At 39.2% G+C, this 72,089-nt stretch overlaps 2 protein-coding genes across 2 annotated transcripts in view; one reads left to right on the top strand and one right to left on the bottom strand.

Annotated features, from left to right (window-relative positions):
* TRIML1 (tripartite motif family like 1) overlaps positions 1–3,388 on the bottom strand; it is a 5,956-nt gene extending 2,568 nt beyond the window's left edge. The window contains exons 1-4 of the mRNA XM_028099865.1: positions 2,963–3,388; positions 2,624–2,719; positions 1,185–1,415; positions 158–180 (exon numbers count right to left, since the gene is read on the bottom strand). Of these exons, the coding sequence (XP_027955666.1) occupies positions 158–180; positions 1,185–1,415; positions 2,624–2,719; positions 2,963–3,388 (776 nt within the window). The remainder of the gene's footprint in view (positions 1–157; positions 181–1,184; positions 1,416–2,623; positions 2,720–2,962) is intronic.
* A 22,800-nt stretch (positions 3,389–26,188) lies between these two features.
* Positions 26,189–39,367, top strand: TRIML2 (tripartite motif family like 2). Its single transcript, XM_028099863.1, has 7 exons — positions 26,189–26,377; positions 26,670–26,765; positions 28,601–28,792; positions 29,911–30,051; positions 32,054–32,076; positions 32,257–32,357; positions 38,778–39,367. Exons 1-7 carry the CDS (start codon positions 26,189–26,191, stop codon positions 39,365–39,367), a joined length of 1,332 nt encoding a protein of 443 aa, XP_027955664.1.
* Positions 39,368–72,089: the final 32,722 nt, after the last annotated feature.

The following is a 72,089-nucleotide window of genomic DNA, read 5'->3' as shown; positions in this document are numbered from 1 at the left end:
CCGCACAGACCGCGTGACCTGCCCCAACATGAGGGTCCCGCTTGTTTGGCCCCAACAGCTGGACACCCTCATCCCCACTCTCACAACCTGATCTCCGCAGTAGTGCAGCCCTGTAACTTACACCCCTGTATCAGCCGAACACAGAATGCACACCTACCTTTCCAGTGTGCCTTTCACATCCTGAGGGTATAAAGGAAAGAGGGTTAGTATCGGTGCACTTCAATCTTTAGCAAAGCCAGAATCCAGAGACAGAATCTAATACTTGGAAATCTCACAGAATCCACTTTCTGTGGCTCTAGAACGCCTTGCGTGGGCGAGCATGTGGTAGAAAAACATCCCCAGCTTCCGCCAGGGGCTGGGCGGGGCGGGGCGGGGGAGGGGGGCCCTCCTATGAATGGGAGAGGGTTCTCACCATGACTAGACCACCTTGTCCTTTTCTTTCCTCACACCGTCACTTTGTCAAGAGAACCTGATGCTGAGGAAGGAGCCCAAGTATTGCTCTTGCTCTCCTGAGAGAGTCAAAAATCAGCAAAAGGAAGTGGCCCTGCAAGTGCTGAGGCTAAGCCTGTGTGCAGGGGGAGTGGTTTGCTGGAAAATCACTAAGCCAAAGAGCAGCATTCTGTGGAGCCCGTGGAGGAGGCGGAAGAATTGCAGTTGCATCCAGCTCCCACAGCGCGTGTTGACAAAGGTCCCAGAGAATGCAGTAGCAGCCCAGGAAGGCAGAAGAGCAAAGACGGTGAAGAGTATGGGCTCCGTACAGAATACGATCACCGATTAGCTGTTTCACAGGCAAATTTCCTAGTTAGGAAATAGGCCCGAATATTAATTCTTAAGGAAAACTATTTTGGGGGGCGCCTGGGTGGCTCAGTTGGTTAAGCGACTGCCTTCGGCTCAGGTCATGATCCTGGAGTCCCGGGTTCGAGTCCCGCATCGGGCTCCCTGCTCGGCAGGGAGTCTGCTTCTCCCTCTGACCCTCTTCCCTCTCGTGCTCTCTCTCTCTATCTCATTCTCTCTCTCAAATAAATAAATAAATAAAATCTTTAAAAAAAAAAAGGAAAACTATTTGGGGACCGGAACTTAGTTTCTCAGGGAAATAAAGAAAAACTTATTTTGCGTGGCTTGAAAAAGTATGGGTTACTACATGTTGTTGTTGTTATTCCGTTGATTTTTCCCAATATTCTTACCTCAAATGATTCTATAATGGAGTTCTGACACGTGGACTCTATCTGTTCAATCATTTTGCTCAGGCTTCTTATTTGTTGGGTCAGCTTGATCTCATTGTCCCTTAGTTTCTTCATGTTCTCTCTTTCCTCCTTTTCCAGTAACTGGAGCTGTAGCTGTTCCTCCTCCTTCAAAAACTGGTGCATTTTTCCATATTCTGACACAACAACCTGTTTACAGGCCTTTGTCTCCTCCTGCCACCAACACAGGCACACACGGGCACACACGGGCATGTGCGCACACATACACAAACAGGAATGACATAATAAAGTTAGCAGCAGAAATGCCTATGTAGATTTTTTAATCCTTACAAAAATCCTAGAGTTCTGCTGTGACAAGTTTTGAAGCCTGACACACAACATATATTGTGTTAAGTAATTGGGTGGATAGTGTGATATTTTAGAAGGTATATATGTATACAGTAGTAAACAAAACCAAAATTCCTACTCCCAGAAGGCTGTCATTCTAGTGGGAAAAAATAAATAAATAAATCATGACAGGTGGTGATCCATTCCACGATAAAAAATAAATAAATAAAGGACAAAAATATGAAAAAAGCATGTGTTCATTTATTTAATAAATATCCAATGAAAGTAGACAATGGATCGCATCCAGAAATGGAGATGCACATCACAAATACTCCCATTTAAGAACTCAGCATATTGGGAGAATCAGATACACACACATTTTTTTAAATGTCTAACTAAACAGTTAGCTCTTTGTTAGACACCTCAACTTCAAATCTGTGACTAACTCAAGTATTTGTTCAGGTGTACTAATCCAGACTATTATTTGGCCTTTATTTCCTTTTGTCTTTATTTTTTTATTTGCACTCTCTTTTTTCCCCAAAGCGTTTGAGATATTCCTTTTCTATGGATTTTCATCCTATGTTGTCTATAACTTGTAATTTTATTTTATTTTTTTAAGATTTTTATTTATTTAACAGAGATAGAGCACAAGTAGGCAGAGCGGCAGACGGAGGAGGAGAAGCAGGCTCCCCGCTAGGCAGGGAGCCCTATGCGGGGCTTGATCCCAGGACCCTGGGATCACGACCTGAGCCAAAGGCAGCCACTTAACCGACTGAGCCACCCAGGCACCCCGACTTGTAATTTTAAATAATTATAATCAGAGCCATAATAGAGGTAGCCATCAAGTTGTACGGGTGGATCAAGAAGGAAAAAAAAATAAATAAGCAGGCCTGGGGATGGGGGAATTGTTTTAACTGAGTCTTGGGACTCCCAGGTGGACAAGCAGAAGGAAGCAGTCCAAAATAAGGACACTGCATATTGTAGGACTGTGATTAGAAAAATTTTTGTCTTTTTCCCCTGGTATTTCACTAAGTATCCCTTTAGTCCCTCTCATAGAATCATCTACAAGACCCAGAAGTAAGACAGATACTGACCTTGCACAGTATTACTCTCTCCTTCTCATGGGTTAATATAACCTGGGTTTCCTTTCTCTTTCTATGCAAAAGATTTAGGATTTCCTGGAGTTTCTCCTGCAATAGAAACAAATTCTCTGTGGCAAATGAGCAGAGCACCAGCTTGTGAAGAAGCCTTGAAGACCAATAAAAACAAGATGAGTGGGATCTAACACAAAGGGTGAAGCAGGATCCACACCAAGTTTGTGGTCTGGTGCCTGGAGACCAGTACCCATAACTGTCACCAATAGAGAATATTATGGGAATAAGGGATGGAACAGGATTTGTATTCTGAGATTTATATTGAGCAGCCAATCTTACTTTGTGACGCTCCTCAGCCTCACTCGAGGGATGCGATCTGTTTACTCCATGACATTGACTTGAGAGAATGTTTACCCCCTGCTGATCCTCAGAGAAGACCTTCGTGCCTGCCAGCATTCTCCCGTAGCTGTCTTGTTCGCCCTCACTCTGCAGCACCTGGGATCGGAGTTGCTTGCCGATGCCAGCCAACCTCCCCAAACGCTCATTGGGCTGGAAGTGTGGGCTCTCCAAGGTCCTCCAGCATTCAGGACAAGATAAAGGAGTGTTGTGTTCCTCCCAGCTCTTCAGGAGACACACTAGACAAAAGCTGTGCCCACACTCAGTGGTCACGGGGCTGGTGAAATAGTCCAAGCAGATGAAACAGGTCAGTTCTTCCCTCAGATTCTCCATCAGATCTGCTGTAGACGTTTTCTCCAAGAAAGACATCAAGGCAAGATCACGCCAGAATAATCTATTCTGGGATTAGAAAAGTCCTCCCTGGCGTTCTTTTGTTTTGAGTAACACGTGGGTGATCAGTTGCTACGCTGTTGATACGAGAAACTCTTACTCTCCTCTGTGCCTGATTTCACCAATTGACACATACTCTCCCAACACAAAGCCAATTATGACTTAATGTGGAACCCTTGTACACTGGGTTCATCATCAACCCCAGACTTTTAAGGAATCTCTCACTGTGCAAGCCACATGCTGGATACTGAGGGTACTTGCTCCTAACACAGTTCTCCTTTCAAGAGTGGGCTATTGTGTGTGTGTGTGTGTGTGTGCGTGCGTGCACGCGTGTGTGTGTGTATAAATATATAGCACCAGGAAAACATTTAAGTACATTGATTTTAGGTTGGAAGTTTAAGTAATTTGGTGTAAGCCAGTACAGAGATTTAAGTTATGATGATCTCTAATAATATCTGACTTGGAAATATGGTCCAAATCTTAGAAAACTCCACTAATTGAATCTAGTTGAGCAACTGAAGGCAGAAAATTTTAACATATATTCCTTCTCTCATTAGGCCCTTTTATGTGCTTGACCAAATCCTAAAATCTTTTTGCTCCTTAATGAGGTACTGTGTGCTTTTATTTAATTTTATTCATCCCAACAAAATGAGAATGAGTTCCTTGAAATATTCCCTGACTTTAAATGGACAAAGGATTACCAGAGTTATACTTATTTTACTGTCCTACAGACCATGATACTCACCTCTCTGCTACCATAGAAAGCATATAAAACATCATTCTTGTTGGAAATTGCCTCAAAAGTCCACAACACTATGGACTGGATGGGAAAAAATTGTACTTTTATATAAATATAATTTTGTTCACTTATTTTCACGCTTTGAAACTAGGCCTTCTTAAACCCCCTGTCAGTTCTTACTGAACAGAAATCCAGTGTGCAGACATTTTTAGAACTATGAAAAAATAAATATATAGTATAGAGACTGTGTACAATGACCACTGAGATTATGAGTGCCCTAACCTGTGAGTTTGCATTGCCATGTGCTCAGGAAGCAGTACTTGTCATGGCCCACCACCTGCTCACTGTCTGCCAGAAAAGTACAAACTGAAAAGCTCCTCCTGGGAGTCGAGCTCGTTTCACCCTCCCATTAAGTTCTTCATACCTTATTTCTGTTCTTAGCCTATCACGCTCCGGCACTGACAACCATCCTTGGGTCTCCATTACCCATACTATTTCGTTGATTCCTTTCTGACTTTCGTGGTTCGCACTGATTCTTTCCCACTTACCTCCTACAGGATGTTGGGTGTTTTCTCATCTTGAACTTTTGTAAAAAGAGGTTTTCTGGACTGAAATGGTTTTTCTCCATGTTCCTTCCTCCTAGTCAAAACTTACCTTTCTGAAGTTATTGATCCAAATGTTTTAATCCTATGTCCTTTGTGTAGCATTTGTGAATTACTGAGATGAGAATTTACAAAAAACAAACAACTACAACAAAACACAGTAGAGTTATCCTAATTTAGATGGAGAAGTAGCACCAGATTGGGGTCATGGAACCTCTACTGCTTGGGTAACTTCTAGCCTGGTAACTGAGGTACAGCTTCACAATAGTGTTTAAGAATTAGTCTTAAGTAAGGGTCTTGCAAAAAAAAAAGTCAGTAATAACACTAACTGCCTTCACTGGAAAAAGGATTTATGAACTACCACCTACATTCAGTGTGTTATTCCCACACAAACCTAGAAGGAGACTTCAACACTGACTAGGATCATTAGAATAAGCCTTACAATAGGGATATGGTGCATCACCGATCTGGTATTCCAATTTGGAATGGGGAAACTGGCATGTTTTAAGTTCAGGTCCTACCGATCTGTCCCATCCCACGCCCCTCTTCCAAGGAAACTCCTTTCATAAACTCCTTAATACAATAACCATATCTTATTCATCAGTGACTAGAAGAATTCTTTGCACATAGCAAGGGCTCAACTTTGTAAATAAGTTGTAAATGAAAAATAGAGGAACCATATGCTTATAGAACCACAGTCTTTTATCTAGCTGGAAACCAAGAAATAATACAGTCCATATACTTTCTATAGATGGTGAAGAAAATTGAGATACACTGAGTTGGTCCCCTGGTTGCTTGCTTATTACATGAGTCAGGTCAGGACTAGGAAACTGGGCCTCCTCCTACCTCCCAGTCATTCTCTTTTGTCCACATACTACGTTGCATCCCACCTGCTGACTTGTGAATGGTTGAAATTTTCCAGGTATCTCAATAAAATGAATATTGCTCAAATGTTTCAGAAGGAAATGTGTGATGTTGTGATTGCTATCGCAAATCACTGGCCACACTCATTATTGGGGATGCAGACTTCATTACCATCTCTCACAACACATTGACTGAGCTTAATTCATAGATGAAGAAATTCATCCATAACTCCCAGATAAAGAGTGGGCCAGCCATCCCAAAATACATTACACCAATCCTCAGGGCACTGCACAGCCAGACATGATTTCTGAGATCAACAGCTCAAAGGGTGTCTTCTCTGACCTGTCTCCTGCTGAGAGAGGTGACAGTAGGAATACCCTAAGGCCTCCAAAGTCACAATTGCCATCCACATGCTATTAGGGTTGGAGCACACGGAAAAGGTGAATCTTAAAAATATAGTGAGAGTATCTTTATCATTGAAGGCAGTGGACTAGATGGGGACTTATTTGAAAAACATATTGCTTGAAAGCCTGGTTTTAAAAATATGTCTGTCATTTCATATCAGTGTGGAAAAGATAGATTATCCAACAACTGGTTTCGGACAAGCTGGGGTAGCCATCTGGAAAAAAAAATAGACAAAGTTGGATCTCTACCTAACAACTTACACCAATGTGTATTCCAGATGTGTGTGTGTGTGTGTGTGTGTGTGTGTGTATTTTCCCCACTCTAGTCATGAATTTATACTCATATTATTTCCCTTTGGTTGCTTTTTTACCTTATTTATTTATATTATTTTATTTTTCAATGTGTTTTTGTTCGAGAGTACCCCACATCTATTTAGCAAGTAAGGAGCGTATTTGTTAAATATGTGGTCAATTATTGTGTCCAAAAAATGAAGCACATCATAAGAGGAGATAATTGGTAACATAAAAATTTAAAATAGACAACTTAGAAAAGGCTTTTTAAAGCATGCTTCAGAGCTTAGACACCACTAAAGAAAAGATTAATACATTTAAATAGAAATTAAACACTTTTATACAGCAAAGTAAATAAAGTAACTTTATTTTTTAATTACAATCTGGGAAAGAAAATTTGGAACACATGCATAAAATACCTAATCATAAATTACAAAGAGGACTTACATGAATATATACTTAAAAATAATGGTTCTTCTTTAAAAAATATAGCTTTTCTTATTACTACATAGCCATTTTAGAAATAACAGATCAATATATATATATATATATACACTGACATTATATGATATCCATTATATGATATTAATGGGAAAATACATTTTTGCTCCCACAAATAGTTTAAGCATGAATATTTAAAAAATAGGTTATATATGTACTTTTTTCCTATAAAAATGAGGTCATGCTATAGATACTGAAAATGTATCTGTGTACATGAAGGCAAAGAAAGAGTATGGATCTTGGGGTGCCTGGGTGGCTCAGTCAGTTAAGCATCCAACTTGATTTCAGCTCAGGTCATGATCTCAGGGTTGTGAAATCAAGCCCCACATCGGGCTCCACACTGGGCTTGAAGCCTGCTTAAGATCCTCTCTCTTCCTCTTCCCCTCCCCCCACTGCTTGCACCTGCACACACACACACACACACACTCTCTCTCTAAAAAAAAAAAAGTACGGATTTCATGGATATAACACCAAAAGCACAGGCAACAAGAGCAATAATAGACAAATGGGATTACATCAAACTAAAAAGCTTCTGCACTACATGGGAAACAGAGTGAAAAGGTGACCATTGGAATAGGAGAATATATTTACAAACCATATATCAGAATAGGTTAATTTCCAAAATACATAAGGAAGTCCTATAAATCAACAGCAAAACAAAACAAAACAACAAAAAACTAATTACCCAATAAAAAATTAAGGGCTAAAGACTTGAATGAACATTTCCCTAAAAAAGATACACAAAAGACCGGGCGCCTGGGTGGCTCAGTTGGTTAAGCGACTGCCTTTGGCTCAGGTCATGATCCAGGAGTCCCTGGATCGAGTCCTGCATCGGGCTCCCTGCTTGGTGGAGAGTCTGCTTCTCCCTCTGACCCTCCCCCCTCTCATGTGCTCTCTCTCTCTCATTCTGTCTCAAATAAATAAATAAATAAAAATCTTAAAAAAAAAAAAGATACACAAAAGACCAATAGATATATGGAAAGATGTTCAAAGTCACTAATCATCAGGGAAGCATAAATCAAAACCACAATGAGTTATCACCTCACACTTGTCAGGATGGCCATTATACATAAAAAAAAAAAAGACAGGCGTTGTGAGGATATGGAAAAATTGGTACAGTTGTACACTGTTGGTGGGAACACAAAATGGTGAGGCTGCCATGGAAAATAAGATGGAGAGGTCTCGAAAATTAATAATAGAACTACCATAGGATCCACTGATCCTGCGTCTGGGTATTCATCCAAAAGAATTAAAACTGAAGAGGTATTGGCACTCTAGTGTTCAGTGCAGCCTTATTCACAAAAGATAAGATGTGGAAACAACCTAAATGTCCGTTTGTATATGAAAGGTTAACGAAAACTGTGGCATATAGACACTGGGAATATTATTCAGCCTTTGGAAAGAAGAAAATCCTGTCGTGACAACATTGGACGAACCGTAAGGACATCAAACTATATGAAATAAGCTGGTCACGAAAGGACAAACACTGGATGTTTCACTTAGGCGCAGTATCTCATTTTAAAATAGACTCAGGGGCGCCTGGCTGGCTCAGTCAGTGGAGCGTGCGACTCTTGACCACAGGGTTCTAGGCACCACATTGGGTGTGGAGATTACTTTAAAAAAATTAAAACTCTTAAAAAAAGTAAAAATAGAAAAAATAGAATCAGAAATGAAAATGGTGGTTGCCAGGGGCCAGGAGAAGGCAGAAATGGGGAGATGTTAATCAAGGGGCATAAAGTCTCAGTTTTGCAAAGTAAAGAAGTTCCAGAGATCTCTTGAACAACACTGTGCCTATAGTTAACAATATTATATGGTACACTTAAATTTTTGTAAAGAAGGTAGATCTCATGTTAAGAGTTCTTAGACAATAAAATAAAACTTAAAAGGAAAGAAAACATATGGAAAGATACTGCTGCAGTGGAATTGGAGAATTGGAAGGCATTACTTTTACTTCTTTATTTTATAAATTTTTGTATAAAAGTATAGTTTCTCTCCTTTTTTTTTTTACTTCTTAATGTGTTTTCAACATTTTGGCAGTAAAGAAATTTTGGGGAATAGGGTAGGAGCAAAGAAATGTGAGGTGTGACTTGCAGTAAACCAATTAATGAGGTGATTTTCTTCCGATTGAGGGATAAAAATATCTGAGAGGATTGGTTTCAGCTGTGATATAATAAAATGTGTAGTGGCTTTACGATTTCAACATAGTTTTTATGTAACTAATAGGTATTGAACCTCTATTATGTATAGACAATGAGCTCAGGGCTCAGGAAGTGACATAAATATGACTAAAAATTATTTCTCTTCTTTGGGAGCAGGAAATATGTGTGCAAAAAAGAAAACTTGCAAAGCATTAAAAGATGTGTGCTTGAAACACACGTGGTAGTATTTAAATTTATTAAAATTTTGGCATTTTAGTGGAGAGAATATTTCATTTTTGCTGGAATAATCGGGGAAAACTTCTTGGGAGAAACAGCATTTGATTTAAACTAAAGGCTTCAGTACATTTCAAACAAAGGGACTGCTACTATTTAGAAGTGAGAAAACTCTTGGTAAATTTGAAGAATAACATACACTCTAACAGTGCATCAAAATATTACAATAACAGAAAGTCTAGACTGTAACATTCTTTTTGTCTCAGGAATATTTTTTAAAAAATAATTCAGCTTGGCAATAGTCACCTTTCTGATTCTTTATAGGTAGCAGGTTGGTCTTACCAGCAACACCTAGAGGCCCCCTCCATGGGGAGGGCTTCCTGGTGCTGTAAGCTTCGTGATTTGGTGAAAAGCTGCAACTCAGCCATCACGCCTGCTGACTCACAGAGGTTGGGAGTTCGCTTCCAGAGTTTTGACCACAAACAGACAAGATTTTAAGGTGAGGTGTTTGTTTTTCTCAAGAACAGACCCTTTCTTGTCCATTCCTTTGCTGTATGAAAAGTGAACTGTTGGAAATGTACTTCCTCTGGGCTTCATGCTGGATGGTTTATGTCCTTTGTCTCTTAAAGAGATAAAAAGTGAAGCCAAAGAGAAATTGTAGGAGTTGGGATAGGAACTGAAAACTTTTTAGAAGCCGTTCAAGCACACACTGACAAATAAGAATAAAAAGACATAGTCTAAAAGTGAAGATGGACTGCTAAGAGAGTCTAACTTCTTTCTCCTTTTTAATGAGGATTATAAGCTTGATATTACAGATAATTTGAGCTACCATGTGAACAGGATTACTGTCCATAAAGGATAAGACTAGATTTTTCTTTAAAAAAAAAAGTTTAAAGGACAGCTGGGTGGCTCATTCCATTAAGGGTCTGCCTTCTGCTCAGGTTATGAGCCCAGGGTTCTGAGATCGAGTCCTGCCTCAGGCTTCCTGCTCTGTGGGGAGCCTCCTTCTCCCTCTGCCTCTGTCTCTCATGAATAAATAAATAAAATCTTAAAAATAAATTAATTAAAAATAAAAAGAACTTAGGATTACAGAAGTCACTTGTTTTTGCCCTACTCCTATCATAGGACACCCTTTATGAGATATCTGTCACTTAATTCTGCAGGAATTATGAAACATCTTCACGTACCTGGTGATGTACTATATACCCGGTAGATTACATAAACACAATCATCCCATATTAAACTAGTATTTTATAGGTAGGAAACTGATGCTTATGCCTATACATGTGGATCCCCATCCTTTTAACGGGAAGTCTACTTTTCTCTTAAGAAAAGCTTAATGTTTGTTTGTAAGACTCTTAATCTCTCATCATAAACCAGTATTTTTATGGGGGGAAAAAACCCATGAGACTGACAAATACAAGGCACTATTCTCAACCTTTAATATATTTACTTCTTTAATCCTCCTGCAGCCCTATGACGTCAGTATTCTAGCACCATTTACAGATGAGAAAACAAACTGTTTATGAACCTTGCCCTAGATCCACAGAGGTGGCCTGACTTCAGAGTCCATGATAGTACCCACAAAGCAAGGCTGCCATTTCCACAGGATTGAATGAGCCACAAATATTAAACTCCAAGTGTTTACAACTGTGACCAAAAACAAGTTTGCTGATTGCGCAAGGATCCAGTCAAGCCCAGCACTAAAGGTGGCTAGCCTGAGAGTCTCCTAACCTCCCCAACTATCTAATAGTAATTGGCTCCAGAGCCTGCGAGGTGGCGCTCCTCACAAGTTGATGTGTTGTTTGCAATCCCAGATGTTGGCGCTTACTTTGAGGTATGTAAGTTTATGATGACACAGCCTCTTACTTATTTATCTGTCACCATACAAAGTTACTGCAGTATTGAGTATATCCCCTATGATAGACGGAGACATAGCTTTTTAAAAGAGCTAATGGGATCTTTTGGGAAGAAACAAAATTGGTGCTGCCTTCACTCTCCTAGACCTTTCTTGGCCTTTGAGGACCCAACGAAAAAATATGGGACTAGAGTGCCAATATAGTTGGAGAGAACTTTAAAGAATGTGGGTCCTAGACATAGGAGCTCATGAACTATAGGAACTCATGCCATTTACCAGACGCTGTGTAAGTGTCATTGCGGAAATTACTGCATGTGTAAGAACTAAGCTCCTCTAAGGAGCTGTGACACTGGGGTGGGTGGGGAGGCAGGCAACATTGCTGTGCCTTAACAAGACGTCAAGGTGATTCTGATGTTTGGATTTTAAAGTTTGGAAGCCACAGATGAAGGTGTCACAATGGTTACAGCTCTCCGGGTAATTCTATGCAACGAAGTGTGAGAACCACAACTTCAACAAAACTATGCTGCATAGATGAGATCCCAGGGCAGCTGCAGGTGAGTCCCCAGTATGAATGTAGATGGTGAAGAGCATCTGAGAGAAGTCTAAAGCAGGACATTTAAAGTCCTAGACAACTTCTCAGTGGGGTAAGAGTAGCAATTAAAAACAGCCGTGAGTGACTGAGACCATGAAAGAACGTGATCGTGAGCGGATGCGGAAGACAAATCCGTGCTCTTGCCAAAGAGTTGATTGGAATGAGTGATTTTCGTTTCCCCTTCTTAATCTTTCTCTGCCCCGTTGAAAAGGACAATGGCTGCCTCCAATCGACCAGATCTCCTGAAAGACCTGACTTGTTTATCTGCTTACGCTATTTGAACCACTTGCAATCGAATGTGGACATAAGTCTTGCTATGGGTGTCTCTTAAGAAACTGGAAGGAAAGCCCCCATTGCCCCTGCCCCAGGGTCAAGGATATGTACAAGGTGAGAGACTGGAGGTGTACCCTGCAGCTAGGGATGATGGCTGACATAACAAAGTCCTCGTGAAATAGACTTAACGACTCATATGTGATCCTAATCAAGAGAAACTGAATCAGGTCTGTGTGGTAAATCTGATGCTCCTTCGTGAGATTTGTTTCCTCTCTTGGGAACATGAGTCTCACGATGTTTACCATTGAGAGGGCAACAGGAATCTTCAAGGTAAGATTGTCTTGTCTTTCAAAATTCCAGAGGTTCAGTCTCAATCTTACTACTTTGGGTCTTTAATGTGATATGCATTTAAATTATTTTCCTCTCCCTGAGCTGTCAGTCACGGAGGTTTGGGAGCCCCAAAGGATGCTTTTTGCCTAGGGGTCGTTTAACTCCTTTAACTCCTGCCTATGTTTGCTATAACTTATATTTGTATAGTTCTAGCATAGCAACCTCTAAGAGGAGTGAAGAGTGAAATTTTCTTTCAGAATGAGGTCCAAGAAATCCTGACAAGAGAGCATGTCCTTTGGAAAAGAGAAATGAGCAGGTAAGTGTACCTAGACTCTGCCGAATGAGAATGGACACACAATCAAGGAAGAGTTCAGTGAACAAGGCTGCAGCTCCATCTTTAGGCTGTAGGTCCACCTTTACTTAGAGCATCAAAGACCAGTTTGCTCAAATGCGAGGACCCAAACGGTACTAAGGCTGGCCTCAATGGAATGATCATTGAAAACAGGTGAAATTCAAAGTTAAACTAGCTGTCAGACATCCTTGGAATTACGGTAGGTCTAGCAATTGACTGTCGGGCTAGAAATTACATGCTCTACGATGCAAAATAAGAGCATTGTAACAAGAAAATCACCTTGACTCGAACAGGGCTCTGCCAGCATATTGAAGTTTGGCTTCAAGTAAAATCCGCTGAAGGCCCAGCACACGGACACAGGCAAATGCAGCAACCACCAGTGGGGTAACCTGTCCACTGCCATGATGGCCATTCACCTTACACTCTCCCTGGCTCAGTTTAACCAGATACTATCTTAGAGATGCTTATTGGGTTGTTCCTGTGTGCATTTCGTCCTTGCCGCCCCACCTCCTTCAGCCTCAGGCCTTCCCAAAGCCTGTCAAATAATTTTACTCCTTGAAAAAGCTGTTGAGATTTTTTTGTTGTTGTTCATCGTGTATTTTAATCTCCATGACTTTTTTTTTAAGATTGTTAATATTTTTATAAGTATCTGGTTAAAGTTGCACAGGGTTTGAGCGTCCTGCTCCAACACTTAAAAAAGCACTATTAGTGTATGATTTGGCAGAGTGAGGGGTTGTATTTTTTTTTTTTTTAGGAAAATATGTCACATAACAAATGCCCGTATATAGAAAATGCAGCATTCCATCAAGATCAAGCTAGATTTACATGAAAAGGACACTTAAAGAGTCAAGGAAGAAAGAGGAGAAAGGTGTGTCTTAGGCTTAGGAATACAAAGCTGGAGGGGCTATTGGGTCGCTAAGTAGTAAACGTGAGCGTGCTGCCCGGGTCTCTAACAACATCCCGGTAAGTATCCTGGTGTGAGTATCTATTTTGCCACTTGAAGCAGGCTGCAAAGGAACTGCTAGAAATAAATAAAAATGCACCTAGGATGGGTTTATCAGTTATGGTGTGATCTCTGGTTCCTAGGTGACCCTAATGGAACCCCGTGGGTACCTGTAGCCTCCACACTCATACCCAACTGAAGTTCCCAGCCCAGTGTAACTTCATTTATTCAAGAAGCTAAGTATTCCCTAGTGGATTAGCACGTTTTTAACCGAAGAAAGAACTATAACCAGACTCTTAAGACTTTTGTACTGAACATGTGAAATCTACTCCATGTTCTTCATAATATGTAGGAGAATGTGGCTTATAGGAGTAGCCACATAATTCCAAACAACCTACAACTGAGTCACTAGATTTGGATTCTGAGTAGAGATCTAAATATATGCAAAGAACTGTAATACTTGCCAGCTTCAGGTTGCCTATTTTTATAGGCTTAACTTACCACAAGAATGTCATGCCTAGGGAGGTTTTAAGTCAAACCATTGAAGTAGTCAAAGATACTGACTAGATTCAACTATAACTATAGCCTGACTACATGAAACGGGTTAGCCCTACAAATGGGACCAAACCCAAGGCCTTTTGTGTGGTAAAGTTTGCTAGAATTATATAACAAAACTAAACTAAAAAGTAGACATTCTTGAGTTTGCAAGTTGGGTATTTTTAAAACTGAACAGTCTAAATTCCTTGGAGGCACACTTTACCCCCAGCCTGTGTTCTGTAGAAAAGCCCACGTGGAAAACCCTTAGGCAACACCATGTGAAAGTCTAATAAAAGGTTTTGGGAGGTGGAGACCAAGGACATCTAGATGATAGGGGGAGAAAACACAAAGAATGTGTTTGGTTTTGTACTTGATGATAGCTTTCCCTTCAAACCGCCAATCACTTTAAAGAAGATATCAAGTTTTTGCTGAACTGTTTTGCCCGACAACCATACCTTAAAAATGAGTCCAAGAGATGAATGAAAGCTGCCTCAGTGGGCTTCAGGGATTCCTGGCTGTCCTGCACTTCCCCTCTTTCCTGCCTTCTTAGCCTCAGCTTCCTTGGGGCAGCATTTCTAGACTTCCTTGGATAACCACATTCCTCCTCTCCAATAGAAGCCTCCTAGTCCTTTGTACCTCTCCTCTATGGCCTTTGTGTTGCAGTTTATTTATTTTTTAATTGTCTATCCCTTGCATTAGACTAATTTCCTTATGTCAGTGTTTTTTCAAGGTCTTGTCCATGATGCACTAGAAGAAAGGCTTTTGCTATGAGTGCTTCATGAGTTGTGTGTCCCAACCTAACTTTGCTAGGAGAAGGTACTCAGAGTCATCATTTTTTAATTGTGGTAATGATTCAATAAACTGATAGCAATGTACAGGCTAGACAAATTAACCTCTGACAGTAAGAAAATGTTTTCTTACACCATTATACTGTAACAGTTCCATGTGTATGGAAGCAGATAATTAAATAGTTGGATTTAAAAAAAAAATGCCTGGATGAGAAGTTCAGCTTTCATATGTATGTTACTGTTCTTTGTAAGACTCCCTTTGAAGGATTTCACTTCTTAAACTAGACAACCATTGCTAAGAATATGTCCTTGTTACCAGTCATAAGACTGAAACATGCCACTAACTTCAACCAGCATGGAATTTCACAGTTCACTCACAGTCTAACAACAAACCTTTTTTATAAATGGGTGAGAAGTTAAAGCTGTTACAAAAAAAAAAAAAGTTATAAGAATCTTAATATCTGTAGGAGACTTCTCTATAAGGGATAGTTCTGCAGAATCTGGTCAGAGGAAGAAGCTGCTGAAACCAGTAGCAATTCACTCATTTTACTGAACATGTTAAGACATTCAGGTAACTCTTAGGTGAACAAAGTAGGGCAAATCCTTAAAAAATAAGAAATTATGTCCTCTGACCTTTTGGTTCAGGGGGAGGGAGGTTGCTTCCCCTCTAGGGGAAGTATAAATTTTATTGATCATGAAAAAAAAAATCCCTACTGAGAATTCTTTTTCCAGGTAAAAGTCTGTGTCAAAGCTATTCCAGGTTTGTTTTTGAGGCTCTCATTGTGATCTAACAAAACCTTGTTAAAACAGAATCCTTAATATGTTCTCCATATCCAACATAAGCTGTAGAAGTTCCTTGAAAAATCCATTTCTAACCCTATTTCTCCTCTTGGGCACCAAGTGGCAGTTCACCGGTGTCTATATTAGTCTTACACTGCTGTGTAACAAATTACCACAAATTAAGCAGTTTGAAAACCCCCAGTTATAAGCTCATTATTCTGTAGGTCAGAAATCCGGCATGTCATGGCTGGGTTCTCTGCTCAGGATCTGACCAGGCTGAAATTAAGGTGCTGGCAGAAATGTGCTCTCACTTGAAGTTCACGATCTTGTCCAAGTGCATTTAGATTGTAGGCAGAATTCAGTTCCTTGCTGTTGTAGGACTGAGGACCCATTTTCTTATCAGGTGAGGATGGCTCTCAGTTCCTAGAGGCAATTCCCAGATCAATGCCACAGGTGCCCCATCCATCCCCTAAGCCACCCATCCCTCATGTAGAATCTTTCTCTCCACCAAGAGCCCAGTCCTCTTTAGGGGCTCACTTGATTAATTCTGTCCCATTTAGGGTAAGGTCCTTTTCAAGGTCTACTGATTTGGGACCTCAATTACGTGTGTAAAAATCCCTTCATGCCAGCACCCAGATTAGTGTTTGAAAAACTGGAAGAAGGTGTGGGGGGAGGGAGTGAGAATGTTAGGGGCCTATTCAGAGTTCTGCCCACCACAGTGTCCATTTTGTATTTTGTTTCAGGTGGGATTTATTGAGGGAGTCCAGTGAGGGAAGGGAATAAGGAAACACAGTAACTCCATCTTTGTTCACAGACACCATTTTAAGATTATTAACTTTCCCAAGGCAGTTTTGAGTCTTGACTTGACCACAAAGATAGTTAGAATGGATGAGGATTTTCAGGTGAGTTTCAGCAATGGTGAAATTGAGCTATCTTAACAAGAACATAGGTAGTTCTATCATTTTACTACATCTCCAAGTTTGGAGCAATCAATAAAGACCAAGGCTTATCCACATAGAACTAAGATCAAATGGAACTGTTACTGACACATAGAACCTTGATATAAATACTGTTTTCTTTTCCTACTCTCTCTTTTTAGGAACTGCCAGTGTTTCAGAGAATTTTTTGGATTTGCTGCTTACCAATATATTCTAGTCTTTTTTTTTTTTTTTTTTTTTTTGTTCTTAAAGCCAAGTGGTTTAGAAAGCACAGTTAGTATGAGTTCTTCACCACTTTTCCTGCCTTAAGCTCCTTCCTAGCATCCCTCCCTGGCAAGGACAAATACTAAAGTCCTATATCTTATCCCTGGAGCTGACTGTAAGATACGGTCTTTCATACCAGAGGAAAATAATTCTTCATACTAGCCTCTGAAATGCTGGGCATAAATGGCAGTTTTCACATATAATTTCTTGTAGTTCTTATATAAAGGTCTTTCCTCCCTAGCTTCATCTCCTATCCCCCAGCACTTCCCCTAAAAGAAAACAAAAATAAAGATAACCAGAATGATCACTGTATGTCCCATATCAAGCCATTTGTGTTGGGTCTTCCAGACCTTAACTCTGGGGCAATCAATGTATTAGAGGAACCCTCAGGTATTGATGAAGGAGAGTTGGAAGGCAGGCAGGGAGGGACAAGTGTGCCGCCCCCCCACCACACCCTAAGAGGAAATCACCCTTAAAAGGATTTTACACCACCCTGGAAGGAGACCTCCATCCTTTCCCACGTGATGGATAGATGATAAAAACCTGATTGGATGACGGGCTCATGGAGGGTTAATCAGATTAAAACAGCCCACCAACACGCCCATAAAAACCCCTAGACTTAGAAACTCTGCAACAACCATCTCTAGTCTCCTCCCTCTTCAGGAGGTTTGTACTATGGCTCAAAAAACTCCGTGTCACTCAATAAACTTTGTTTCCCACCATTCATCATCCAGTCTACCTCTTCATTCTTCAAAGCGGCATGACCAGGAACCGTGGGCACTAAAGGAGAAGAAATCCTGTAACACTTGAGTACCAGTAAAAAACTAATGCAGGTTAAATAAGATAGAAGAGCAGTTCTTTTTCTCATCTACTATCAGGAAAGGCACTATGGATTCAAGGACCTAGACTCCTCTATTTCTTGTTACTCTAACTTGTATAGATTTTCCCCTATAGAATATCTGACCCAAGATCGCTGCTAGAACTCCTGCTGTTATGTTCACATTGGAACCAGGCTCTGGTCAAGTCTATTTATAAGGTTGCCTTTTGCTCAAAGCCAATAGTTTGAGCAATCCTTTATAGCATTTGATGTCAGTCTTTTAACAAGTATACTTCCAGGTCCTGAAAGATGTCCTAGTTGTCAGATGACTTTAAGGTGTGGAACAGGCTTTTTGAGTCCTTGTTTTGTGTGAAGGCATAAGAAGGCAGAATGATGCATAACTTGTGGTGATAATGTGCAAGCACATCTTAACATCTTGATGATGGAGATATGACTGAAAAAAGTATTTCCTTCTTGAGTAGGGACATGATAGAGACCAGTGGTCTTGAAGTTCTAGGATAAACATCTCATTAATAAAAACAATACGTGCCTCAATATAAATTAGTTACTACTCTTATGTGTATTAAAAGAAATTAAAGGGGCATAAAAATGCTCTATTTCTCATTTCCCTGTAACTCCTCTGTACCTCCTCTCCCACCTCAGTTGCACACTCCCTTTTTAGGAAGGTGATAGTCTTGGCTCAGGGTCAGAAAGGACATTCCTGTGGAGAGAAATTTCTTGCTCCTGTGTTTCATACAACTTCTCATAATGCTCCCATGTAAACAAAAGATGGTCATAATGGTTCTCATTTTGCAGATGATGTTCGATATTCAGTGGCTTGCTGAAGTCATGGCAAATAAGTGGCAGAGCTGGAACCAAAATCCACTTTAGTCTAACTTCATCAGTTAGACATGACACTCTTCTTAACGTGTGGCCTTTGGCAAAAATCTGACCTCCCTTTGCTCAGGGTCCTAACTGACCCCAGCTACAGGGAGCCCACGTGTTTTGTTGAAGATATTCTGTGGTTAAAACAGAGAGGGCTGGTCCCTGTGTTGGACTAGATGAGGTAAAGGTGACCTCTTCATTTTACCTAGGAGGATTAGCTTCCTTTCAAAGAGTAAAAAACTGATAGGTTGGGTTTAGATAAGCATTGATCTACCACAGAACGGCGACTGTACTATCACAGCAGTCGGCCATGAATATGATTTAAGGAAATAGTTGAGCATAAGACTTCTGGACCTCTTAGGAGTTGTGGGGAGCAGGCCAATGAGTGCTAAGCCCTTGCTGTTGATAAAAATGCCTTGGAAAAGAAGCCAGAGAGCAGCTAGTCCTTCCTGAAGAACAACAACAGGGTGGCTGATCATGAGCCATATCCCCACTCCTTTCTGAAATGGGATGAGGTAGGTCTACTGCAGCAGAACAAGCCCAGAAGTAACAAAAAACATCTTGTTTGGCACCAGCCATATTTGTCCTCCCCAGAAGCTGAGCATATGATACCTGCGGGGAGGGCACCAGTAGCTAACACATGTGATAGGACTGCTCATAAAATAAGCTACAAGGGGGCGCCTGGGTAGCTCAGTCGGTTAAGCGACTGCCTTCGGCTCAGGTCATGGTCCTGGAGTCCCGGGATCGAGTCCCGGGATCGAGTCCCGCATCGGGCTCCCTGCTCGGCGGGGAGTCTGCTTCTCCCTCGGACCCTCCTCCCTCTCGTGCTCTCTATCTCTCATTCTCTCCCTCTCAAATAAATAAATAAAATCTTTAAAAAAAAAAAGCTACAAGGATGATGACTCAATCATTTTGTTCTCTGAAAAGGAGGAAAAAAAGTTTTTAATCAAGAGCATGCTTATGTAAAAAGTTAACACTTTAAATGATCTATGCTCTCTATAATGTTACTCTAGGCCTATAAAAGAATCTTGTGATGAACTGTAATGCAAACTTGAGGAATTGTCTCTTTTAAACTGGTGAAGTACTGCATTAACGCTTTATAAAGGTAATGAAGTATCATGAAACTTGGCATCACACAGTCTGTGACTCAAACCCCTGGATCTGTAATTTTCTGTTACTGAGTACTTAACCTCTATATCATCAGCTTTATCAGCTGTAAAATGTATTCTGCTACCACCTGTCTCACAGGACTGTGTGATATATAAACATATAAAAATTGTTTAGCACACTATATAACACAATTACTAGAATTATTTTAAGTTAAAATATTTAATCATCTACAATAATTTACTAATTGCTTAAAATCTAAGGCTCTAAGAGACTACTGTAGTAGAGTATTTTTTGCTTGATGTTTTACCTTTTGATGCAAAGATTGTGAAGGGTTCCTGTCAAAATGAAATCTTATGAAGTATGAAGCTTGGGAACATGAGAATAAATGACAGAGTAATTGATAAAAGCTTCACAGAAGTTGGGTGCATCAAGGCTTAGAGAGGAGGATTGAATAGAAAAGGGAGTTGTTCTGGCTGAGGAGCGGGAGGGGCACGCAAAAATGAGTGTGGTCTTGGTGAAGGAGCCTGGGCAATCTGGATTTAGAACAGGGAGTGAGTAGGAGTGTTGAGATAAAGGAAAAAGATGTACTTAAAATTCCATAGGGTGGAGCCAGGTTTTGGAAAATCAGATAGCAAGTGTGGAATTTCTCATCGTCTTGTCAGCAGTTAAAAAAAAAAAAAAATCACCGTAGTTTGATTAGCAGGGAATTGACTGATGTAGTGAAAATCTTGCAGAGGCAAATTTGTGAAACTTGGGAAGTTGTGCAGATTTCCCCCCCACTGAGGCCAACAATGAGCTATGAATAGGATTGTCCCCCAACTTCCCATCTATGACACATCCCTCAAGCTGTTATTTTTACTCTTGACTTTTCTACCCACAACTAATGCCATGATCACTTCCTTCAGTAAATGTTGAAAACTAACAATGAATTCAGGTATTATTCTCTAATGAAAATGTTTAATGATTTAAGATTAAATGGTATGACTAAGTTCTGAGGGAGCCTTTCCCACCCACGGGCCTCACAGGTGTTCTTGGGGTTTCTCTGTTCCGCAGGTGGGCGACCGCAGCGCTGGGGGTGGGGGGGTGCTCGGTTCAGTCCACCGGCCCCCGGTCTGTGTAACTGGGGTCCCAGGAGACCTCTGCTTAGTGTGGATGCTTCATGTGGATTAATTTGTGGAAGCCTCGATCTATGTGTGTTCTGAGTATTTAGATGAGAATGTTACTGGAATGGAATTTTCTTAACCCAGAAGGTAGGATTTATAATGCATAATCATTTCCTTGTAGTGAACTGTTTCAAGTTAACACTTGTTTAGATATTTTTACACTACAGCAATTATGCAATGGTTTACAGAATTCATGGAATTATTTTTATCAGTACAGGAATTAAAACTTTGAATCTTTTTAAAAAATGGCATGGCTAAGGAGAAAACACAATGAGATTCTGGGGTAATGGCTTATAGAAGGATTTCTTATATAGTTATATAAATATATATATATAATTTAAAAAACTATATATATAGTTAACTATATATAGTTAATTAAAAAAAATAAGGGGCTACTATGTAGTAGGCACTATTTAAGACCTTGGAGATAGAACAAAATATTGACCCACCCAAAGACATTAAACTAAGGTCACTGGCTATTCCGCACTTTCTAGAAGCTCATTAAAATATAAATTAAGACTCCACCCAGATCTATCAAATCATTATGGGGGTGGAGCTCAGAAATCTGATTCCATAAACCCGAATGATGCTAACGCTCACGGAAGTTTGATAACCAGTATCCTAGATTTGTTATATGAATAGAATTTGAAATGTCACAGGTTTTCTACCTGGTGACGAGTGGAGGACCAAGGAGCAGCTAACAGATAAAGGCGCTTCAGTGACCACTATTCAGGCTTTTTTCCTGAAGGGAAATACTCAGAATTACAAAGAAAGGTGAGTTTCTCTGAGGACCATTTCCTTAGTCACAGTTTTCTTTAAATATCTAGACTTGATCTTAATGTTTATGGAAGCTTTAATGTATATATGGAATGTAATCATATAAAAAAATAAATGAGAAAGCCAGGTCAGAAAAAAAAACGAAATTAAGAAAAATGAGATAAGTGTTGGTAACAGTTTAGCACATAGTCAACATTCTAGGAAGACAAATTATTCAACTTTCCTTTCTCTTGTTTTCTGTAAAAATATCTAATCTCTCTTCTCACTGTCCTCTTATTTCCCTTTAACTTTGTGCTGATTTGATTTAAAACGTTTCTTAAAGATATTTATTGAGCATCTAGTATGTCAGGTACAGATACATCTAAGGAACTCTATAGTGTGGATGCAGAGTGGCCAACAAATAACATTCGTTCATACTTAAAATTAGATACAAAGAAAACGAGAGGAATGAATGGTAGGAGGGTATTTCCAATTAGGTATTTCTAAAAGGGCCTCTCTGAAGTGACATTTGACCTGAGAACTGAAGGGAAGATAAAAGGAACTAGAAATGCAAAAATATGAGAGAAAAGCATTGCCAAGTTAAACAGCACAGATGAATTTATCATCATAACTGGAATGGACAATGGTTGGGGGAAGCTAGAAGTGAGATTATCCGTAGGCAGGAAGACCATAGAGAACTTGGTTTATCATTTGGATTATATCCTAAGTGCAATGGAAAGTTGTTAGAAACCTTGATTTAGGTAAAATAGTACTCTGGTTGAGCTGAGGAGCTGGAGGTGTGAGTGGGGACAGGGCTGAACATAAACTAGTTGAGATGTTCTAAATGAATGAATTTTTAAAGTGAGCTGGGGAAAGGAAGGTATTGGTTGAAATCCTAGATCGTGTTTTAGATAATGCTAATTTGGGGTGCTTACTAGACATTTAATTGCAAATGAGTTTGAAGTATTGTATCACGGTAGAAGATAAAATTGGAAAGTGGTACTTAAGTTTTTGGATATGTGATTATCTGGGGAGACGCTGGAACTAGAGCACCCCAAAACTTAGAGGCTCAAGAGGATGTGAGCTCAAAAAAAGGATGCTGAGAAGCAGACCAGTAAAGTAGGAGGGATATCAGATCCATGATCTTGATAGCGAAGAGAAGGAAACATTCCAAGGGGAGGGTCTTGGTCAACTTTGTTAACTGCTGCCAAAAGAAGTCAAGTAAGATAAAGCCGGGAGTGGCTGCTGGATTGTAAACGTGTTCGTTTGGCGACTGATCTTTTCAGTCAAGTGGTCTAGGCCTTGTTCAGGGAAGCAAACAAGGGAAACTACAAGGAAGTTGAGGAACCCAAGCTGTAAAACAGAAATTGGACTAATTCAAAGTGGATGGCAAGTAGAGAGAAAATATTTGCAATTTGTGTATTAACAAGGGAATGATCTTTTCAATATATAAGTATCTCTTAAAATTAAGGAAAAAGACGACAAAAACCTAGTAAAAGAAAACAGGTAAAAGGCTAAAACATATGGTTCACAGAAAAAGAAATGAAAATGGCTCTTTGGCATATGAAAATAAAATGTAGGGGTGCCTGGGTGGCATGGGCAGTAAAGCAATCAAAACTTGATTTTGGCTCTGGTCCTTATCTCAGGGGTGGTGAGATCAAGCCCCACGCGGGGGGGGGGGGGGGGGGGGAGGGGGAGCGTGGAGTCGGCTTGAGATTCTTTCTCCCTCTCCTTCTGCCCCTTTCCCCCTGCTGCTCACACTCAATGCTCAACACACACTTTCTCTCTAAAATAAATCTTCTAAAAAATGTAAACTGAAAATATATAAAGATACCATTTCTCACCAAGTGGGCAGAAAGTTTGACACCCTTTCGCATATGTTGCTTGGAATGCAAAATTGTGCAACCTTGTGGTTGGGAATCCAAAATGTACCAAAATTATAGGTGTATATTTTTATCAGGAATCCCATTTCTAAGGAATATGCCTTCTGAGATCAGGGTTCTGAACTTTGGTCTCAGGACTACTTTGCACCCAAATTATTGATGAAGCCCCCAAAAGCATTTTGTGTGTCCTATCTGTAGTCACTGCATTAGAAATTAAAACTGAGTTTTAAAAAATACGTATTAACTTATTAAACGTAAACATAACATTTTTATGAGGAATCCTCCCTGGCAGTTACTCAAAGAGTGGCATGGTTTTAAAATTTTGCAAATCTCTTTAATTTCTGGTTCATCAGACAGCTATTACCTACCATATCTGCTCCAGCATTCCATCTGTTGCAATGCTATTTTACTTGAGATGTATGAAGAGCATCTGTCCTCACACAAGTACATTGTTGGAAAAGGAGAGCACATTCTAAGAGCTTTTTTCAGATAATTGTGACTTTTCTTCCTGAAATCACCAGTAATGTTTTCTGTTATGTTAAAATCCATTCGTCTGTCTTATACTTTGCCTCCACATTTTACCCTTGCATAATCTTATAACATCATGCATTGGTCTTTCAGAAATTACTGGTTCACTGAGTTTTCAGACTCTCCAAATGTTGATGTATTTCAACATACAAAATCCAAGTCACATTTGTTAATATCACCACCAATTTTGTCAGAAAAGAAGCTGTCAAAGTCTTGGGAAGCTGTCAAGCCTACAGTAGCATATACAAGTTTTCCAAAGCCAGAATTATATCATTGACAACCAAGACACTCAGTTGGTTTCCTTGAAATGACAGGGTCACTCTGTTAGTGTTTGAGAAAGTATCTTCCAAAATGCTACATCCCACATTTGTCTCATTTCTTCTTTCAACAACAACAAAAAAATGTGGCTAGTATGGCTTGTAACTCCGTTATAGAAAGTGTTTTTTCTTGAGACAACCACTGTATTCCCATATGTAGCATAAGTGCTTTATGCATAATTTCCATTTTGTAACCCAGAATAGTAATTAAATCCTGTACTCAAAACTTGAATTATATTTTGCTTCATCAAGAAATTAAGAATACTCAAGTAAAAAAAAAAAATAACTGGGAGTATGCAAGTATGTAGAAATTGAAAAATATAATACAGGGGCACCTGGGTGGTTCAGTCAGTTAAGCCTCTGCCTTTGGCTCAGGTCATGATCCTGGGTTGTGGGATCAATCCTGCATCAGGCTCCCTGCTCAGCAGGGAGTCTGCTTCTCCATGCCCCGCCCCCCCCCCCCCCCCCGCCCCGGCCATGCTTGTGGGCTCTCTCTCTCTCTGTCTGAAATAAAAAAAAAAAAAAAAAAATCTTCAAAAAGAAAAAAAATACAATACATGACAACAGTTGGTGCTACTTCCCTGATTAATTTTAAGACACGGTTTGCCTACTATCGGTGCAAATGTCAACACAGTAAAAAAGGTAAATCGAGTCTTGTAAACCACAGTTTGAAAACTACTGCTTTAATACTTAACCTTTTATTTTATTTTATTTATTTATTTGACAGAGAGAGACACAGCGAGAGAGGGAACACAAGCAGGAGGAGTGGGAGAGGGAGAAGCAGGCGTCCCCCTGAGCAGGGAGCCTGATGCGGGGCTCGATCCCGGGACTCCAGGATCATGACCTGAGCCGAAGGCAGTCGCTTAACCAACTGAGCCACGCAGGCGCCCAGAGGATTTTTTTTTTTTTTTAAAGAAATTAATACTTCGTGCTGTGGTGTGACCACCGTATGTGTGGTGTGTCCCCATGGCTGGAGATGGGGTTAGAAAAGAACCAAGGCAAGACAATTCTTCATTGGGGAAAAGTTTCCCAAATTCTGTGGGTAACCCCTTTTAAGGCAATAAAATGTTTCTGGAGAAGACGTAGAATTGTTGCGCGAAGGTCAAACTGTCTGGATGGGGATGCAGGAGATTACAGATGCCTTGTTCTGTTTCCTTAATTAAAAAAAAAATCCAGTTTCCCTTCAGTATTTTTGGAAAGTTGTTATTTTGGGGGTTGCCTTTATATTTTTTTAACCGACATCTTTATTAGCCAGCTCTCAGATGACACACGAGTTGGGCTTTGCACACAAAACTTGAGGTGCGTCACTCACGCGCACGCGGACTTAAGAGCCTCAAAATGGGTGCCTCCTTAAAGTTGGCACCCACGTGCCGCTCCCCCTTAAGGAGGCACTGGCTGCAGCCGGCACATTATGGTTTGTGCAATCCAAGGGACAGGGAGTGCTTCCTTAAATGCCTAAAGCCAGGCTCCGCCTCACTCTAGTCCCGGATGTTCCTCCAATGCTTATTCATGCGCCATGCTTTTCAGTAAGTACCTGTCCTTCTTTCTTTCTTTTCTCTTTTGCTGCCTTTTTTCCCCCTTAATACCTTACAGGAAAATGGTGTGCTTGTAACTAATTCTCAGCCAATTGCTCTAAATTCTGAGAAAACTCGAGAGCCCCTCCAGTCTGAGAACCTTGGTGTAACTCGTTGTGGCTTCTCCCCCAAGCGCGTGGCTGAGGAAGACCTGCTGGTTCGAGGAGTCCCGAGTGCGCCGACCTGCTCTGATGCTTGGCCGTGGGTTGCACAGTGAGGTCGGCAAGTGTGACTGACCCGAATCACCCTGACTCTCTTCGGCTCAGCGCGCAGGGGAGTATTGCACGGCAGGACCGTCCCCGAGGGACGCCTGCAGGGATGGCCAAAAGGCTCAGCTCCCAGTTAGAGCAAAAAATCCCAGAGGATGCCTGCTGTGACGAGCACCGGGAACCACTGCAGCTGTTCTGTGATGAAGACCAAAGCCTGCTTTGTGGCCAGTGCTTCCACCCGGAGGAGCACGAGAGTCACGTGGTGTGCGGAGTCCAGGAGGCCGCTGGCAATTACAGGGTGAGCCTCCTGCAGCTCCCAGAGCTGGCTGCCTCCTCCTCTTAACTTATTTGGCGGACAGATCCTGGCTGTCTCCTCTTCTTAACTTACCTGGGGGGACAGATCTCCTGGTCCGCCAGCACCATTCCCTCAGGCAGTGTTTATCAAAGAATACTAGATAAGTACCGTATTTAGACCAACTTCAAGGCTAGGCAAACGGGGGGCTATGGGCCATTCAGTTGTCTGAGATTGAAGGCCTAACTGTTCTAAAGCAATGACTTTACCTAGAATTCTGTGATCTGTTTCTCTGCAGAAGTTATTCCAGGAGATATTGAGCACATTGAAGGAGAAACTTGAAGTAGCTAAAAGCATATTGGCTGATGAGCAAGAAAGAATGGTGACGATTCAGGTCAGTGCTGATCTCCAGTCTGAGCAGGGAATTACCTATAATGTTGGATAGCAAATGACATAAACAAAGTCAGAAGATAAATAACAAAGCAGGAAAAATATTTGAAATCCATAGGTATGAAAAGTGTTAATTTCTTTACGAATGAAGAGTTCTTAAAAGTCAATAAGGAAAAGGCTAGAAATTCAATAGAAAAATGATCGAAGAAAAGAGATTTCACAGAAAAGAAAATGCAGCCATCCTTTGAACATTTAAAAAGATCCTGACCTTTGTTTATGGTAAGAGAAATACCAGTTAACTCTTAAATCTGTGAAATGTCATTTGCAAGCCTTACTGACAGATAAGAAAAGACTGATAACAGGATTTATACCAGTGCCCTGGGAGAATGAGCATCTCGTGTACCGTTGGTGGCCATATAAATCCTGACACCATTTAAAAGGCAGTTTGAGAATTACTGTTCGGAACGAGGGCTTGTCATCTGTTGTGCCCACATTTCACCTCTGATTTCACACCTTCTCTTCATATTTAACTATCGTGTGCCAGGAATCCCAGATTCTGGGTCTTCTCCCTTTCAATTTTTAGAGACAATAAACAGCCACTTGAGGATGGTAGAGGAAGAGAATTGACTGGTTCTCCAAGAATTTTTCAACTGATCCCCGTTTTTTCAGCCTTAGGTACCATATATTCAACAGATACTGGGGTCCCACTGTTTGCTAAGGACTATACTAGGTGCTGGGGATTTAGCAGCAGGAGAGGGGAAAAAAAAATGTCTGCCCTTGTGCAACCGAAGGTGAACAAAACGAGTAAAATGAATGTTACACGGTAAATGCTATACATTCTTAAAAAAAGAAAAAAGAAAGCATAATGGGATGTACTTTGAAATAAAGTGACTTTGTTTAGAATGTGGCATTTCAAAAAAAACTCAAGCTGGTGAGGAACTGAGTAATGCAGGCTTGGAAAGAATCTGGTATGTACTCCTTTGGGGTTGGGAAGGCAGTGGAAGCTGGTAGGTGAGGTCAGAAGATAAAGGGGCCAAGTCATACAGGGCAGCTGACTTTAAATGAAACAGGGAAACCATCGGAAGGTTTTGAACAGGGGTAGCTTGATCAAATTTCCATGTTCACGGAAGCACTCTGGCTTCTGAGGTGAAGACTAGACAGTAGGAGGGTGAGAGCAGAGGTGGGGACACCTGCCAGACGACTGTTGAGGTCATGAGCCGTGGTCAGGTTCTTGATAAATCTCAATTCCATGGGGTCTCATGAGATGAAACACCATTAAGCTGCCTACTCCCAAAGTACATCTCTAGCTCAGACTTCCAAGTGATAGACTTTCATGTCCATCTTCCTACTCAGCATCTCTCCTTGGATGTCTAAGTGACAACTCAAAGTCAGGATATCCAAAACTGAGCTGCTGCTAACACTCCCCACCTCTGGGATCTATCCCTTTCTTACCTTTTTCTGTTCCAGTTGCTTTCTCTAAAAACCTTGGAGTTACCCTTTCGTTCCTGTTTCCTTACCCTCCCTATCCAAAGCATCAGCAAAAGCCATTTGCCCCACCTTCCAGTTTTCTTCATCTCCTTCTCTTTGTCACGGTGATCTTAGATTTCTCAGTTTTCTAAGTCAAGATTTCTTCATCTGCATTACACGTTCTAAGATTATGGTGATGTTAGTTGATCTTGTCTCAAAACTTTCTTTGTCCTTTGTATTTACGCCTTTTATTTCTTCCCCTGTACTTTGTATTTCCTTGTCTTTATATTGGAGTTAGAGCTGGAAAGTGACCCTAAGTATTTATCCGTGGCGTTTAACTTGAAGTCTATCACGTTTATATCTATGATGAAGGGAGAAGAGCAGGATTTTAAAGAGATGATTGAGTCTGAATATAGGATTAGGTTCCAGTTGATGGTTGAAGAGGAGATGAACTTCCGGAGCCTGCAAGGGTGCGTATTCAACCTGAACGTGAGAGAAGATGGTCCGAATCAACTGATGGAATTTGCCACAGAGCTGAAGGTGAAGTCCCAGGAAACACTGCAGGTGAGATGTGGAAAACTGCATGCTCACAGTGTTTGGAAAATGAGAGCTTAACGTTATGCCGATTCTAAAATGGGACATCCAGTGACAACCGCAAATGTATTAAAAGAATGTGTATATTCGCCCAGCAGTTCTATTTCTGATCATCCATCTTATAAATATACTTAACATGCCTACAAAAGATGTAAGGATAAGGGAATGCTGTAAAATTATTCCAGTACAAGTCCGTGGTTTAGAGGTAGTCTTTGAAGCCAGATTGATGAGGTTCCTATTTGGCCTCTGCCATTTACCAGTTTATCCTGTACATGTTGTTTAACCTGTGACTCAGTTTCCTTAGCTATTAAAATGGGAATAACGCCCCTAGTTTATAATACCGTTGTGAGGATTGTGATAATCTACATAAAGCTCTTTAAACAGTGTTATTATACGTATTATGCCCTCGGTAACTATTAGGCATTATTGTTAATGCTGCAATGTTTATGATAGCAAGAGATTAAATACAACCTATACCCATCCATAAAGGATTCTCAAAATAAATTGTATTATGTACTTACAATGAAATGCTCTTCAGCGTTTAGAAAAAATAACAGCTTTATGCGTATGGTTAAGGAATGCTCTCCAAGAACGTATTATTTATTAAGAAAAAAACAAGCTGTGATATCAGCAATAGCGTATAATATGTATCATATGTGTTCTTTAAGAAAAAAACAACAGCATGTGCTTTTGTGTCTACATGGAACGTCTTTGCAGGGATAAAAAAATGACAGTGGCTTGATTATTTCTTTTTGATTAAATTATTAGATTCAAATCGTAATTTAATGAAGGAAATAGGAAACTTTCTGAACAAAATGGCACAGCAAAATAACGTGATCTGCTTTAGGGTCAGGTTGTTATCTGAATAAGTGGACTACGTGCACACCTTCCACATCAACATAAATATATTGTGTCAGAATATCAAATTTCAATTGAGGTGTCTTCCTTACCACACAGGGGTATTGGGCCTTATCTAATTATATGTATTTCTGGTGTGGTAGGCAGGAAAGTGGGCTTAAGAAACGGTTGAATTAGTGAATAAAAGAAATGACCACTTGTTAAATAGTAATAAGGAGATGCTTCTGCAGAGACTGAAGGATTTGGGGAAAGAGAACATGAATAAACTGAAGGAGAGTGAAGTCAGGCTTTCTGAACAGATCTGCAGCCTCCAAAGGATCATTGCAGAGCTAGAGAAGAAGTGTGGGGAATACACCTTCGCGTTGCTCCAGGTAAGATTCCAGAAATGATCTTCATTACAGTATTTGAGAAAGGAGAAGTGGACAGTACTCATTAGGGGTCAGTTGGAGAATATTTGATGATTTTCAAACATACATGAGGGCTGTATAGGCTATTTTCCAGTCACCAAAAGCATTATGAATTGTCTAAAATCTTGATATAGTGGAGAGCTACTTCATGATACGAATTCTTACCTTGAGGCTATCAATAATTAGTTTGAATTGAGAAGTTCCTTGATAGAGTAAATAATGGATTAGTCAAATTATGATACTTCAATACAGTAGAATATTCTGCAACCAGAAAAATAGAATGAAACAACTCTATAGTGGTAGAAGTTAATTTTCAGGATATTTAGTTAAAGTGAAAACATGCAGAACTGCTTTTTGCTTGGTTTTAGTGAATATGTATCTATGTATAGACATCTGCTCATTAAGATTCACAGACTGCCTTTGGCAAAATAAACACAAACATTGAGCGGTAACCTTGGAAAAACAAGGGTGAGATTTTTTTCTATAGTATTGCATATTTTAAATCTTGTAACATGCATTACCTTTCAACAAGTAAATTATCTTTTTAAGACTCTGTCCATATCCTTCAGCCACCAGGCTTATATTTGCAAGTGAGCGCTCTTATTTGAGAATCCCTTACATGTAAACCATTAGGTTCTATTCTAGGGCCAAACCTAGTTCCAGACAGGTAAGGTAGGTGTGACTCAGTTATGCTCAGCTTCTGACCTAGCTCCAGCCACCATCCCCAGTTTATTAGCAGTCTCCTTCACCTGCTCAACTCTTGTTACCCAGTGTAAGAAAAAAAAGTAAATGGGCAGAGTTTGAATGATGACCATTCTGGATAAGATGGCTGAGGTGAGGTATGGGAAATACGGCCCTTGGGAAATGCAAATCAAAACCACAGTGAGATACACCCTCTCAGCTGTTAGAATGGCCATCAATAAGAGAGGATGGGTGCTGGTGAAGATATGGCGAAAGGGAGCACTTCAACATTTTTGGTGGGAATGTAGATTGGTCCAACCCCTATGGAAAACAATATGGAGGTGTCTCAAAAAATTAAGAATAGATTTACCATATGATCCAGCAATTCCACTTCTGGGCGTATGCTCAAAGGAAACGAAAACAGGATTTCAAAGGGATACATGCACTCCCATGTTTGGAAACAACCCAAATGCCCATTAACAGATGAATGAACAAAAAAATGTAGTACATCTATCTACTTAATGGAATATTATTCAGTCATGAGAAAGGAAAATATCCTCCCATCTTTGACAACATGGATAGACCTTGAGCACATGATGCTTTAAGCAAGATAAGTCAGAAAGACAACTATTGCATGATGTCACTTATATGTGGAATCTAAAAAAGTTAAACCTGTTTAAAAAAAAGTAAAATGGTGCTTATTGGGGGAATGGGGTAGGAGTGGGGGGCATTGATAGGAGTGATGGTGTTTCAGGGTACAAACTTATAATTAATAGTAATAAACCATAGAGATCTAATGCATGGTATAATGAATATATAAAACAATATAGTATTATAATTGTATGATGTGATAAATACTGCTACATCGGCAATCATTACAGTATACAAGTGTATCAAAATAACACACTATACACCTTAAACTTACTGTTACATGTCAAATTTATTTAATAAAAGAAGAAAGAAAGACATCCAGGTTAAATATAAATCTTGCCAAGACATCATCTGATTCAGCAGGTTCCAAATTCCATATAAAATGACTATACAGTCCCCAACTATAATAAAACTAAGAAGGAATATAACAGTGATTTCAAGCATTTTTCTGACTTTTACTATTCAGTGTTAAAATCTAGTATCTGAGATTTAGCACCACAAAGCTGGGGATATTACATACAAACCAAGTTTCATCATTAGAAGATAATTTTCAGAGGCACAGCTCAAAAGAGGCGTGGCTCAAATACCAGAGGTGTGGCTCGAATACTAACCTCCTCTCTTTTTCACCCTGTAGAATGCAAGATATTCTGTGGAAAGGTAAGTTTTCATTTTGGAATGGAAACACTGGGGTGGGATTCAGGGTCTGAAACGGGAGCACACAGGAGTAGAGATATTGGGGTAAGTAAGGATCAGGAGGTCATGTATTGACATCCATCCTCTGGATTGGTGGGGGCCTTGGGTCTGCACAGATAACTGAGATTGTCCTTTCTTTAATAGGAGCGAGTCACTACTGCTTCAGTGTCTAGAGCCCGCCCAAATCACAGACCTGAGTCTGTGCCAAGTAACAGGAATGAGCAGAATGCTCAACATTCTCCAAAGTAAGTTGACACATCCACGATTACAGGGCACTTGATTTTGTATCTGAGAGTCAAGTGAACATTCTAGATAAAAGATTCCGGAGAGCTTAAGGATTTAAAAAGATTGGAGAGTTTAATATGCTATACACATTGGAGAACCTATCAAGAAAATAATTGTATGATCTTATGTTGAAAGGCTCTCTTTTGCATATCCTTTCCTGCTTTCCCAAGCCTGAAACATGATCGTAAGCAGAGTTTGACAGGAAAAAAAAAAAAAATTAAACTTCTAGGGAAAAAATGTTGGGGCACCTGGGTAGCTTAGTCGGGTAAGCGTCCAACTTTTGATTTTGGCTCAAGTCTTGATCTCAGGATCCTGGGATCAAGCCTGCATTGGGCCCCACAATCAGCAGGGAGTCTGCGTGAGGATTCTCACCCTCTCCCTCTTCCACCTCCTTATGCCCCCCTGTCTCAAATAAATAAATAAATCTTTAAAAAAAATAAATAAAAAATGTCAACATATATAATGAAAGATTTATATCTCCTACCCCATAGTTCTACCTTTTCTGGAATGTCCTGTCAGTGGATCCATACAGTATGTGGCCTTTTGTGTCTGGCTTTTTTCACTTAGCATAAAGCATTTGAGGCACATCCAAGTTTGTTGTGTGTATCAGTAGTTTATTCCTTTTTGTTTTTGTGGGGTACTCCACTGTATGAATATACCACAGTTTATTCTCTTGTAATTCCAAGGCCAACTGAGTTGTTTCCAAATCTGTGCTATAAATACTTGCTTACAGAGTTTAATGTGAACATGACTTCATTTGTCTTGGTTGCATATCTAGGAAAAGGGGTTATAAAATTTGTTTTCCAAACTCTGTCATTTTGCATTCTCACTGGTAATGTATGAGATTCAGTTACTCCACATCCTCACGAACATTTCGTATTGTCACCTTTTTTTTTTTTTAAGACCTAGGGGCGCCTGGGTGGCTCATTTGGTTAAGTGTCTGCCTTTGGCTCAGATCATAATCTCGGAGTCCTGGGATTGAGCCCCATGTTGGGCTCCCTGATCAGCAGGGAGTCTGCTTCTCCCTCTCCCTCTACCTCTCCCCCTGCTCGCGTTCTCTCTCTCTCTCTCTCAAAAAAAAAAAAAATCGTTAAAAAAATTATATTAAAAGAGTAACTTATCAAAAATAAATAAAGCAGACTTAATACTTATGTAGTTATATATCACTTTAAACTTTAATTTGCATTTCTGAAATAACTAGTGATATTGAGCATATGTTCATGTGTTTATTTGCACTTTATCTCTTTGAAGTATATCTATAAACGTTTTCAGTATTTTTAAAATTGTGTTGTATATTATTTAGTGTTGGAATTTCTTTATATATTCTGATTACAGTCCTTTATCAGACATGTTTTGCAAATATTTCTTTCAACGCTGTGATTTATATTTTTTTATTAATTTTTTAAATTTTAATCCTCATATTGTCACCATACAGTATTATATTAGTTTCAGGTGTACAGTGTAGTGATTCAGCAATTCTATGCATTACTCAGTGCTTATCATGATAAGTGTACTCAGTCCCCTTCACCTATTTCACCCATTCCCCCCCCACACCTGCCTCCCCTCTGGTAGCCATCAGTTTGTTCTCTACAGTTAAGAGTCTGTTTGGTTTGTCTCTTTTTTTCTTTGTTTTGTTTCTTAAACATATGAGTGAAATCATATGGTATTTGTCTTTCTCTGACTGACTTATTTCATTTAGCACTATGCTTTCTCTTTCCAACTATGTTGTTGCAGATGGCAAGATTTCATCCTTTTGTATGGCTGAGAAATATTCCAGTGTGTGTGTGCACACGCATGTGTGCGCACCACTTTGTCCATCCATCAGTTGATGGACACTTGGGCTGCTTCCATATCTTGGCTGCTGTAAACATTGGGGTGCATGTATCCCTTGGAATTAGTGTTTTTGTATTTTGGGGGTAAATGCCCAGTAATGTGATTATTAGATTGTAGGGTAGTTCTATTTTTAACTTTTTGAGGAACCTCCATACTGTTTTCCAGAGTGGCTGCACCAATTTGTATTCCCACCAACAGTGCAAGAGGGTTCCTTTTTCTCCACATCCTCACCAACACCTGTTGTTTCTTGTGTTGTTGATTTTAGCCATTCTGACAGCTGTGAGGTGATACCGCATTGTAGTTAGATTTGCATTTCCCTGATGATGAGTGACGTTGAGCATCTTTTCATGTGTCTGTTGACCATCTGTATGTCTAATTTTGAGAATGTCTGTCCATGTCTTTTTGCCCATTTTATAATTGGATTTTTTTTGTTGTTTTTTGGGGTGTTGAGTTGTATCAATTCTTTATATATTTTGGATGCTAACCCTTTATCGTATATGTCATTAGTAAATATCTTCTCCCATTCTGTAGGTTGTCTTTTAGTTTTGTTGATTATTTCCTTCGCTGTGCAGAAGCTTTTTATTCTGATACAGTCCCAATAGTTTATTTTTGCTTGTATTGCCCTTGCCTCAGGAGACCTATCTAGAAAATACTGCTGACCTATGTCAGAGCAATTGCCACCTGTGTTCTTTTCTAGTATTTTTATGGTTTGAGTTCTCACATTTAGGAGTTTGATCCATTTTGAGTTTATTTTTTTATATATTGAAAGAAAATGGTCCAGTTCCATTCTTCTGCATGTAGCTGTCCAATTTTCTTTTTCCCATTGCATATTCTTTCCTGCTTTGTTGAAGATTAATTGACCATATAGTTGTGGGTTTATTTCTGGGTTTTCTATTCTGTTCCATTGATCTATGTGTCTGTTTTTGTGCCAGTACCATACTCTCTTGATTACTACAGCTTTTTAATATAACTTGAAGTCTGGAATTGTGATCCCTCCAGTTTTGTTTCTCAAGATTGCTTTAGCCATTCAGGGTCTTTTGTGGTTCCATACAAATTTTAGGATTGTTTGTTCTAGTTCTTTGAAAAATGCTATTGGTATTTTGAAAGAGATTGCTTTGAGTAGTATAGATACTTTAACAATATTTGTTCATCCAATCCATGAGCATTGCATATCTTTCCATTTCTTTGTGTCATCTTCAGTCTCTTTCATCTGTGATTTATATTTTCATTTACCTCATCGCATCTTTTGAAGAGCAGAAGTTTTAAATTCTGAAAATCAGTTTATCAATTTTTTCTTTTATGGTTAGTGCTTTTTGTGTCCCATCCTTACAAATCTTTTTACTACTCAAAGATTTTTTTCTTCTAGAAGTTTTAGTTTTTACATTTAGGTCTGTTATTTTTGGGGGGTTATATTTGTATATGACTCAAGATCCGGTACAACTCCCACCCCCATCCTTTTTGTACATGTATATATCCAGTTGTTCCAGCATCATTTAGTGAAAACACTTCTTCATTAAATTTACTTAGCACCTTTGTTGAAAATCTCCGTTGGCATGTACAAGCTGGTCTGTGTTGACTGTAATAGGTCCATTGATCATTGTGTTTATCCTTTTGCTAATACCACACTGGCTTGAATTTTACTCCATAGGAAGTCTTAAAATTGACATGTGAGTTCTCCAAATCTGTTCTTTTAAAAATAATTTTGGCTACTCTAGATCCTTTGCTTTTTCACAAAAAATTTAAAATCAGCTTATTGGTTTCTACAAAAAAAAAAATGGAGACTTTGGTGTTATAGTGAATGTATAGATTAATTTGGGATAAGATGATATATTTCTATTTCAGTCTTTGATTTCACTCATCAGTGTTTTGAAGTTTTCAGCAAACATATTGTACATATTAGATGGATCCTTAAGTATTTTATTTTTTTTTAGTGTTAATAGCATTTCTAATTGAAATTTCATTCATTTCTAGTTTATGCTAGTATATAAAAATAAATTTGTATATATTGACATTGTAATTTATGACTATGCTAAACTTACTTATTAGAGCTAGTGGCTTTTTTAATAGATTCTTTGCGATTTTGTACAAAGATAGGCAGGTAATCTATTAATACAGGACGTTTTATTTCTTTCCAGTATGTAAGCCTTTTCTATCTTTTTCTCACCTTGTGGTACTGGCTCTAGGACCTCCACTATAAGGTTGAATAGGAGCAGTGAGAAACATTTGCCTCCTTCTTGATCTTAGGGTACAAGAAAGCATTAAGTCTTTCACCTTTAACTTTGATGTTAGCTGTAGGTTTTTTTAATAGTTGCCTTTCATAAAGTTTTTTTTTTTTAAAGATTTTATTTTTATTTATTCGAGAGAGAGAGAGAGAATGAAAGATAGAGAGCACGAGAGGGAAGAGGGTCAGAGGGAGAAGCAGACACCCTGCTGAGCAGGGAGCCCGATGTGGGACTCGATCCCAGGACTCCAGGATCATGACCTGAGCCGAAGGCAGTCACTTAACCAACTGAGCCACCCAGGCGCCCACCTTTCATAATGTTAAGAAAGTTCTCCCTCTATTCCTGATTTGTTAAAACTTTTTATCATGAACAGATGTTGAATATTAGATGCTTTTTCTATATCTACCAAAATACTTGTATTTTTTCTTCATGTATTAATATGGTGAAATATATTTTTTCATATGTTGGCCCAGCCTTGCCTTCCCAGAGTAAACTCTTGGTAATGATGTTTTATCCATTTTATTTATTGCTGGATTCAATATGCTAATACTTTAAAGAATTTTTGCATTTATGTTAATGAGGCATGATGATCTGTAGCTTTCTTGTAATCATCTATAGATACTTTAATTTTATTTTCATTTCTAGATAATCTGTTCTGCTCTTTGTCAAATCCACTTGGTCTTACTTTTTAGCTTCCTATATCCTGTAGGTATTTTTAAGCTTTTCTTTTTTCTTCAAACATGTAAGCAAAAACTATTCTAGTTCTGTGCCTAGTAATTCCAATATCTAAAGTTCTTCAGATTTATTTCTGCTAGTCTCACTTAATAATGGTTTCTTACTTTGTGAGTGTGTGTTTGATTTTTTTAACAGTAAGCTTCGCTTTTTTCCTTGGATAGTATTTTTAGAAATTGAGTCCAAGAATGAATCCATGCATTATTCCAGAGAGAATTTGCATTTGTTTCTGCCCATCTTCTGGAAATACTAAAAGCCTGGGACAACTTAAATTTAAATTTCAAGGTTTATGGCTTTTAAGACCACCCTAATAATGATATGAATTGGACTTCAAGTCCAGAAATGTAAGTTCATTTGGCAGCAAAACTTTCTGCTGGATTAAAGTAAAAAATAAGGAACTATTCCAGGGTTTATGGCTTATGGTTGAGCAAGTGAAGAAATAAGTATGCTATTAACTGAAGTAGAACTGGAAAGGGGTAGTTTTGAAGTTCCATTTTGGACATAGTATGTGTGAAATACCTCTGTTATTTCTAACTGGTATTTGGCAGCTTCTTTATGAAGTAAGCCATGGGGGCGCCTGGGTGGTTAAGCGACTGCCTTCAGCTCAGGTCATGATCCCAGGGTCCTGGGATCAAGCCCCGCATCAGGCTCCCTGCTTGACAGGGAGCCTGCTTCTCCCTCTGCCTCTGCTGCTCCCACTGCTTGTGCTCTCCTGCTCTCTCTCTGCCAAATAAATAAATAAAATCTTTAAAAAAAAATTACAATGGGTTAAAAAAATTATGAAGTAAGCCATGAACATATAGAAGATACTTAAAACTAAGGCTAGGTGAAGTCACCTAGGGAGAAAGGAGTACAAACTGTAAAAAAGGAAGACCCAGTCTTAAGCCCTGAGAAATCACAATATTTAAGAGTTGAGGAGAAAGAGATAAGAGAAGGAACAGTTTGAGATACGAAGGCAAGTGTCACTTTCATTCAAGTATAAGAAATCACAGTGAGCTCTCCTGTTTGCAGCTTGATTTTTTTTCTGGAGGATTCCCACAGGTTTTCCAGCCTCTGCTAATATGTTCTTTTGATTTACTCAATATCAAGAGCCTGCTGGCAACAGTTTCTAGGCATCTGTGTCACACTCTGGTGATATTTAAGGGGAGAGCAGTTTAGTCACAGGGAAAACCCTGCTCTGTTAGGAGATTCTAATGAGTCTTTAGGGGAATGAAGCCTGGAGTTCAAGGCTTGGAGGTCTTGAGGAGAGTAGTTGGCTCCCAACTGATACGTGACTAGGATTGAATTACCATTTTTACAGCCTGCCAAAATTCCTTTCTGCTCTGACAGAACCTCTGTGAAGTCCATTACTCTTCTTCCTCCTCAGATTGCATCTCCTTCCATTATCTCACTCCCCTCTAATTCTGTGATGTCCAGTTCTTGAAACAAAGCTCAGAGGTCACCTTTCCTGAACTTTGAGATTGCCTCTTCCGTATCTGTGCCTGCAGCTTGTACCCACTCACTGGCAAGTCTCTTCATCGTAGACATCCTCAGTCTCTGGTGGTGGCGTGGCTGACTCTAACCGAATTGAACTGAATCTCTCTCTCCCTGCAGGAGCTGTGACTTTGGATCCTAAAACAGCTCATCCCTGTCTGGTCTTATCTGAGGATCTGAGAAGTGTGAGTCTCAGAAATGTCCAGCAGGACGTTCCTGGCAGCCCGGGGAGATTCGTTTTCGGTGCCACCGTGTTGGGTGTGGAGGGTTTCACCTCAGGGAGGCACTACTGGGAGGTAGATGTGGAAAAGGCAACCAAGTGGCAGTTGGGGATTTCCGAGGATGCTGCCAGCAGCTCTGGTGACCTGCCTGCTGCTTCCGGAGATAAATTCTTACTCACAGGTTCCATGATGGGAACTGATTATACATTCTGGGTCTTTCCCCCTCTGAAAAGGGTCTTCTTGAGAGGAGAGCAAATGCACAAAGTTGGAGTCTTCCTAGACCGCGAGTATGGGCAGATAGCCTTTTATGATTTGACAAACAGATCCCTCATTTATAATTTCTCTTCTCTCACCTTCCGGGGAGCGGTCAAGCCCATATTTTCTCTTTGTATCCCAAGTGGAGGTACAAGTTCAGACTCGCTCAGCATTTGCTTTCCTCATGTTTCTTCTTGTGATGTTAATGTTAGCCCACAGTCTTCGTCGGCATGAAATCTAAGACCACAAGGGGCCAGAAAGTAAAGAGCTTGACTTTGTAAAAGAATCTGTATAAGGTAATCCAATAAAAGTTTCTAACACTTGATTGAGTTGGAATCCAGTTCATTACCCCAGAGTTTTTGCATTCATGTGGCTTTCAACACCTATTTTGTGAAAGAACTTACATTGAAACTGAGTCATGAATGATAATGACGGAAGAACCCTACACTAATTAGAATAATAAATGCATATGCAGCATAAAATTGGGAACTTAGAGAAGTAATATAGTCTGGAATCTCTAGGACTAAGTTAAGGACTCTAGCAATTTCTGAAAACACAATTAGATATAATCAAGACTTTAGATCTGAGAATATCATCACAGTGACATATGAAATGAAGACATCCTGTGACTGATCCTATTACTGACAGTGTCAAGACTTCCTAACATCATTCCTCAGAGAACTTAATTTCCCTGGGTGTTTTATCTGGGTGGGGAGGTGGTGTTGCAGAAAATGTGAATATTTTAAAATTATTTTTTTCAAGTATTCTACTACTTTCTTACAAGGAAAAGTAGATTTCTTAAAAGAATCCTGATAATTCAGTGCTTTGAAACATATAAGGAATACTGTAATGGTGTCTTGTATTTTCTCTGGTCTTTCTCTGTTTGATGACCCACTGAAAAGTTTTTTCTTGTAGCCTTGCTCAGAGGTGGTTCTACAACGCTGAGATGATGACAGAATATTTATAAAGGGACTTTTATGTCTATCATACTGTATTTCCCTTAATATTTTTAACAGTCTAGAAGTATGTATTAATCTTATTCCTTATGTAGAAAATGAGACTCAGAGGTGATTTAATTTTCCTAAAGTCACACAGCTATTAATATCCAGCAAGTAACCAGGATAATCTGGATCATCCTATGAGAAAGCAAGCTCTGACTCAAATCCTGTTGCTTATGCAGTAGGTTCCTGTACATGACTAGGTAGGTCAGTGGTCTAATTTTATTCAAATTTTCTTTTTTTTTTATTTAAAGTTATAGATTCTATGCAGTTTTTTAATTTTTTTTTATTTATTTGACAGAGTGTGAGCACACAAGCAGGGGATGTGGGAGAGGGAGAAGCAGACTCCCGCTGAGCAGGGAGCCCCATGTGGGACTCTTATCCCAGGACCCCGGGATCATGACCTGAGCTGAAGGCATGACTGAGCCACCCACGTGCCCCATTTATTCAAATTTCCTAAAAATGCAAGCCAATTCTACAGGAAGTGGCAGAAACATTTGTTTCTGTAGATATTGTGGAGGCTGTGTTCTTGAGGATACGCAGGGTAAAAGGGAAGAAAAGGAAAATATTACAAAAGGCCTTCAGTCAACTTGTGGGGGTCTGGGAAGGTGTAAAGTCTTATTTACCTATTTTGGGGGACAGATTTTCTTTTGAAATAATTATTTGAGAGAGAGAGTGTGTGCCAGTGGGGGAGGAGCAGAGGAAGAGGGACAAGCAGACTGCGCTCAGAACAGAGCCAGAAGCAGGGATCGATCCCACGACCCTGAGATCACGACCTGTGCTGAAATCAAGAATCAGATGCTCAATTGACTGAGCCACCCAGGTGCCCCTGGGACAGATTTTTAATTGACTATTTGGAATTCTCAAAATTTGCTTTTACCACATCATATGGATAATTTTTGTGTGTGTAAAGATGTAAGCTTAGGAAAAGTCTTAGCACATCTTCACACCAAATCACAAGAAGTTTTGGGGGAAAATAGCCCTGAGAATTTAATATCTATATGATTCTAAATCTCCACCCTCATCTTATATCAAATTTCTCCTGCGTTTGCAGCTTAACTGTTAAGAACTATTTCCAGGGGCGCCTGGGTGGCTCACTCAGTTGAGCGTCTGCCTTCGGTCAGGTCATGATCCCAGGGTCCTGGGATCGAGTCCCTCATCGGGACCCTTGCTCAGCAGGGAGCCTGCTTCTCCCTCTCCCTCTGCTGCTCCACCTGCTTGTGCTCTTTCTGTCAAATAAATAAATAAAATCTTAAAAAAAAAAAAAAAACTTTTTCCAAAACGTAGCATCTAAGAGAATGCAGTATGTCCTTTCAGTGCCACTCTGGGATGAGGGGCACCTGGGTGGCTCAGTCGGTTGGGCATCTGCCTTCACTCAGGTCATGATCTCAGGGTCCTGGGATCGAGCCCCACGTCCAGCTCCCTACTCAGTGGGGAAAATCACCCCCTTCTCTTTATCTTCACTTGGGATTCTCCCTATGTCTCTGTCTCTTCACATGACTTTTTTTTTTTTTTAATAAGGGAACCATTTATATTGGTTTAGGGGCCCACCCTACAGTATATGCCCATTTTAACTTAAGGACCCTATTTATAAACAAGGTCATATTTCCTAGGTACAGGACGTTAGGACATCTTATCTTGTGTGTATGATAGGGGGAGTAGGGACGATGGCAGTTCAAGTTGGTTTTATAGAAATTATTTTTCATGTACAGTAGCAGGTTTGCAAATTTAGTTTATCCTAAAATCACCTGAGGATTTTTTTAAAAAATCCAACTAAGCCACCCCTCCTGACACACACCATTTACATTCATATTTTGGGTTGGAACCCAGGCATCATTTTTCCAGAGCTCTCTGAGTGGTTAATATGCAGCCAAGATTAAGAAGAAAATTAGTAGAGGCAAGAAACAAAACAGCTAGTTTGGTCAGTGGCTATAGCCTTTTGTGTGGCTCGCAACTGTGAGTCTTAAAATGTAAAGACGTGGTGATAGTACTGGGGAGGTAGACTATTTGGTTTGCAGATGAGAGTAAGTTTTGCATGGCCTCTAGTGATGAGCACGTGTGAGTGGTTCATGTGACTGGGAATGCCAATCAGACTGCTGTTTTAGGAAAATTGTTGTAATAGAAGTTGCTTTAAGAAACCATATGTCTTGGATATCTGGGCTAAGTAAGATCAAGGATATCTTGGGTCATCAGGAGCCACCAGTGGTTTGAAACGCCTAGGATCATCCCACCACACTGAGGAGAGATACTCTACCCTTAAAGCATTTTGCATATGGTAAGTTTTTTGCCTAGGATACATTTAAGTTAAAAATCCAATTTCATAGTGTACTTATAACTTGGAAATAGTGCTCTACAAATGTGTAGCAAAGTCAAGCTGTGAGGCTCTTTATAGATGAACGACTGATACCTTTCTGGGTTAGGAATTAAGGGAAGGCTCACAGCTGCTACCAATCTAGACCTACTCCTACCTTCAGTTGAGAGGGCAGGCTGCTTGAAATCTTATCTGAAGCTAAAAGAAGGAAAGGTAAGTGACCTCACTGCAGTTAATTTTCTTGATCTTGTATAAAGCAAGAAAAGGATAAGAGAAGATAAAGAATTCATGGGGAAGTCATTTGAGGTTCTGATTTCTTGGTTTCCTGGTTACAGTGTGATAAATATCATCCATCAGTGGTAATGGAAGTTAAAAAGCACATAGACAGGGAATGTGAAAAGATGGAGAAGGTTACATTTTAGTTGTGTCTTTACAGATTGGAAAGTGTAGGAGAGAATGGGAAATTTGCCCTGAAAAGAACCTAGTGTCAGATTGGAAATTTATACCCACAGGAGAAGGAATTCTCTGCAGCAATAGATGAATGTAGTAGGATGACAAGAAGGATAGTAAATTTATTTATTTATTTATTTTTAAGATTTTATTTATTTGACAGAGCACAAGTAGGCAGAAGGGCAGGGAGAGGGAGAGGAAGAAGCATGCTCTCCGCTGAGCAGGGAGCCTGACGTAGGGCTCGATCCCAGGACCCTGGGATCATGACCTGAGCCGAAGGCAGCCACTTAACCGACTGAGCCACCCGGGAGCCCCAAGGATAGTAAATTTAAATACGACACATATTAAGATAATTTAATTTATAATACGCTGTCTGCAAGGTAAGGTTCCAAACAATTTATATGTATCTTCTCGTTCTTTTAACTCACAGAGTCAGAAATACGCTAAAAATCACCAAATAGTAATACAGACTCTTAAATAAACAGGCAGTTTAACTGTTCCACCCACAGATTGTATTTCCGGAAAGGTATTCAGTCAGATACCTGGGATTGCTGTGGGATGGACTGGGAGGGAAGGCAGGGGAAGTCAAAGCCTGATACAACGTAAAGGTGAAACTCACATTTCTCAGAAGCAGTTGATGGAGAGTTAAGTGCATTTTGTGAAAATAATTCTACATCATGTATTTGTATAGTAAAATTTTTAACGAAAAAATTGATTACAAATTAGGTGAATTTTTTTTCTAAATGAGCATTTTAATGAGCTTTGTGTTTATTCTAATGAATACTCTGTAGTCAACTAAAGATACTCCACATTGTGTTTCTTATATCAGATCTAACTATGTGGTCATTCCAGATACTTGGGAGATAGTGGATTTTCCTTTGAAGAAGGGGGTGGATCTGAGGGTCAAAGGGTACTTGTAATCTCCTTAACTCTTGTTCTTTGGCCTGTGAAATTTCTGAAGCTAAAAGCTATTCCTATGTATGATGTTGAAATTCAGAACTTCAGAGATGAGGAACCTTAAGTGTGAATTTTTTCTGAGAATATAACTATCCTTTTCACCATCGTGGAGTTAGATGGCTGGTTTTAGAGGGAAAGGCAGAAAGACTCGTTTCCCAGGTCGAGTAATTTGAGGAACTGGAGGAGGTGTGTGACGTGTGTCACCTCTTTAGGACCAAAGGTTCTTTTCAAAAACTGATGAAAAAGACATGTGAATATTCATCAAGAATATCTTCCCCACCCTCAGAACTCCTAGGTTCCCAAATGTGTCAACTTCTTAGGCCTCCCACACTTAATGTAAGCTTCGTGAAGCTTTGTTTCCAATTACTCAGGAGTCCTCACTGACTCCTTTATTTCGTTATTTCGTTCCCATTCTATATTCAATGCATCAGCAAGTGCTGTTAACTCTACCTTCCATATATATCCCAAATCAAACTTCTCACACTTTTCTGTTTTTAAACTATCTTTCCTCTTACCACACTAGTCCAGACTCAGACGACTGCGGTGGCCTTCTGAAGCGTTCCTTCCACGCTTGTCTTCCTCAGTCTGCGCTCCACAAAGAAGACCTTCCCTGAACATTCTATCTCATTCTGACTCTTCCTCCGACATTTCCATTAGAGCATCTGTAATTACCTGGATTCATACTTAATTTATCCCCTTTCTCTGTAATGTAAACTCCCATGATGGCAAGGGCTTTGGATGATTGGTGAACAACGCAATCACCAATATCAAGTGATCACTGTATGCCAGGTACTTTGCATGAGAGCAGAGAACGAGGATCCCCGACATCAATGGGCAAATAAGACAGCTCGACGCTGGAGCTTTGGGGTCTAATTTTTGTCTCAGGAACTCTCTATGAATTGTTTTTCTTTGGTTTTTGTCAATAGGATTGCTACTAATGAAAGAGTTTTCTGATAGCCTTCCATCAGGATCCAGTGACCATTAGATTTTCCCAAGCATGTCTCTGAATATGACTTAAAAAATTAGAGCTCAAATTTTTTCTGCTCTAAGAGTAGACCAGCTTTCCAGCTCATATCTAAAGCCTGAGATGAATACAGGGAGGGGAGATGGAGACCTGTTTGACTTGCTTCAAATAAAAGAATCCACCCTGAGGAGGGATTAAATTTTTTCAGTCATTAAGAACAGGTCTTTGTTTACACATGCACAACAGTTTATTCTTGCTGGATAGATGGAATAATAATTCTGGCCTTAGGGGCAACGTTCACAAAAAGTGTCTGCTAAGGAGAAGGCTACCACTACTCATGGAAATGGATCATTATAGGTTACGATTTTGTACTAACCAGAAATCCCAAGAGCCGTTTCCCTGTTGGTTCACGATGGTTGGTCTGGGAAACTCCCCTGTGGCTTTCACATGAGTATCAACATCCAAGGCTTGCTTTCTTTTTTTTTTTTTTTAAAGATTTTATTTATTTATTTGAGAGAGAGAGAATGAGAGATAGAGAGAGCACGAGAGGGAAGAGGGTCCGAGGGAGAAGCAGACTCCCCGCCGAGCGGGGAGCCCGACGCGGGACTCGATCCCGGGACTCCAGGGTCATGACCTGAGCCGAAGGCAGTCGCTTAACCCACTGAGCCACCCAGGCGCCCAAAATCCAAGGCTTCCTTGAGAGTCCTGTTTGGCTAATGGTTTCTGAAGCATTTGCAGTTCCTCTTGAAGCATTTGCAGTTCCTCTCTTTGGTTACTTTTCTCTAAAACACAGTTTCTACACAAGGTTTAAAAGTCTTCTGTCATTTTAAAAACTAGGTCCAAGAGAAGATACTACATACCATTAGGTGTCAAAAGTAATATACAGGGGCGCCTGGGTGGCTCAGTTGGTTAAGCGACTGCCTTCGGCTCAGGTCATGATCCTGGAGTCCCGGGATCGAGTCCTGAATCGGGCTCCCTGCTCAGCGGGGAGTCTGCTTCTCCCTCTGACCCTCTTCCCTCTTGTGCTCTCTATCTCTCATTCTCTCTCTCTCAAATAAATAAATAAAATCTTTAAAAAAAAAAAAGTGATATACACATATGCATACATACATATACAAGACCACTGGCTCGTTGAGAACATGATGAGATTTATTCCCCCAGCGGAAGGTTAGTGGCTTATTCTTTTTGACAAGAGTCATACTTTCATAGCATACAACTTAAATAATGCATTTTCCCTTTAGAAAAGATATCTTATTTACCTTTGTCTCACCTTAAACACTGTGAATGTTCACAGTAGTTATTCGTTAAATAGTGGTGAATGGATGCCTTGTTGAAAATAAATGGCCTTTGGGGGATCCTGGGTGGCTCAGTTGGTTAAGCGTCTGCCTTCGGCTCAAGTCACGATCCCAGGGTTCTCGGTTCGAGTCCTGCATTGGGCTCCCTGCTCAGCATGGAGTCTGCTTCTCCCCCCCCCCCCTTGCGCTCTTACTCTCTCTCTCTCTCTCTCTGTCTCTCACCCTCTCAAACAAATGAATAAAATCTTAAAAAATAAATGACCTTTTATTGTGTTTGTTGATGGTGAGTTATCCTACTGAAAAGAGAAAATAAGTGAAAGCTTGCATAGTGAACAGTGAAACCCAGGCCACTAGATGGCTTCAGGAATGCTGGCAGTCAGGTTTATCCTTTGCCCCAAGGCAGACTAGTAAACCAAGAGGAAAGACCTCACATTTGGTGTTTCACATAGTTTCCCAGTCACCTTTAAAGTACCCTACTCCATAGATAAAAATGAACAGGGGAGCTTGGGTGGCTCAGTCAGTTAATTGCCTGACTCTTGATACCTGCTCAGGTCATGATCTTGGGCTGTGGGATCAGGCCTGGAAGGGGGCTCCACGCAGAGTCAGCTTGGGATTCTCTCTCTCCTTCTGCCCCTTCCCCCACTCCCGCTTGCTTTCTCTCTAGCTCGCTCAAATAAATAGAAAATTTAAAAAAAAATAGCAACAAATGATTTAAGAAAAATCTGGAATGTGATAGAAAAAGACCAATAGTATTGGAATTTGGAGGAAAACCTCAAAACCATTAATTTTCTCATTGAAATGAAAAGATATTCTAGAAATACTGTGTACAAATAAAAAAAAACAACTTTGCAACATAAAAAACTTCGGTAATGAAATTCAGTAAAACAGAAGAAAAACAATGGAAATGTCCTAGAGAGGAAAGCAAAAAGATGAATGTAATCCAGAGAGTTTATCATCTGACCAATGGGAATTACAAAGAGAACTGAGAAAGTGGAGGAGAGGAAAATTTCAAACCATTTTTTAACTTTTTACATTGAAAGTGTCCCTCACATGCCAGTATGATGAATGAAAACATCCACACCAATGTAGAACATTCTCAGGGATCTCTCTGAATATCAAGATAAAGAGAAGAGTCCAACAACTTCCAGGAGGAGAAAGAATAGGTCTCTCACAACAAAATCCAATTTCAGAATGGCTTTGGACTTCTCAATATTGATACCAATAGAAATTAAAGGACTCTTGCCTTTCCCAGTTCTGGGGAGAAATGCTTCCAACTTACATTACATACCTAGCCAAATTTATCAGTTTAGTGTAGAAATATCTTTGCTTGCAAAGCCAGAATAGAATGTGCTCCAGTTCAATGAGGGAGTGTACCAAGAAAAAAAGAATCTCAGAAGTGGTAAGTGGAACACAGGAAAGAGGTAAGGGAAGTAACCAAAATGATGGTGAAGGACAAAATTCCCAGAAGATCAGCAACAGCTTGCCCAAATTAGAACAAAAGACTCACAGACAGATGTGGAAAAGATAAATAGAACTGATTTTGATAGATGTCTGACAATCAAGAGCTTGATAGTTCCACAGGAAAGTTTAAGGGATGATTTAGTGATTGGTACATTTGAAAAATAAGGAAAGAAAACCTATGGAAAAATGAGGCAATGGTTAACTCCATAGAAAATAATGTTGATTAATGAAGAGTATTTACTTTTGCTGAGCTGAAGGATATTTCGTGGGTCGTAAAGTTCAGTGAAAAGTGATTTAATCAATTGTTGGTATATCACTTTATTGGCATGATGGGGGAGGGGAAGTTTATCTGGCAGGAGTGGGGGAATAATATAAATTCTGAGTTCTTATGGTAGGGAGCTACTGATAATGCCTAAAAAGGAAACATTAAAAAAATCTGTAAATTCTGTAAGTATTGAGTTGATTGTGTCTACGTAGCAGGAATGGAGGGAGGTGGAGGGCTTGGAGCTACAGTTTTCATTTTGATTTTTTTTCCCATTATAACCCTTGTGGCACTTCTTGATCTTACAAACTAAGGTATTTATTTGAAAATAATAAATGTAATCGCTTCTCGGCCTTTTGCCTAAGATCAAGTGTGAAAATAGTAAATGTAAAACACTGGAGAATAAATGGTGTACCGTATTTCCTTTAAACAACCACACATTTAATCTCAGAGTTTACCTGGAATATCAGATTATTTCCATGACAATTAGAGTATTAAAGTATTCTAACGGAGGTGTTACCAAGACCTTTGGAGCTCATTAGAAAATCTATATAATTCTAAAGAAAAGCAAAATACGCACACCTCAATGTCACCAATTTAAGGAGGGAAATGAGAAAAAAAGTCAATGAGAGAGAAGGAGGCAAGTCAGTGAAGACCCAAGGAGTTCCTCAGACAAGCTTGAATGCTGGCAAAGCAAGTGAAACCTCGGTAAAGATAAACTGTCCACTGCTGCAGGATTGCAGAAGTTGGCATTTAGGAGAAACTTAATAAAACGAAAGTCTAATACAGAAAATTACTCTTGTAAGAACATACCTACAGAAAAAAAAAAAACAACACATGAGACGTTCCAGCTAGGATTTGGTACAGAGACTGGTGTTTAGCTCCTGGTTATTTTGTGAGTGATTCTGGTTTCCACCAATACTGCCGTGGTTCCTTAAACTTGGGTCTAACAAAAAACTTGTGCTTTTTACACTGATAGTGTCCAAGTTTGACAGCTGTAAACAAGTAGTAAGCACTGCTTTAAATCCTGGACAGATGGGAATTGTTTTAAATATTTAAAATTAATAAGCATATTACTCTTAATTAATATTTGACAAACTGATACTACTTAATGTCATTTATGTTAATAGCAACAATTAATATGTCAAATTAATAAACTGACAATTGTGGGAATGCTGGTATCTGCCAGGCACTCAGAATAACCGGAGATTGGGAACAATAAGTCTAGGATTTGACTGGCTTTTCTTTCTTTCTTTCTTTTTTTTAAAGATTTTATTTATTTATTTGACAGAGAGACACAGCGAGAGAGGGAACACCAACAGGGGGAGTGAGAGAGGGAGAAGCAGGCTCCCCGCTGAGCAGGGAGCCCGATGCGGGGCTCGATCCCAGCACCCTGGGATCATGACCTGAGCCGAAGGCAGACGCCTAACGACTGAGCCACCCAGGCGCCCCTTGACTGGCTTTTCTTGTCCCCTCAGGATTACGAGGTGTTCTGACACTTTCTGTACCAGGTAGATCCCAATGTTTGCAGAATTTCTAGAAGTAGAAATATTTTACAAATTGTGTCTGTATATTTGAATGGTAATTTAAGCATTGCATATAAAGTGTCTATGATTCAGCGTAAAACTACACTTTTGGAATCTATCATGAGACTCGTACAAAGAATGTCAATAGTAGGGGCGCCTGGGTGGCTCAGATGATTAAGCATCTGCCTTCGGCTCAGGCCATGATCCCATGGTCCTGGGATCGAGTCCCGCATCAGGCTCCCTGCTCCTTGGGAGCCTGCTTCTCCCTCTGCCTCTCTCTCTCTCTCTGGCTTTCATGAATAAATAAATAAAAATCTTAAAAAAAATAAAAAAAAATTTCAATAGTGACTGGAAGATACACCAAGATATCTGCCCTTGCTCTGCGTGGCAGCCTTACTCCAGTGAAGTTTCTCTACTGCTGATGAAAACAATTGGGGAATGTCACGTGACCTTACTAGGGGTGCCTGCCTCTGTTCCTGCGCGAGCTCTTCCTGCCAGTGTGTAGCTCACTGGAAATGCCCTCCCTATGCCATAACCGCATTGAGTAATAGGCAGCACCCAACCCTCTACAACCCCCATAAACAGGGAGGGAAGGCTGGTGGATCTGAGACTGATCTGACAGCCCCACCATCTGAAGACTGGTCCGTGTTCTCTCCACCCTTGGCCATACTCCATCCATTCTCCCCTCCCTTCCTTCCTCAACATGTTGTCTTTTGTCCTGAGCAGGGTCTTTCATCGATCACAGATGCTGGTTATAGTTCTAGGTATTCGTCCAAACTACAGCATCCAAAGCGGGGTGGGGAGGGGAGGTATGTGTTTTTGAGATTCTTTCAGGTTCTTTGCAGTGTCTCAAATAGGGGAAAGAGTGAAGAATATTTACAGGGTTTTAAGGGCCTGTGTCAGGTAATTTCTAAGGTGGGTTTTGCCAGGCAGAGAGCCTAGTTTGTGACATCACAGCATTGGATCAACGTGAGGCTGGGGCTTATTCAACAAGTATTGGTGAGCATGCTGATGCTCTTGCTAATCAAGTAATTTTCGGGGGCTCATAGTCTCATCTTTCAGGAGTAAATTGCCTAAAGTCAGTTGCTCCATTACCTGTGGTCTTAGTAATGTTTAACATACGGGTGGGACATTATGTTGATTTCAGTTCTCATTTCCTAGGCACCATTTTTCATAGTTTCCAGAAGACTGGCCTTACCTTAACTGGGTCATGGACAGAATTAGATAAAACAACTCAGTGTGTTTCTCGGTGTATCTCTTGAGTGTGCGGAAAGATAAAGTTATCATAAACACCAGATCACATTAGAGATAACTCCTTTTTTAGTCTTCCTTTGTGTTAGGGAGTTTGAAAGCATTATTCAGCCTCTTCCAGCCCTGTTTGTCCGCACTTCAAGTCAGCAGACTTCTTTAATCCAAACCCTTATAATTCTTCTGTGTGAATTCCCCCTGCTCACTGCTGTGCGAGAGCCTGCTAGAGCCGACTGTGACGTTCTCAGGAATTGTGCCAGCCAGCCGACATCACATTCGGACTTTAAAATCAGTCATGGTGAATGGACTCACATCACGGTGCAAGTGAGTGCAGCTCCGCCTCAGCTGGTTGTTAAGCATTGACCAGCACAGCACTGCCTATAGGTGCCACTCTTTACCCAAGTATTTGATTTTATAATGCCTATAATTAATTTTTCAGGGAAAAAAATCAAAGAATTGTTTCACTTAAATATTCATTTGCTATAAAGAACAGCATTTCCTGTAAGCCCTCTAAGGTTATGGGGGGAGTTATGAAAAACATAAAGGTGCTTCAGTTTTCCTGCATTTGGAAACGAACTCAATTAGGTTTGAGTATTCTTTGACTCTTCGACCCATCCATCCTCTAAGTGTTCCTCTTTTTCATTGGCTATATTATTGTTTTCAAGATTCATGGGCCTTTGAGCAAGCTGACTGGCTGGTGAAATAAGCTGATGAACTCCTACAGGTGGATCATCTTCTCCAGCTGATTATTAAAAACTTCATTTGGGGGCACCTGGGTGGTTCAGTCAGTTAAGCATCCGACTTTTGATTTCGGCTCAGGTCATGATCTCAGGGTCCTGGGATTGACCCCCTGAGCCAGCTCTGAGCTCAGCGGGGAGTCAGCTTTAGGATTCTCTATCTCTCCCTCTGCCCCTCCCCCCACTGGCTTGGGCACACTCTAATATAAATAAATAAATCTTAAGAAAATTTCATCCGCAGTCCAGTTCTTTAAATGAGAATGCGTGTGATAAAACACTCTCCTCTGAGCACCTTCTATGTTGTACGTCTGCACACCCTTTTCCCAAGCCACCTTTCCACCTGTCCTGTAATTTATCTTTCCAAATATTTGAAAAGCCCCTGGAAAAAATGCCTGGTAGCTAGTAGAAGCTCAGTATTGTTATGCAATTGTTATGCAATTAGAAAATTATCAAATATATCAGGCACTTTCTTAGTTTCCCAGGACTGCCTGCTATAACAGATGGTTACAAACGGATTGGCTTAACACAATAGAAGTGTATTCTCTCAGGGCACCTGGGTGGCTCAGTCGTTAAGCGTCTGCCTTCAGCTCAGGTCATGATCCCAGAGTCCTGGGATCGAGCCCCACATCGGGCTCCCTGCTCAGCGGGAAGCCTGCTTCTCCCTCTCCCGCTCTCCCTGCTTGTGTTCCCTCTCTCACTGTGCCTCTCTCTGTCAAATAAATAAAATCTTTAAAAAAAAAAGTGTATTCTCTCACAGTTCTGGAGGCCATAAGTCTGAAATCAAGATGGTATTGGGGCTGTATTCCTGCTGAAGGCTCTAGGAAAGAATCCTCCCGTGCTTGTTCCAGCTCCCGGAGGCTCCAGGTGCTCTTGTCTTCTGTCTGCATCATTCCAATCTCCGCCTCCATCTTCACACACCTTCTCCTCCTCTGTGTGTGTCTTACAAGGACACTTGTTACTGGATTTACTGCCCACGGGATAACCCATGATGATCTCATTTCAGGGTCCTTAACTTGATTACACTGGCAAAGTCCCTTTTACCAAATAAGGTCACAGTCACAGGTTTAGGGAATTAGAGCATGAAGATATCCCTATTTGAGGACCACCATTCAATCCACTCATAGGACCTAGACCTAGAAAAGTGATTAGAACACTCACTGAGCTCACCAGAAGTTCACAACATACAACCACATAACTAGACAGTTATGTTCTTGAAAAATCATATACAGGGTATTAGCAGAACACAGAGGAGGAATGCCTTACTTCATTATAGTTGGGGTGGAGATGGGTTGTTGAAAACTCTTGGAGGCAAGTGGCCTCTAAGCAGAAATTTAAAGATGAGTCTGAGTTTTCTAGGGCAACGTGGGTGGCTTGGAGAAGGCCATTTAGGCAAAACAAATAGCACCATAAAGTCAAGAAGAAAAGTCACTGGTTTGAGTAGGAAAATTACAAGGAGCTCAGTATTGCTGGAATATAAAATTGCACATTACTAGCTGGAGAGTAAAGGTGAAACAGGAAATAATCAGGGCCTCCCAAATATTAATGTGAAATGAAATCTTCTAGGCTTCTTGATAAAATGCAGACTCTGATGCAGCAGATATGAAATGGGCCTGAAATTCTGCATTTCCGAAAGTTCCAGGTAATGCTGGTGCTGCTTAGCTACAGAGCACCCGGATTAGCACAAATTTAGACCAGTGAATTGAAATCCTACAGGTGTAAAGAAGAAAGGAATGAAGCAGGGCAGTGCTAACAAGGGTGAACTAGAGGGTTTCCATTCCACAGAAATGTTGCTAGCTGGAAGCAAAGGGTCCATTGCTGCCAGATCTTCCAAGAGAAATACAAATCAGCATTTCTATTGGAGTCAAATAAAATTCTAACCAAAAAAAAAAAAAAAAGTTGGTCTACTAGTTGTTGATGCCTGGGAGAAACTGGATTCTTTTAGGAATCCTTACCTCTGGGAAGCTGAGATAGGGAGGGCCTGAGGGCACTGAGACCTATTATTAACTCTTGGAACACCTGGGATTGTCCCAACAAAAGGAGTGGAATTAGCAAGTATCCTAAAGCAAATTCCAGTTAATGAAAAGAATGATTTCAGTCTAAGATAGAATGACCTTTGGACATTACTTAGGATCAAAAAAGAGGAGCAAAAAAAGGACCCTCCTGATTTTATCAGATAACTACAGAAAAATGGGGTTTTAGCATGGGCAGTGTTGGGAAAAAAGTAGTTTTCTCAAGGTTTACCCCAGGCATGATTTGGCTTTAGAAGGTTCTTGACAAATTGTTTTTTTTCTACATGATAATCCATGAAGAAAGCACCAGAGAAGGGTTTAAGTAGAAAGTCTTTAAAATCAAGAGCAGCTGTACCCAATTTTTATTTGAATCTGAGCATTCTTCTCAATGATAGAATGCCTGTCTGACAAAGAAAGCCAAGCATCACTCTCTTCACTTAAAGGAGGAACTGTTCTGGAGCAGTCGAAGCTATGTCATTGGCATAATCAAGCACCCACTCTTTTGCATGTCCCATTTCCATTCTCAGGAATCGGGGCTAATGAATGAATCCATACCAAAAGCTGCAGAAGAATATTGAGTTAGATTGCCTGATTGGTCCCAAGTCTACTGCCTCTTCTTCATTAGATATGAATACTTGAAGGAATTACATAACCGCTCTTGTACCTCAATTTCCTCATCTGTAAAATAGGGAATCATAATACATATCTCATTGGGTTGTTAGAAAGTATTAAATGAGTCAATAACTCTAAAGCTCTCTGTGCTTGGCACATAGCAAGCTTGGAAAGAATGAAGATCCCCCGATGGTCCTCCTTTGATGCCACAGACAGGGAAACCCAAGCAGGCCCTGGCTTGATGCATACCAACCGCTGATTTGAGTATTGACAGCCCAATACTGACTGGGCAATTTTCTAGGGTCGAAGCCATAGAGAGGACACAGATTTCATTTTCAGAAGATTGAGGATATTGTGGATAATCTTAAGGGATTTGAGGATCGGAGACTGACTAATAAGAGGAAGAGTTTCCCTCAGAGGCAGGTCTGTATTGTTTCATCTTTTTCTCTGATGCACAGGTTTACGCCAAAAAACTAGAGCCCTATGTTGCATCTTCCTATAATTGGCCACATCATATAGAACTATGGTCTTCTTATTGAAGATGTGTTCCTAAAAGGTCAGTCTGTGTCCCAAAAAATTTCCCAGTACCTGGCATCTGGGAGGCATTTAGTAAAAATGCCTGGACTAAAGATTGGTCTATAGTTTCTGCAAACCCCTTTCACTTAAGGTTTATCTCTATTTATTCGGAATATAAAAAGCTTTTACAAATATAATCAATGACTTGAAGGAAGTTTTGGACCTCTTTCTATTTGATTTGTATATTAGTATCTGTGGATATCTTAAGAATATCTTTTCACTTTCAGGAAGGAGTATACAATGTTTTTGAAATTAAGATATTGGGAATAGTACCTGTTCTTGGAGAAAGAAAAAATTAGAGCATAAGCAATGTAATAAGAGAAAATCTTTTTTCTCTTATTACAGATAAAATAATAAGAAAATAAAAAAATAAGAAAATCTTATTTTTCTCTTATTACAGTGAGATCTGTATCACTGCAAAAATATGGTCCATGGAGAATGATGTAAAACTCCAAATTATAATTTATAAAGTTATACCAATTTCTAAAGATATTTTTAAGTTGATCTCTATGACGATTATATAAACATAAGAACAGTATAAAATAGGATAAAAGATTCTCCTAGAATATTTAATATCCTCTATTTGGAAATATCCAAACTAGAAACAAATAGTACAAATGATGCAGATACCGTCTAGGAGAGACTTGGCTTCAACTATTTAAAATGGGAAAGGGGGAAGGTTCTTACAGATGATGACAACTGATTCACATAATCTCTGAAACTGTAAGGAAGAGCAGTTTGAACATTCTTAAAAAAAAAAAAAAGACTTTCTGTTGTTAAGGTGATGTGGTAGATAGCCTGTAAAGGGGCTCATGACCCCACCTCCTGGTATTCATGTGTGTGTAATCCACCCCCTTGGAGTACAGGCCAACCTGGGATTTGCTTCTAACCCATAGAATGTAGCAAAGGTGACAAGATGTTGCATCTGTCATTACGTGAGGTCAGATTGTAACATTTGTCTTTCTGAGAGGCTTTCTCCCTTGCCGGCTTTGATGAAGCAACTGGCCATTGGGGTGGTCAATATGGCAAGGAACCGTGGGAAGCCTCTGGCCAACAGTCAGCACGAAACGGAGTTTCTCAGTCCAAGACACATCCAGGAAGTAAATGCTTCCAACAATCACAAGAGTTTGGAAGTGAATCTTTTTCCAGTAAACCTTTCAAAAGATAACTGAGCCCTGGCTGACGTCTTGATTATAGCACGGCAGAGCCCTGAGCTGAGCTGTTCCCAGTGCCAGACCTGTGAGAAGACAAATGTTCCCAGGTAGGAAATTTATAGTAATGTTGTTATACTGCAATAAATAATTAATGTAGGGTATATGTTGTTATGATAGTTCTTAAAGACCATGATGATATTAATGTGTTAAAAGAAAGGTGAAGGTAGGGCATAGTAGTGTCTTTTATATAAGAACACTAGCCCTGCAACCAAAGGCTAATACTGCCCACTCAGTCACACCCTGATCCTCCACGCTTAGGCCTCCCATATGAGAAACTGGCTGAGCCTAGAGAACTTTCTATATTAAGTTTTCAGTGTTAGGAAAGGCTTCCCAGCCCAGTGTTTCTTTTACCTCAACTTTTTATAAAAAACAAACAAACAAAAAATCCTATAGAAAAGTTGAAAAGAAAACCAGTGAACATCTGTATAACTTTGTATTTTGCTATATTTGGTTTATCACCTTCTGTCTCCACTGAGACAACACACTGAGGCTCTAGTTCCGATCCGACAAAATCAAATAACTTTGTATAGTCTTTGGGGGGCTGTGTCGTGGTCTTCTCACAGAGCAGTGTCACAAACTAGCCTAGGTCCAGGTGTTGACTAGAAAAATAGTTCTAACACCTCCTCCTTCTCACCTCTTCTCTCTCTCCAAGGAAGAAAGCAATTTACAGGAGAAGCTTGCATAAGTTTGCATCTCTTCTGTTCTCCCAGAGAGGGTTTGGAACAGAACTATATGTTTCCAGTTAGGCTGAGGAGATATCTTGTTGTTAATTCACCAACATGCTATGAACTGTTACTCCAGCCTTTGTTAAATGGTGTGAGAGGGTAACTGAAAATTTTCCCTACACAGGAGGAAGGAACTAATATTTTATCTTTTTTTCAAAATTGTTCAGGACCAACTCCTTATGATAGCTCATAAAAAAACCTGGAAGTTTGTGTTGTTAAGTGTCCGTGAGCTGTCCTTATGAAAAAGGAGAAATGTGAACTAGCCCCTGAGCTCTGTCACACAAATGCAACTATAATTAATTTGCTATCGAGTACTTTCTTGCAATTCCCTTTCCTCTGTTAAGGTCTTAGTTTGTGTAACTGGAATCATACTATGTATAATTATAAAATGTACTTAATTTGCTTTGATGACTAATTACAAAGCTATGTGGAAACCTTTTTTTTATTTTTAAAAGATTTTATTTATTTATTTGACAGAGAGAGACACAGTGAGAGAGGGAACACAGACAGGGAGAGTGCGAGAGGAGAAGCAGGCTTCCCGGCAGAGCTGGGAGCCCAATGCGGGGCTCGATCCCAGGACCCTAGGATCATGACCTGAGCCGAAGGCAGACACGTAACCATCTGAGCCACCCAGGTGCCCATATGTGGAAGCTTTTTAAAATGTAGTTTTTAAATAGATAATACTCACACTTTTAAATAGATAATACTCACACTTTTCTCCATCTGCTCTTTCATCCAACCAAATATCCCTCTCCAGAGAGGGAGGCTCCCTGCCAATAAATTGTTTTCACATTTTTACTGTAACTCATGATATTACAATAAATAGCCATGTATAATGTAATTTCATATAATACATGTTCAAGTATATATTTAGAGTGAATTTCCTGAGTTAGAAATATTGGGTCAAAAGTATGTACCTTATAATTCTTATGTATGTCATAGTTCTCCACAGAAATATCAATGTACATTTTCACTCACAATTGTCTCTTTCCCTTTACTATGACCCATAGTGTAATCATATCTTATTTAACACATTTAATTTTTTTTGGAAACATGCATACAGAATATATGTTTGTAGATAGGTAGACTACACACACACACACACACACACACACACACACATCCACCAGAGTGACTATAGAATGATAAAACACTTGTGAACCCATCACTTAGTTGAAAGAAAAAAATAGATTTCAAATATCTTAGAAGCTTTCTATGAGTTCCTCTGTTTGTCTTTTCCTCCTTTCCCAAAACAATGACTATTTTGAATTTTGCATTTATATCTCATGTACATTTTTGTTCTCTGTTTTCTGGATTTATAGAAAATTTCTATGTATTAAGGAAGTTTCACCTGTGTGATATTAGTTGCAAACTTTTCTCAGTTGTTTTGATGTTGCTTTTTGTAGGTTTTGCCATGTAGCTGAATCTTCTATAGGATCTTGGTTATGTGCTATGTTTAGAAAAATCCTCTCCACTATGACATTATTTCTTTTAAATCCCCCCTTTTTTTTTAATTTTTTATTTTAGAGATAGAGAGAGATGGAGGCAGAGGGAGAAGCAGGCTCCCCACCAAGCAGGGAGCCTGATGCGGGACTCGATCCCAGGACCCTGGGATCATGACCTGAGCCGAAGGTAGAAGCCCAAGCATCTGAGCCACCCAGGCATCCCTAAATCCCCTTTTTAATGATTAGTTTTCCTTTCCTCTTTTCAATTTATATCTTTGAATACTTTTCCAAATTTTGGAATTGGTAAGCATTTCTAGGAATACTGCTCCCACCATAGAATACACTTGACATTGTTTGGGGCCATATATGGAGTCTTTTCCAGAATCTCCATCAGTAGAGACCCATTGTTGAATAATTTAAAAAGCTAACCTTGGGATCTCTGTTTGCCTGATATTGTAACTATGTATGGATTTTGGAGAAAATGGTTGCTAACTCCGAAATTACATCTGGCCTGGAAATATCCTGCTGGATTTGAATATGCTGTTTTCATTTTTAAAGAGTGTTAATACCAGTTAGCCTAGAAAATTTTGATTGACTACAACAAATTCTACCACCTGGAGATAAACCACTGCTGTTAACATTTTAATGTATTTCCTTTCAATTTATTCCTCTGTGAATGTATACATATTTTTATATTAAAAATAAATTAGGATTGGGATGTTTAGTATTTGATATCCTGCTGATTTTATATTATAATTTGATTTAAATATCTTCCTGTGTCAGTATAAATCTAAATCATCTTAATAGCTATACGGTTATATCCTATCGGTTTACCATAAATGAATTACCCACGTTTTGACTGGGTAAATATAGAATTTTTGCTTATCTGTACATATAATAGACAATACAGCCTGGCTTCAGTCACACATAGTTCTGTTATTTGGGATGGAGGCTCCTATAAAATGCTTTTTAGATGGGGCTGATAAGTTGAAACCTTTTGGCACACCTGTAAAACAGGGTCAGACAATTTAAAAATAATCTAGCATTTATGGTCAGTGGTGAGAAGAGCTCTTTTTTAAAATAAATTTATTTATTTGAGAGAGAGAGAAAGAGCACACAGAGGGAGAGGGAGAAGCAGACTCCCCACTGAGCAGGGAGCCCAATGTGGGGCTCGATCCTGGGACCCTGGGAACATGACCTGAGCCAAAGGCAGACACTTAACCAACTGAGCCACCCAGGTGCGCCCTGAGAAGAGCTCTTGCATTAAAAAGCGTTCCTACTCAATGACTCGAGCCACGTTAAAAGAACAAATCCAGCTTGGAGAAGTCCATTAGCCTGAATGATTTGTTTGTTTTTGATGAGGACGAACAATTGAACTGATACTGGTTCGGGAACTACTCAGGTCTAGAGTCAGTGAAGGTGTAAAATCTATTCTCATCTGTGGAGCTGTGTCTTCAGAACTGCACTATCCAACCCACTAGACACTAGCCACATCTGGCTATGTACAGTTAAATTAATTGAAGTGAAATGAAATTAAAAATTTAGTTTTTCAGCCAAACTGGCCACATTTCAAGAGCCCAGTACTTGTGGGCTAGTGGCTAACACGTTAGATGGTGCAGCTGTAGAATATTTCCATCCTTGCAGAGAGCACTGTTCTAGAAAATTAAACTGAGAGCATTTTGCAAAATACACTGGGACCAGAGATTGTGTGGGGAATATCCCATCAGAGGCTATTTTTGTAGTCCATTTGAAGATAGTGTTAGTAAAAAGGGGAAAAGAGATTTATATGAGATGATGTTGAGTTATTATAGGGTGTAAAACATGGTAACTTTTAACTTGGGAGACTGGGAGCTAGAAATGTCATGAAGAGAAATATACACATAAGGAGCAGCAGGTGTAGGAGGAAAGATCTTCCAGGAGTGTGCTGCATTGAATACTGGGGGCTCTCCAGATAAAGCAGATCAAAGCATAGGGGCTTAGAATGAGTCTTATGGTCAAGAGTGGATTTTTGAGACAGGTCAGACAACTATTTTCTCTTTTTTTTTGTTTTTTCAATTTGATTTTTATTTTACTGCCTGGATAGGCACAAACCTATTAGGCAGCTTACTTTAAAAAATGTAGGTAAAATTTATGTTGAGTACACTGAACAAATCTTAAGCGTATAACTCAAGTATCTTTTACACATTTATGTACTAGTGATACTACCAGTTACTTTTAGATTCAAAAGATTTCCATCATACCCCAAGGTCATTAGTCCACCTTCTTAGACAATGCCTAGCCTCCCCCAAAGTAACCACTATCCTGACTTTTATTACAAGATTAGTTTTGCCGGTTCCCAAACTTCACATAAGTAGAATGATGGCATATTGCTCAGGAGATTTTCCATGCTGTTTCATGTATCAGTAGTTTATTTTATTATTGTTGGTTTGCGGTGTAATACCCCATAGTATAGACAAATCACAATTTATCTATTCTCCTATTGGTAGACATTTGGATTATTTCCAATTTTTACCTATTGTGAACAAAACTGCTATAAATGTTTGTATACACATTTTTTTTCCAGTGGACACATGCATTGATTTCACTTGGGTATATATCTGGGAGTGTGACTGTTGGGCCATAGGGTGCTGAAACGTGTGGAAATATAATGATGTACCCCAAAGGCTCATATCCATCGCACATCTTGGCATTTAATTATTAATCTCATGATGTGTGTGTGTGTGTGTGTGTGTGTGTGTGTGTGTACGTGTATGCCTACAGGCCTGCATGCAAAGATCCATAGTATGTTATAGATGCAATATTAGCAATAACTAAAATAATGGAAGGCAAAAATAATCTCACTGAAAGAAAATAAACCCTCAAGGGGCACCTGGATGGCTCAGTCTGTTGAACATCTGCCTTTGGCTCGGGTCATGATCCCAGGCTCCTAGGATCCAGCCCTGCATTGGGCTCCCTGCTGAGCAGGGAGCATTTTCCCTCTCCTCCCTGCCTGTGCTCTCTGTCTCTCTCTCTCAAATAGATAAAAATCTTAAAAATATATATATTAAAAAAAAAGAAAAGAAACCCTCAAAATGATATATTATATAGGAATTAACAAGAAATGAAAGACTTAGGGAGAAGTTAATGATAAAGTTTATCTAAATATCTTAGAAGTGGGAAGACACACTCTGCCACACAAATGGCGATTCTCACCGAATTCCTAAAGTGATTTCTAATGTCGTCCTTTCAGGATGTTCTTGAAACACAACAAATGGTCCTAAAGTGTATGTGGAATAACAAATATGTGAAAAGGGCTGATAAATAGTATCCAAAAAATAATAATAATGAAATGGGAACTCCCCGCTGGATATAAACAATAAATTATTCAGTGAACAGTTTAGAACAGTTGGCTCTGTATTTAGGAATAAAGTGCATATCCTTACCTCAAACTCAATAACAAATTCCAGATGGATTAAAGATACGAATGCAAACAAATTAACCCAAGAGTGTGAGAGACTACAGAAAAAAATAGCTTTATAATTTTGGAATAGGAAAGGCTTTTCTAAGCAACCCATAAATCCTGGATTTCATAAAATAAAGGTTAAAATATTTAAAACTACATAAAGACAAATGGCAAACTAGGGAAAATGTTTTGCAACACATACGACAAAGTATTAATAGTCTTAACATTAAGAGTTCCAACAAATCAATAAAGACAAAGAATCCAATAGAAAAATAAGTAAAACAAACAAACAAAAAAACAAACATGAAAAGGTATTTTACAATGACAGAAATAAAAGTAGACAAATAAATATACATTTACCCTCACTAATAATGCATGGAATACAAATTCAGGCATTAAGAAGACAATGATCTTTTTTTTACATGTACAAATATTTATAGCACCTTCTTGCCAAGGTTATGGGGAAGAGACACTCTCATAATTACTTGGAGATTATGTATGTGAGTCCAATCTCTTTATAGGGTAACCTGGAAAAATCTATTTAAATGCATTGGTTTAGATCCAGCAAATCCGCTTCTGGGACTTACCCCATGGAGATAATTGGACAGGTGCACAAAAATGTTAGAAGACATTCATTGTAACATAGTTATAAGAGGGGGAAATGTCAATGAAGAAGAGTCAAATAAGTAAGCATTATGTGACTGTTAACCAGGAGATGGATAGATAGATGGAAAAGATTACTGGAATACATTTGAGTGATGAAAGCAACTTCCAGAAAACCTTCTAGATTTATATGTATTGCAAATCCTGGGCTAACAATTTACATGGATCATCTCATTTAATCCTCAGAACACTGATTGTCTAGTATATCCAAACATTTATTACAAATCTCTCTTCCTAATAAGAACCTGCCTTAAATGTACAAAAAAACAGCCCAGGTGGAATAATTTCCTGACTTTCATGCTTCAGTGATATTTTATTTATTTATTTTAAGATTTTATTTATTTATTTGAGAGGGAGAGTGAGCGAGAGAGAGAGTACAAGCAGGCGAAGCAGCAGAGGGACGGGGAGAAGCAGACTTCCCGCCAAGCAGGGAGCCCGATGTAGGGCTCCTGGTCTCTAGGATCATGACCTGAGCCAAAGGCAGACACTTAACTGACTGAGCCACTAGGCGCCCCTTCAGGGATGTTTTAATCCTTAATGAGCTGATACTCTTTTTAAATTCTTTTTTTTTTACTTTTATGGAATTTTCCAAACATATTCAAAGTAGAGAGAAAAATGAAATTAATCCTCATATGCCAGCAACTAACCTCAGTAAGTGCCAGCTCACTGCTAATCTTGTTTCACCTATATACCTGCTCCTGCCCTGCTGGTGGACTCTGAGCCAGATCCCAGATGTCACATCACTTCATCCACAAACACATCCATGAGCATCTCCAAAAGACGTACCTGCTCTCCCCTCCTTATGACACTTTGCCCTTGAGATAATAGCTCTATCATTTTTTTTCCCTGTGCTTTCAAACCTACTCTGTGCATGTAACAGCTTCTTAGTCTTCTATAGTGTGTCTATAGCACGGAATTTTTATAAGCATTTCCCTATTGTGCTATTTCAGTTGTCACATTTTCACTGTAACAAACAGGGCCACAATAAATATCTTTGTACAATGCCTTTTCTTTTTCTCTTTTTCCCTGTGTATGTTTGAATCTCTTTCAGATAGATACCTAGAAATGAACGGCTGGACACTTAGTGATACCAAAAATTTAAAAATTTTGCATATGCTACTTCTCTGCTCTTCTCTGCTTCATATGTTCTAAATCTGCTGGGGACTTTTGATCCTATTCAGACCAGCAGCCAAAATCTTTATAATGACCTATAAGGACCAGTGTGGTTTTGTGCCTCACATTCCATACCCCCACCACCATGACCTCTCCGATCTTGTCTCTGATCTTGACTCAACTCCTCATTCTCTCTGCTGCCTGCAGCAATACCAGTCTTCTCCTTCTTCAAACACATGAGACACACTCCACTCTAGGCCCTGACACATTGTATCTCTTTGGCCTAGAATGTTCTCCCTAAAATAGTTCCATGGCTCCTTCCCTTATTTCCTTCCATCTAATTCTCAGAACACATTTTAATTAAAGGAATTTCAAAGCAGAAAGCCAATTCTATAATGTGTATGAAAAAATTTTAAAATAAGAAAAACTAAATTCTAAAACAGATGAATTCTCTATGCAAGTGAGTGCCCTACAAGATAACAAAACAATATAAACAATAGTAATTAAATCATGGCATTACTAGTGCATGAATGTATAGACTCATCAATGCAATAGAACAGAGTCCAGTAAAGGACTCAAATACATACAAGAATCTAGTATTAGATGAAGGCAACGTTCAAATCAATTGGGAAAAGATAGATTATTCACAGTTGTTTCTCAGAGGCTGTGAATAATCTATCTTTTCCCAATTGATTTGAACTCTGAGAAACAAACTGAGGGTTTTAGAGGGGGATGGGGTGGGGGGATGGGTTAGCCCAGTAATGGGTATTAAGGAGGGCACGTACTGCATGGAGCACTGGGTGTTACAAGAAAACAATGATTCGTGGATCACCACATCAAAACTAATGATGTATTGTATGGTGACTAACATAACATAATAAAATAAAATTTAAAAAAAGATTATTCAGCAAATGGTGTTGCAACAAGTGGAAATAACTCAAGAAAAATCTAATTGTATCCATACTGCACACTTTGTGTCAAAATAAATCCCAATGATCACATATTTACACTTGAAAACTGATGTCATAGAAGTACCAAAAGAAGACACAGAAGAATACGTTTGTAATCTTGGATTGTATAACACTCCTCAATATGACACTAAGCTCAAAAACAACATAGAATACAGATTGATTTGGCTTAAAAAATAATTGAAACTTTCTTCATCAGTAAAAAATTAAAATAATAAAAATGAAAGGTGTGTGTCAAATTAGAAAACAAATACATACCTCACATCATAGACAAAGGATGAATTTACTTAATATATAGAAAAATAGGCCAATAATATATTTATGGAAAAAGAAATGTAAATCATTCTTAAGAAAAGAGGTTCGTAATAAGGGAAATGGAACCTAACTCTATTGACATACCATTTGACATACCATTTCTTACCCGTGAGACTGGCAAAAACCCAAAACCTTGACAATTACTCTTGGCAGGGCTGTGGAAACATAGGCATTCTTCCGTTACCGTTTGTGGGACTGAGGAATTCTCTGTACCCAACCACACTGGAGTTCTTTATATCCTTCCTTAGGAAGTTTCCCTGAAGTTTTCCTTGTGTAGTGCCCAGGAACTCCTGTTTCATTTGTGAGAGCCAAATTTAACATCACAGTCTTCTCTGTCCTTACCTCCCGCCCCTAACTGTTCTGCCATAAATGCTCATAGTCCTCTTTCATAGCATCTCTCATAAATGGCATTTATTAACCTGGTATTTGTTTTCCCCACTCAAATCCAAAATTTATGAGGTTAGGTCAGTAAACTTAACTATTATTTCCCCCAATACTCATCACCTAGTAGGTACAATTGTACAGAAATTAAAGAATACACTTTTGCTTGTGTGTGCCATTTAATTCACTTCTCTTAGTCTCTTGTTTCCTCAAGAAAATACATGTCTTTGGGATATTGTGACTATTGATGGATACCATAACATACATAGTTCTGGATACAGAGTAAACCCTCAAAAAAGGAAAGATATTCTGATATTTAATAATGATCATCATTATCAATGCAGCATGTTTCTGGTTGGCATGCGATCGATCAACATTTGTCAAACATCAAACATCATCCTTAACTCTGCTTCACTAGTGTTACGAGAGCTATGTTCTCTCTAAACTCTTATTTACTTAATTTTTCTTTACTGTGACTGACTTCTAAAATTAACTGTCTACTCTAACCTCATACCAAATTAATCTCCACAAATTATGGGTTTTTGTAATATATTTTTTGCAATAAATCATTATCTAATAAAAAAGTGTTTCTGGTGACCAACTAAAATCATCATGAGAAGGAGCTACTTGACTCAATCTTTGGAAACTGCTGAGATAGATAATCGCTTCGTATTTATTATTTTCTTTCTTTGCATGTCTCAATTGCACCTGTTAAAGTTATTTATCTCTGTGCTTATCTTCGTCATTAACTGGGATCTCTGAGGGCAAGGATTGTGACTGTAAATCCTATTGCCAGTGATTACTAAGATACTTTCCCAGAACAGCAGCTCAATAAATGTTTGCTAAATGAACTAAACAACTTTTGAGTACCTACATTGATTAAGGAATGTGCTAGGCATGTTGGCAGAATTCAAAGGATATATTATGCATATATAGTTAATTTTCATGAGTGTTAATTATAGTAAAGATAAATAACCTTCAGCTCAAAATTACACTCAAGCTATACCTTAAACAACAAGGATGTCAGTTATTAACAAGTGTGTGTTAGGGTGTTGCATTTGCTCCTGTATAGGTTACATATAAGCATTGTATAAAATCCAAAAGTATGAACATTATTGCAATGAGAAGTCTAATCTCTGTTTCCCAGTTTGTCTACCTGGAAATGATCTGGTACCAGTTTCTCCACTGCACCACCACCTGGAGATATTCTGTGCATATAGAATTAAGATTCTGAGTTAAGATATAAGGAAATGCTGGTAAAAAACATTTCAGGAAGAGGATTGCAAATATAAAGCCAGTAAAGTGGGAAAATGCTAAAGTGATAATTGCCTCTGGGGATAGAAACTTAAGTATATGGGGAGGTAGAAGGGAAAATTACTTTATACTTTATACCTGCTTGTAGCTATTGACATTTATAATTATTGAGTCAGCAAATATTTATCGAGTACCTACTAAATGCTTGGCACTTAGATAGTTGCTGGAGATAAAGCACCTACTCTCATGGAGTTTACACTGTACATGTATATATTATAAACACATTTAAAGCTCATAGGATAAATACGATCAATTTGGTTAAATAACATTTATTTTTTATTTCATCTCTGTACATACATAAAATAATTGTTCTAGCCCTTGCTCTTTTTCAAAGATTTATTTATGTATTAGAGAGAGAGAGTGAGAGTGCACACATGCATGCATGGGGGGGCGGGAGAAAGAGAGGGAGAGGGAGAGAGAAACTTAGGCAGACTCCATGCTGAGCACAGAGCCTGACGTGGGGCTTGATCTCACCACCCTGAGATTGTGACCTGAGCTGAAACTAAGAGTTAGAGGCTTAATGGACTGCACCACCTGGGCACCCCAGCCCTTGCTCTTTTTCAAATCTAAAACTGTTCTAGTTTTTATAATTAAACAGAAGCATTAAAAAAACTGTTTTTTTACCTCAACTTTAAGTGCAAGTAAAACTGTGTATTTGAAATTATTTTTATTGTAAATTTAAAAAAAATTAGAAAGCCAAACCTTAAAGTTAAATCAAGAAGTTAGGGCTCAGATAAAGGAGGCTAGAGTTTGGATACTAGATTTAGAGAATGAAAATCTCAAATTTGGTGGATTAATTCAAGGATTATCACAGTGAATTTTTCAACAGATTTTATGAACCGGAATAAACAAAGGAAATGGTGTAGGTGAAGCAGGAGCTAAGAGAGACAGGGTCTAGAGGTTTCAAGGGCAAGATCTCAATTGTGATCCTAAAGAGTTGAGTCTTCTTGACTCCGGTAGGATGTACCAGAATGAGAGGGAGAATAAAATGTAGGGCTCCGTTTGGGATATGTTCAGTTCTGGATGATTTCAAGACTTATCATTAGAGGGGCGCCTGGGTGGCTCACTTCATTAAGCGTCTGCCTTCGGCTCAGGTCATGATCTTGGGGTTCTGGGATCCAGCCCCGCATCAGCTCCCTCTCTCTCCCTCTGCCTGCCACTCCCCCTGCTTGTGCTCTCTCTGTCAAATAAATAAATAAAATCTTAAAAAAAAAAAAGACTTATTAGAAATTGCTGAGAATGGGAAAAAAGGACGGGGGGAAGCAGACAGGTTGGGGTTTGAGATTTGGTTGGCATTTCACTTGCACACAAGGTAACTATGGGATGACCAAGGTCAGGCCCACAGAAAGAAGATACATCTTTTGGGGTAAAACCTACCAGAGAAGCCTTTGAAGTTAGAGGGGCAACAAAAGGATTAAAGAGAAAACAAGGCGTTGAGGGATAAAGCAAGCAGGGAAGTGAGTTTATAAGGATAACATAGTTGATGGGGTCATTGTGCCGGCTGGAGGGGATAGCTAAAGGAAAATCAGCCACTAGTTGTGCCATCTGGGGTATTTGCTTTAGAAAGGCAAATTTTGGAAGTGTTCTGAGAATAGAAAGTATTATGTTAGAAGTTAAATAGTAAGCTACCAGGGAAGACAGAAAGAAAGTAAAGTAGAAATATAGATTATTTTGAGGTCAAAATAGAAATGACCGAGGGAATGTTTGTTTCATACATTTCTTGCCAATCAGTTAGCTAAGTTAAAGTATCCTAACTTGAATGTGCTTTGTGGTGTATCAAGAGGCTTATAATTATTGGGATAATACTCCACACACTATACACTAGTACTGTATTTAATGTGATTGTTCTCCCTGTTCAGTTGATTGAATTAAATTCCTTTTTATTTTATTGAGCTGTCTAATTGCTCCATTATAATTGCTGTGTATTCCCCAAAAGACTAGTTTCCTTATGATAGAATACAATGCAATAGCCCACGGAGATAAGCAAAGCATAGGCATATTATACTTCCTTTACCTGAAGTAGAAATGTATTTTTTTTTTTTGTTAAAATTAGATTGGATAGGGAGGTGAATTCTATTAAATTAAACCACAAGAACTTACATAAATATGGATGCAGGGAATGTTTGTGAGGTCACTTTCCAGTTGTGTGTTGAAATCTGAGAGGAGAGTGCTTTAGCAAAACTTCTTTTGGGAAGGGCCAGGAGGTGGCCTGAGCCATTACAGTGTCCTTGAACATCACAGATCTTGGACAGCCTGGGGCCACTGGGTCCCTATGCCATTGAGCCGATATAACATAAAAGAAGGGTACAATTTTGTCTATTGCTAGCTTTAAGAATCATATCTACAAGCAAGGACGATCCTTTGTTAGCTGTATCTGAAGATGACCAAAGATTACCTAGTTGTTCTCTCTCTTTTTTTTTTTTTAACAATATAATTAAATCCTCAGTCTTTGAATGTGGGTGCAGGTCTTGCTGAATATCTCAAGAATATCTGTAAGAGTATCTGTAAGAAGAAAAAAAAAGCTTAGCCCCATATTCCTGACTTGAATGGATGTTAACTTGCTATTTTAGAGACAGAGCCTTACGTTAATTTGGGGAAGATGACCAAAATCAAAAGGAAGCAAAGAAACCAGTCTCACTTTCTATAATTGAAGGTGAAGTGAATACAATGTGAAAACCAAAAACCATCAGGAGCAGTGGAAACTACTCTGTCAGCAGAACTAGAGCCCTTGTGTGCTCTCTTTTCACTTCCAGGAGTACATGGCTCATTAAGCGCTTCCCAAAGAGAAGGGGACAGACTGTTGCTGGGAAATATAAAGAGCTAGTAGTTTCTGCAAGCTAGCAGAACATGTCATTTACAAGAAGAATAGTCTCCTGAAATTGAAGAGTTGTCAGTCAGTATACGTGTGTTTCTCTGTGTGTGTGTGTGTGTGTGTGTGTACATAAAATCGTAAATTAGGGAATCTCCAAAATAGAATAAACCAGCAAAACAAACAACAAATGTGATATATATTTATATATATATGAATGAATGCTCTCTGCAGATAATGTCTTTTTTTTTAAATCAGAACCTTCATTTAGCCAGAGGTGTGCTACTAAATTAAATTTCTAAATTAGTTAAATTAACTAATTTTGTTGTTGCTGATGATGGTGGTCATTCAACACAAACTAGTCCTCTAAAGAGGTGCAATCATTTGGTTACAGTGGTCTGCTTCTTACTCTCCTATTTATTAAGAGGATTGTTTCCAGCATTTGCTCTGGTTGTTATTTTTGTGATTTATATCTTTGTGGAATCCAAGTTTTCACATCTATAAAGTTTTCTGATTTCTGGGCTTCAGTTTTTCTGTAACAAGATCAGGGATCTTTGGTCGATCTTCAATTTTGAAGTCATATTTGTAGTTAGATAGATTAGCCTGAGAATGCCTTAAAGTTGACCCGCTCAGATATAAACTTAATACAACTTGTTTGCTTTTCTTATAGTGAATGAGTAATACTGAATTCTTAAAAAGACGGTCCGTTATTCTTAAAAATTTGAGGAGTGTTAGATATAGAGACTTTATGCACTATATACTTGAAAAGTAATCTGGAAAAATTTAGAGTCAGGAATAAGTCTTAACCTCAATAAATCTTTATTCAAAATGGATATTTTTTTAAAAAAGCAATCCTTGTCTGACCTTATCAAAGTTATCACCTAAAATTTTCCTATAAAAGTTCCTTGTGTATGTTTTCAGATATTCTCTAATCATTTAATCAGTTATTTTAAAAATTTTAAACATAAGTGGAACTACACTATATACAGGGTTCTGAAACTTGCCTTCCTCACTAAATAAATCTTGCCCAGCATTCTGTATGCATACAAAGAGATCAGCTTAATTGACTTTAATGGCTGCATAGCATTTATATTCTGAATGTTTCACATTAAGTTGAGCAAGTCCCCTCTTGATGAACCCTTGGTTATTTTTACATTTTTTGTGACTATAAATATTCCTGTCTTAAATATCCTTCTATATTATATTTATGAACTTGACAAGCGTCTGTAGAGTATCTCTAGTTGTGGAATTAGTGAGGCCAAAGGAAAATTCTGATTTTAGAATCTAATTTTTAAAAAGTGTTGATATTTTACTCTCCTTGCAATTTTCTGATATTTAAAGGTATATTCTCAAGAAGCTGTTAAATACATTTATTGGAATCAGTAAAATCTCATTTACAATCATTAGGTAATAATCTCTCATTTGAATAAAAAATAACATGAGTTTTGTGAATGTGGTAAAACATTTTATTGTATACACCGATGATGAAATTACATCTCAATTTAATAGTAGAGCAACTATTAAACTTAATAGCAGGGCAACTAAATATTATATGGCTCCTAATGTGATATAATATAAAGTACAATAAAACCTATAAAATGTACTTGGCAAAAATATTTACCCTATAACTAATGAAATCCTTCCATCTCATTTTCACATTACAGGAAATACAGGTGATAAAGGAAATTAAATAATATCGTGAGGAAACAATTAGACAAATCTATAAGGTGGAACACAACAACAACTAGGCAAGATTCTTCAATATGTCAATATGATTTTGAAACAAAGAGGGAAGGATTCTTCTAGGTTAAAATATACCCTAAGAGGCATAACAACAAAATGGGAAAGCTTGTCATTTATTATGTTTTGGTTTAAACAAATATCTCTTGTGCCAGAAAACAAAGACATGCTCAAACACCAAGGAGATAGGAGTCAACTTGAAAGCACTCTTGCTTGTGAAATTTGGGACAATTTTAACATCCAAATGAATAATGACAAAAATGTATAAGAAAAAGTTAATAAAATGGGGCGCTTGGGTGGCTCAGTAGGTTAAGCGTCTGACTCTTAGTTTCTACTCAGATCATGACCTCATGAGTCCTGAGATGGCAGCCCCATGTGGAACCCTGCATCAGGGTCCATGCTCAGTAGGGAGTCTGCTTGAAGATTCTCTCCCTCTGCCCCTCCCCCCACTCGCAGGCATGGGCATGCGTGCAAGCTCTCTCTCTTGAAAATAAATAAATCTTAGAAAAAAAAGAAAAAGTGAATAAAATAAATTCAAATCAAGGGGATTAAGATATACAAACTCCTCGTTATAAAATAACTCATGGAGATAAAAAGTACGGCGTAGGGAATATAGTCAGTAATATTGTAATAATGTTTTGTGACAGATGGTGACTACAGTTCTCATTGAGCACTGAGTAATGTATAGAATTGTTGAATCACTATGTTGTACACCTGCAATTAATATAACTTGTATATTAATTAATTTATTAAGGTATAAATGAATTATACTTACATTTAAAAAATAAAATAAATTAAAAATTAATGAGTCCACTCTGGCAGAAAAAAATTTTATTTAAAGATTTATTTATTTATTTTAGAGAGAGAGAGCACACAGGATGGGGGCAGAGGGAGACGGAGAGAGAGAATCTCAAGCAGACTCCTGGCTGAGCACAGAGCCCGACACCAGGCTCAGTCTCACAACCTTCAGATCATGACCTGAGCTGAAATCAAGAGCCAGTGGCTTAACTGACTGAGCCACCCAGGCACCCTGAAAAAAAATTGTTTTTAAATAGAAGAGGGAGGGGCACCTGGGTGGCTCAGTCGTTGGGCGTCTGCCTTTGGCTCAGGTCATGGTCCCAGGGTCCTGGAATCGAGCCCCGCATCGGGCTCCCTGCTCAGCGGGAAGCCTGCTTCTCTCTCTCCCACTCCCCCTGCTTGTGTTCCCTCTCTCGCTGTGTCTCTCTCTGTCAAGTAAATAAATAAAATCCTTAAAAAAAAAGTAAATTAAAAAAATAAAAATAAATAGAAGAGGGAAAAGAGTGCTCTTCTGAAGAAAAATTCCAACTGATATATACTTTTTAACTATCATATTATAACTACCATCATAATAATTTAATGATAATCCTCACAAGGATCATCAACAAGCTAAAACCAATGAG

The sequence above is a fragment of the Eumetopias jubatus genome, unplaced genomic scaffold, assembly GCF_037043125.1.
Source record: "Eumetopias jubatus isolate StellerSeaLion01/CBP00866 unplaced genomic scaffold, mEumJub1_p1.0 scaffold_2, whole genome shotgun sequence".
Lineage (NCBI taxonomy): Eukaryota > Metazoa > Chordata > Mammalia > Carnivora > Otariidae > Eumetopias > Eumetopias jubatus.
Note: the sequence above shows the minus strand (reverse complement) of the source record. Positions and strands in the feature narration are given on the sequence as shown.

Excerpts from the sequence above, each read along its gene's own strand:
- TRIML2 (XM_028099863.1), top strand. The coding sequence starts at position 26,189 with ATGGCCAAAAGGCTCAGCTCCCAGTTAGAGCAAAAAATCCCAGAGGAT. Across the intron at positions 26,378-26,669 it reads AGGCCGCTGGCAATTACAGG|AAGTTATTCCAGGAGATATT; the intron begins GTGAGCCTCCTG and ends GTTTCTCTGCAG. Across the intron at positions 26,766-28,600 it reads AAAGAATGGTGACGATTCAG|GGAGAAGAGCAGGATTTTAA; the intron begins GTCAGTGCTGAT and ends TCTATGATGAAG.